This window comes from Cajanus cajan, chromosome 4 (genome assembly GCF_000230855.2).
Source record: "Cajanus cajan strain Asha chromosome 4, NIPB_CcT2T_4, whole genome shotgun sequence".
Taxonomy (NCBI): domain Eukaryota; kingdom Viridiplantae; phylum Streptophyta; class Magnoliopsida; order Fabales; family Fabaceae; genus Cajanus; species Cajanus cajan.
In genome coordinates, this window is record NC_138520.1 from 63,506,725 (window position 1) to 63,578,813 (window position 72,089).

The 72,089-nt window shown below is 32.2% G+C and overlaps 4 protein-coding genes across 8 annotated transcripts; 1 reads left to right on the plus strand and 3 right to left on the minus strand.

The window, feature by feature from the left end:
• Positions 1-3,878: 3,878 nt before the first annotated feature.
• Positions 3,879-8,558, minus strand: PHT4;2 (phosphate transporter 4;2). Of its 2 annotated transcripts, none has more exons than XM_020379656.3 (8): positions 7,918-8,558; positions 7,204-7,430; positions 6,548-6,896; positions 6,403-6,447; positions 5,321-5,467; positions 4,861-4,998; positions 4,439-4,472; positions 3,879-4,342 (listed from the first exon to the last, which is right to left on the minus strand). In XM_020379656.3, the coding sequence occupies exons 1-8, from the start codon at positions 8,317-8,319 to the stop codon at positions 4,173-4,175; spliced, it is 1,512 nt and encodes a 503-aa protein (XP_020235245.2). In that variant the 5' UTR covers positions 8,320-8,558; the 3' UTR covers positions 3,879-4,172. The 2 variants fall into 2 exon arrangements, with proteins under 2 accessions (XP_020235245.2, XP_020235247.2); XM_020379658.3 differs by having other exon boundaries at positions 7,930-8,557.
• Positions 8,559-19,972: 11,414 nt separating this feature from the next.
• LOC145957449 (protein FAR1-RELATED SEQUENCE 1-like) lies at positions 19,973-21,351 on the minus strand. Its single transcript, XM_083073708.1, has 4 exons — positions 20,446-21,351; positions 20,254-20,373; positions 20,124-20,180; positions 19,973-20,014 (listed from the first exon to the last, which is right to left on the minus strand). The coding sequence occupies exons 1-4, from the start codon at positions 21,349-21,351 to the stop codon at positions 19,973-19,975; spliced, it is 1,125 nt and encodes a 374-aa protein (XP_082929834.1).
• A 96-nt stretch (positions 21,352-21,447) lies between these two features.
• On the minus strand, positions 21,448-22,242 carry LOC145957450 (protein FAR1-RELATED SEQUENCE 5-like). Its single transcript, XM_083073709.1, has one exon. The coding sequence runs from the start codon at positions 22,240-22,242 to the stop codon at positions 21,448-21,450; it is 795 nt and encodes a 264-aa protein (XP_082929835.1).
• Positions 22,243-28,309: 6,067 nt separating this feature from the next.
• Positions 28,310-48,193, plus strand: LOC109815070 (Transducin/WD40 repeat-like superfamily protein). 4 transcript variants are annotated; one of them, XM_020379662.3, is made up of 20 exons: positions 28,310-28,510; positions 29,214-29,432; positions 37,156-37,264; positions 37,350-37,721; positions 37,883-37,938; positions 38,280-38,499; positions 38,615-38,670; positions 39,091-39,331; positions 39,424-39,587; positions 39,692-39,828; positions 39,905-40,006; positions 41,025-41,166; positions 41,364-41,450; positions 41,519-41,680; positions 43,221-43,583; positions 44,342-44,448; positions 44,528-44,646; positions 46,278-46,546; positions 47,298-47,471; positions 47,745-48,193. In XM_020379662.3, exons 1-20 carry the CDS (start codon positions 28,466-28,468, stop codon positions 48,129-48,131), a joined length of 3,531 nt encoding a protein of 1,176 aa, XP_020235251.1. In that variant the 5' UTR covers positions 28,310-28,465; the 3' UTR covers positions 48,132-48,193. The 4 variants fall into 4 exon arrangements, with proteins under 4 accessions (XP_020235251.1, XP_020235250.1, XP_082928909.1 ...); XM_020379661.3 differs by having other exon boundaries at positions 28,311-28,510; positions 38,280-38,526; XM_083072783.1 differs by lacking the exon at positions 28,310-28,510 and adding an exon at positions 28,549-28,906 and having other exon boundaries at positions 38,280-38,526.
• The last annotated feature ends 23,896 nt before the right edge of the window (positions 48,194-72,089 follow it).

Genomic DNA, 72,089 nt, shown 5'->3' on the forward strand with positions numbered 1-72,089 from the left:
ACCCTTAGGAGTATTGAATTGAGTATGTTGAAAGGACTAATAGATTAATGGATGTGATTAGAGGACCCAGGAGTTAAATCCTTTCCTAGTAAGCCAAGTGGAAAAAAGATTGGTAGAGGTATAGATAACCCTTTACACTTGGAAGTTGATGGTGTTTTGAGGTTCAAATATAGAATCTATGTGCCTAGTAATTTCGAATTAAGGAAGATGATCTTAGAGGAATGACATAAAAGTACTTTTAGTATTCATTTAGGAAATATTAAAATGTATCAGAGTGGCGCAGCGGAAGCGTAGCCTAAGGAGAAAAAGAGAAGTAGAGGAATTTGTATACTTGTATATAGTATGCCAAAAGCCTAAGGTGGAACACTAGAGTCTTTTAATATTTTTTTACTGTCTTTAGATGTCCTAATTTGGAAATAAGATAAACTTAGTTGTAGTTATATCTGATATGCTTAAGAAATTTGATCTTATTTGGATTATAATGGATAGATTTGTTAAGTTTGTTCACCTTGTACTTATTAACATTAGACATTTCTTGGAGAGATTGATAGAGTTGTACATCGATAAGGTAGTGAGTGCTACAAGGGAATTAGAAAGCAAGATGCAAGAAACTTATCTATTTCTGTTTTCAGGTAAATTTCGGGGACGAAATTTCTAAAAGGAGGGGAGAATTGTAACACCCCGAATTTTCTACTAATAGGCTACTAATTATTATTTATTTTTATATTTATGAAGATTATTATTTTAGTTAATTAAAAGGGGATTTATAGAATATTTTAAAGATTTGTAATAATTTAAATTATTTATAAAAAATTAATTCTGATTTTTTTAGGCCCAGAACGGCCTGTTCCGAAAAGCGGAACGGGCTATTCCCAGAAAGCGGAACGGGCGTTCCAAAAAGCGGAACGGCCTGTTCCTAAAAGTGGAACGGGCCGTTCCAGATAAACAAAATGGCCTAAAATCCAAAGTTGAAAACGGGCCGTTCTCCTTATGGTCAACCTGTGTAAAAGTGAACTCCAGAACGGGTCGTTCTAATTTTAGAACGGGCCGTTCTGCTTTTTGGAAACGGGCCATTCCAGTTGAGAAATTTACGTATATTTGAAGGCTCCGGAACGGGCCATTCCGGGTACGCCAGAATGCCTATAAATAAGAGGTTTGGGCTGTGAAAAATTTATAACTTAGTGAGAAGGTGAAAATCTTAGAGAGAGAGAAAAAGAGAGAGAAAGAGAAAGAAAGAGAGGAAAAGAAAAAGGGGATCCGGAGGGGGAGGTCCTGCCCAAGTTTCAGCTCCTACTTATCCAGGTAAGGGGGAGGAGAACTTTATCTCTTTAAAATTTTATCTACTACTATTTTTATTTATTTATGTTATTTTTTATGTGTATTTATTTAGTGGGGTGTCCCTAACCTCATTTATTTGCTTAACCTATAATTATTGTTGTCCATATTAATTATTAAGGTGTTCATATTTTATATTGTTTAATTATTTTATAATTATTGTCATTTTTATTTATATCATTGGTACTTTTAATATATTTTTTTTACGTAAATATATTTATTGTAAATATATTTATAATCAACTATGATATAGTTGTGATATCTTGGACTCGTTTTGTTAGTTCTTCACATATTTATGAAGATAAATATTGTTCTATGGCCATAGAAGATAAAGTTTGAATTATTTGTAGCTGGATGTTTGACCTTGAGGATTTAAATGAGTAAGAAATGAAGGTGAAATATCCTATTGTTGGTTAAGGTGAAATATCCTTTTATTGGTTGATATTATGATGATGCTCATTTATCCTGACTAGTCACTATAATTATAATTCAAATTTTATTGTATCATGAAAATCTAATATATGATCTGTATATATATTTATATTTCTATATATATATATGTTTAATATTGATTATAAATAATTCTGTTTATTCTTTTGAATTATTGTATTTATTGGATATTGTTCTTACTCCTCCCTTTTCTTTGTTTTTAAAATTAAATATATTATAAAATAGATGGATCTACTTGGGATTCCAGAGCATTTTGCAGTGATTATAGCTGTTGTCTTTCTTGGAAGAAATTAGAATGTGGAGGCTATTTGATGAATCTATTATAATTGGTATTGTAAATTTATTTCTATTATCAATGTAGAGTTTGTAATAGAAGTGAAAGAAAGAAATATTGTGTAAAATAATACATTATTATAAATACTTATGTTATGTATTAAATTCACAAAATATTCTGTTTCTTTATCTTTATCCATAAAAAAAATATTGTTAACGATATATTTGCGAAAATATTATATAAGAAATATATAATTATTATTATATAAATTGGGCATTAGAATCGGGCGTTACATGCCAAAATTGGTTATATGTCTAAAAGTGACTTTTTTCTTCAACTATTAATAAGTGTTTCAAAATCAATCACGTTTCTCGAAATATTATATCAAAATTTTGAGGTAATTGTCAAATTTTTTCAAAAAAAAGCATAATTATCCTTTTGAGGTAACTATCACTTTCTTGAACAAAATTTCTCATGATTCCTAACAAGTTATCCAAATTTTTTATAAGTATTATATACATTTGGTTAAATCATTCCTCTTTTCATGGAATATATTGACACATAGTAATTACATAGTTAGCTAAAATTTACTTTTCTTCATTCTCAAGACAACACACTTAATTTATTTTATTCATAAGTTTACTTAAGCAACATCACTTTGACATATCAAAATGTATAAGTTGAGAATACTCAAATTTTGTATGTCTCCCAAAAAAAATATACTCGATTTTAGATGAGAGTTTATATATATTGAATTGAAAGAGTTTCGAGTAAGGAACTTTTTGAGTAACACCTCTCCAATTTCTCAAAATAAAAAAGTAACGATGACCTTGAAAATAATAACTTAACATTCTTAAGACCTTTTAGGCTACTCTGTATTTTGACTTAATGTAGTTAAGTCATTTGAACATATATAGGGAACCTTGATATTTCTATGATTATGGTTACTCTATATTAGAGATATGCAATGAGTTTGTTTGCTGGGGAGATTGAGTCACAATTGAAACAAAAAGACATATACTATTCCATACTTTTCATAACAAATCTATAATTTTAGAAAGTAGCTTCCAAAATAGTATATGCTTATTCCAGATTCCAAAAGAGAAAGTGTGAAGGAATAAAGAGATAAATGATCACGTTAGGAAATAAAAAAATATAAATAAATAAATAAATATATATATATATATATATATTAATAGAGACGCAAAGAAAAATGACTTTTATGAATTAAAAATATATTTAAGTATTATTTTTTTAGATAATTTTAGAGACAATTTAATATTTTCATAGTGTATTCCCTTAAAATAAAAAATAAAAATAAGTAATGATTTGAAGAAGTGTATCGAAAAAAGTGTTAAATTTCAAGAGAGGAAATTCAGATTGGTTGAAAATAAATAACAATATTTAAATAAATAGTATTTAATGTTAAAATTGATTGAAAAATTAAGATTTTTAATCTAAACTGAAATGGAGAGGAGTAACATAATTTAAAAAGAGTGAGAATGAGAGAGGACATTCATTTGAAATAAAATTAGATGAATGTAAAGTTTAATTTACATTCATTTAATTATTTATCAATAATATTTTCATAAACTTATATGCACTCTTACATTCATACATTTTCTGAATGAATTATTAGAGTCGATCTATTAATAGAAATTGAGATAACATTTACAAGCCTTAAGTTCAAATGTTGATATCATTACTATAATTCTTGTTGATAAAAAGAAATACTTTCCTTGCTTTCGCGTAACTCATGATTCTAGTATAACATTTTCTGAATAGTCTAGAATGAGTAGAATCTAGATTATGGACATACTTCACTTTCCCATACAATTTTCTCACTTTTTTTTAGATCCAAATGGGGCCAACCAACGGTTTGATCGGGCTGAAAATATTACAATTTTCCTTAATGTAAGAAAAAAGAAGGAATAATAATAATAATAATAATAATAGTATTTTTTTCTATACCACATCTAACATTTCTTGTAGTATAAGATAACTCAGACTTTAAAATTCATAATCTCCCTTGCTTTTACTTTTCATTCATCTATTGTATAACATACTCATTTTCAAATTCTTAATTTTCCTTGCTTTTTTGAAGGGAAAAAGATCACAAGACTTGCTCGCCTGTGGCAAAAAGATTCCAAAAAATGGTTGTCACAAAATAGAGACCTGCTGTTACAGTTAAGAATGCCTGAAATGATCCCAGCCACTGTACAAAATAACCAGCCCCAATTGTGCTTATGATAGCTGCTATAGTTCCAGCAGAATTTGAGATTCCTGTTATAGTTTTGTTATTGTTAAATAAATAACCGTTATGAGAAAAACAAAAAGGAAAACAAAAATTCCCCACATCAAATTTGCGTAGCTTCTTACCATGTAGAATTCCTGCATACTGAGGAGCAATATCCTGATCATGTAAAATGTTAGAAAGTGTGAGCTTAAGATCTTACCAATATATCTCTAAGTTCATGTAAAATGTCTTAAATAAATTATTTTAAAGGCACGTTTGGATAAACTCTTCTATAAGTAATTCTAAACAAGAAAAAAAAAAGGAAATTAAGTTTCTCCATGAGTCAAAATTGCTAAAATTGACTTATGCATAAAATGATTTGTAAAAATTCTCTCATATTAACTTCTCCTAAACTTTTTTTTTAACTTATGTATAAGCTAATTTTAATTTATGGATAAACTTATTTAAAAGAAAAATTTCCTATTTTTTCCTCTAGAAATTCTTCTAAAAAAGTTTATCCAACCAGACCTGAAGAGTATGTTCAAATTTGGTGAGTTGAACTTACTTGTATGTTGAGCATATAGCCAGCCTGGCTGAAAGAACTTAGGCTCAAAGCAATAGTCATGAGTGTTGCTGCAATTGAGGGTGTGTTTGCATAATTCAAGCAGAGCAAGGTCACAGCGGGCCCCACAAATCCAATGGTCTGTAATTTACCAAGCATGAATCTCATTACAGTTGCATATGAATGTCCTTGTACTTCACATGTATAACTAAAATCAACATAAGGAAATAGTTCCCATCCCTTAAGATAAAAACTCTTTCTGATATTGGTCTCTAATTGCTCCAAAACATACAAAGCAATCTAGAGATCTCACAATCTTAACAATGTTTCTTCTTTATGTCTAGCTAATAGCCATTCAAAGGTCATTTTATCTAGCACTTCAATTGATCCTTATATCTAAAACTGACAAACAGCATATAAATATAATTATATTTTTTCTGCATGAAAGGGCTTAAAATGTTACCTGCATGAACTTCCGGACAAATATTGTGGGGTACCCTGCATTGATTAAGAAATCTGATGCAACACCAGCTAGATAACCTGAAATAGCCATTGTTCCCCATGGAACCGCGCTAAACCAAGCTGCCTGCTTCAGGTTCACATTATATACCTATACAAGAAGAAGAAATTATCGTGATTGAAAATTACATGCTTTCAGTATTATGAGAAATTTAATACTAGTATTATCAAGCATTTCAAATTGTTTTCTGTTTTCAAATATTTGTACAGTAAACAGAGAAAAAAAAAGTTGTTTTCAGTGTTTCCTGTACAAATCATTGAAAACAGGAAACAGATTGAAACAAATTGGCATTTTTTGTAATTAAACATGAAAACAGAAATAAAGGGGGCCTTAGTGAGTTAGCCTGATGTAGTAAGAAACAGTATGAAATCACATTGTATAAGAATAATAAAGATGGGATGAGAGGAAAGTCATCAATTGAGAGAGTATTGGGGCCTTTGGGCTAGGAAGGTGTAGAGTCTCAAAATTCTGCAAGTTTGTAACTGTAAGAAGTATAGATTTTTCCTATTCTTTCTATTAAAATCCCATGTTCATATCATAGACAAAGTGGGCATGAAAAGGAATTACAGTTCAGCTGTAACTTTCAAAAAATTACTATCATCTTTTACCAGGAATGCATCCAACCACCTGAATTGTCTATCATTTTTAATGAATAGTACAGCTTTTAAACAATGAAGTTAACTAACATGAGCATGGTATACTATAAAACCAGAAATGCGATGAAGAAGCATGAAGAAACCTAGAGTTATTTACTTTGTAGGTAATCCCCATTATATTTTTTCTGGAAGAACTATTCTAAAATGAACTTAGATGTAAAGTTTACAATTAAGGGGTATATACCTTATTGGGTTAAAAATTAAAATCACAAAATACGTTAATTAAAATCAAGGACAAAAACACGCTTACTTGTGCAGATTAAAGATGAGCTCACTTTAGAAAAGTTTTATCCATATTCTTCAAACAAAACAAAAATGTTAAGTTGTTCTCTAATATTAAACTTAAGAAGAGTTTAAGAAAGTAATTACACTTTTGAAATAAACTGGCATCCATGAGAGGAGAACAAAGTACCCCTGCAAAATTAAGAGAGGTCAAGATTAGCACGCCTAAATTTGGATTCAGGTAGCAAGTCCTTATCTCTCACCCAAAACTCCAAAAGCAAATAGGACTCACCCAGTTGTTAGTTGCATTGGCAAATATTATAGCCCATGATGGTAGTTTTGATAGCAGAAGGCCTATGGTAGGAAACTTGCTACTTTTGTTTGAAGAACCAGTTTTTCCAGCTTGAATTAGCCTTTGTTCTGATCTGCTGACGAAATTACTTTCCATAGGATCATCAGTAACTCGATATGTCCATGTCATCACCCATAGCAATCCAAGGCATGAGAATAAGATGAAAGGACCTAAAATTCCCACAGTGGACAACATAATTGGTGTAAGCAACAAGCCTACAACATTGCCTAGATGAAATCCAGCCATTGATATTCCAAGTGCACTTGCCCTCTCATTAGTTGGAAACCACCTATTCACATATGATTATATGAAAATTGGGATCAGCTTTGAAATAATTGTAGAGAACTAGCTTTACATGCCCCACAATGAGGTGCTTATAATAGAACCACCTATTCACATATAATAGGGCCTTGAGTTCTTTCTTCAATAATACAAACAAGAAATGTAAAGCTTGCATACAAGCTTAGAAGAGTTTTTGAGAGTTTCTTTTCGGGAGAAAAACTCTCAAAAGCTGTTGTTAAATTAGTATCCAAACAGATTCTAAAACAGATTAATATGCTTAGTATTTGTGTCCAAGAGGATTATAGAGGAATCACCTTGATAAGAGAGTGCTCATGGATGGAAAAGCCACTCCTTCAGCTAAACCAAAGAAAGCGCGAATAGCCAACAAGCTAACTGTGGAGTGGTTGGCTGCCAAAGGTGTGAGAATAGTCGCCAAAGACCACAAAAACACACCCCATGCCAACACCCTCTTTCCTCCAAATCTATCAACCAAAGCTCCTCCTATCACTGAAGAGAATATGTATCCCCACAGAAAAGATGACTGATCATTCATGAGGTGTGAACTTTATGTTAGTGAGTGGCTCCACCACAAGCAAATGTGAAACATAACAAACTGATTTGATTTTTAAAAACAGACTTTTATGTGTTATTGATAAAAAAAACAAATACCTATCTTCGTCTCAATTTTAAAATAAATGATTTTTCCACAAACTAGGAACCAAATAATAGATAATAGGGCAACACCAAAAAAAAAAAATAGTCAATAGGGAAATTCTCAGTGAACATCAAAATGGGTCCAAAAAAAAGTTGCCCTTTTTGGGGTGTATGTTTGAGACGTGTATACCAAAAGGTAAACAAGAGACAGAAATGATATCAATTTTATATGTTGAAATAATACAATTGAAACTAATATAAAATTGATTTTTTTCGAATAAACAATTCTTCTTTCCACGTAGTCAATGATGACATTTTATGCTTTTTGTGGGTGTCAATGCATTTATTCATGATCAGAAGTTTCATATGACAACCTCATGGAGTACCTGAACAATGCCAAGAAAAGCATTGGACCACCCATGTTTTGCAGCAAGAGGAACAATAGCCACAGACATGACAACACGATCAGCATTACACAAACACATGACACATGCAATCAAAGACACCACCTTCAACCTCTCCGGGATGCTAAGAGCCACACCCTCTTCTCTTGCTCGTTCTCCCACAAATATTTCCCCATCTATGCCATCCGCAGCGCACCTCACACCCCATTGGCTCTTCCTCTTCCTCTGCCATAGCAAATTTGCTTGTGAGATTTTGGACTCAAATCCCAGATGGGGTTTCCTTAAATTGACCAAACTCAAATGGGGTGCCAAAGACGAACATCTCCAAGAGGGATAACGCAACAGGGATGGTGCTGAATTTAAAGTGGCCATTAAGGAAAAAAAAAAGTGTTACAAAGTGATCAGCAAGGAGTTGTGGCACGGAAAATGATGAAGAGGTTTATTCTGTTTGTGTGGAACAACATGGTTGGAACTTGGAAACATTGTACGTATCTACTACGAAGGGTGGGTTTGGTGGAAGAGAAATGCGTTGAATAACGTACCAAGAATTGAAAGTGAAGAAAAATTTATAGAAAGAAGAGCAGGTTTGATTCGGGGGTTGTTGAGAAAAATGAAAAGAAGGACTATATATTAAAATTAGGAATTGCGTGACTCAATATTAAAATATTTGCCAATATTAAAATTATCGCATGAACTATGTGGAATTAGTCACTTGACTTGAAAAAGGGTAAATCAACAACTATATTATTAAACTTTAGAAAGGTTGGCCACACAAATTTAGCTACACTTATTTTAATACATTTTTATTATTAATGATTTTTTTTTTACACCTATCAATGGATATTTTTATTAAAAATCACATAATTATATTGGTCGAATCTTTTTTAATAGATATTATCAACAGAAAATTAAAAAAGTGTGTTGTTAGCTGTACTCAATTAACTTGGTAACATTGTATAAAAAAAATTAACTTGGTAATATCATATTTCTTTAAGAAAAATAGTTTTAGGTCCTTTCTTTTATCTATTAGGGAGGTATAATTTCTAATTTTTAACTAAAAAGTACAAGTATCAAACAATTTCAATTAACTACTTTTTTTACCTTTTTAGTTTTTTTTTTAAAGATTCAATTATTTAATTTATTATAATTAAGAAAGTTGATTAATTTAGTTAATAATATTAAATTTGTCTCAAATTTATATTTTTCAAAAGTATCTATAATGTTGATGAGACTTTTATTCTACTAATTACTTATTAAATTAAAATACATAACTTTAATTAATTTTTTTTGAAAAATAAAATCTCATAATTTTAGATTGTTTTGGATTATGCAACACTTTTAATTTTGATCCTATAATAATAAGAGTCAGATTGAGTAAAAAATGAAAACTATTAATTTCTCTGGCATTAGATTGAACATCAACACTAACTCATTTAAGAATTTCGGAGGTATTAGATTCACACGTATAATTCGTGACCAAAATAGATAATGAATTTCGGGTTTATCAAATTGTTGTAGAGTCTTTAACAACCTCAAAGCAGAAATGATTTTATGATTAATTCAAATCAATGTATAAAATGATTTTATGATTATCCATCAATTTGAATTAATGAAATGAAGTATCAAATGATTTTGAAATTTTCTAAAAATTTGCAGGCTTAATATATGCATTAAGGAATTTAAATTAAACGGTTGGATCGTTGAAATTTGATGTAGAATATGAGTTATTGAACGGAGTAAGTCTATGTACACTTACTCCTGGAGTAAAAGGATCCCTCCTCATATATATATATATATATATATATATATATATATATATATATATAAGGATATTATAATAACATCGGTGTAACTTTTACTAAGTGTTACACCACTCAATAACTTTATATATATATATATATATATATATATATATATATATATATATATATATATATATGGGGAGGTTATAATAACACCGGTGTAACTTTTACTAAGTGTTACACCGTTCAATAACTTTATATTAAATGCAAATTTTGTAAATCTAACCGTTAAATTGAAAGTTCATGTCTCTTAGATCATATATACAAAATTTTATATTAATCAAAGATGATTTGATACTTCATTTTTATAAAACAAAATTGACGTAATATATTCATTTCAAAATATACTAAAATATGAACACTATGATCACCTTCAAATTGTTGTTCAATTTTAACAAAATTTGATATACACATATAAAGTGATATGAATTTTCAATCTAACGGTTGGATTTACAAAATTCACATTTAATATAAAGTTATTGAGTGATGTAACATTTGGTAAAAGTTACACCGGTGTAATTATAACTCCTCTCATATATATATATATATATATATATTTGAAGAGAGATTCGTTTGTTAAGTCTACCTAAACTTATTATTTCTAATAACTCATGTTCTACATCAAATTTCAATGATCAAATCGTTGAATTTAAAGTTCTTAATGCATAGATCAAGTCTGCAAATTCTTAAAAAGTTTTTAAAAATCATTTGATACTTCATTTCGTTAATTCAAATTGATAGATGATTATAAAATCATTTTATACGTTGATTTGAATTAATAAAACAAAGTATCAAATAATTTTTAATTTTTTAAAAAATTTGTAGACTTGATCTATACATTAAGAACTTTAAATTCAATAGTTAAATTTTTAAAATTTGATATAGAACATGAATTATTTAAAAATTAACTAAAAATATGTAATATTATGCTTATTTATTTAAGGTCGTATGTCAAAAATAAAACTAAAAATATATAATTACTAAAATATTTTAATCCCTTAATATATTTAACACTAATTCTTATCTTATTATTTTAGTAAAAAAATTTCTTTAAAATAATTTTAGTTATCATATTAAATATTTTTTCTCATATATACTTTATGACTTAAAAATATTCAAATGTTATAAATAATTAATAATTTTTTATTTTAAAATTTAATTTAATAGCCTATAATTTTATAAAATACATTTTAAATATTATAACATATATTTAGGAAAAAAACATCTTTTAGTAGTTTACAATATTATAAAATATCTTTTATGTTATGTGCCAATTTTTTATACCTTACACTGTGCATTTGAAAAAAAAATATTTATAAATAAGTGTGACTTTATTTAATTTGAAACGATTTCATATTTTAATTCAAAAATTGAATCAAACTCTATAATTTTATTTACCTCAAAATGTTTAAAAATATTTATTTTGAATTTTTGAGGAATAAAATTCAAACAAAAAATAATTTATATATTTTTTTTATTTTATAAAGACCGAATTCATTTATTCTTATAAAGACTAAAATTATATTTAAGTTTATTACAAATACAAAATTATGAAAGATCGATATACATTAAATAAAATGTATATTTTTTTAAAATTGTATTTATTAATAAATTTAAACTTATAAAATATAAATATATTAAAAAGTATATCAAATAACATGACCTAGTAGTTGTCTTTATTATATTCAATATTTTGAAAGTGTAAATCGAATTATTCTTACTTTCAGTGTCCATATAGTATTTAATTTTGATCAATAGCTTGAGATTAATTTAAAAAAAAAATAATAGAGAACACTAACCTTTTTGGTAAAAAAAAAATAATATATTTTAGTAAACAAATAAAATTTATATTGATAGACTTAATAAAATTAATATTAATAATATTATTAATTTTTATATATATTATGTTAATAATATTATTAATAAATTAATATTAATAATATTATTCATATATTGAGATATTATTTTAAAATTATATAATTATTAACCTATTTAAGATATATAAATTATATTTTTCATTTATATATAAATATATATATATATATATATATATATATATATATATATATATATAGATTATAACTTTCATTTGTATATTATCCATCGGTATAGTTAAGTATTATTTTTTACTTTTCCAATTCTCATCTTTCACATTTCAATATTACTTTTACATGACACATTATTGTACAATATTAATGTTGTATCATTCCCTTAATCGAGTTTCATGTCATCAATAAGTGACATATCACTTAAAATTATTAAATTTTTAACAAAGAATTTAACAAATGAACTAATGTTGCACAATTATAATATTTAGAAAATTTGATCAGCTTAATTAAAACTTAGAAAACCAAAATCACACAAATCTCATATTACAAAAATTAAAAGTGTAATTAAATTTTATTATTTCATGAGAATATTATTAAAATAATTATGAGAATTAATATTATTAAAAAAAATTAAAAAGTCACTTAAAATAGAAAAAAAAAAAAAAAAAAAAGTAGAATAATGCCACCAAGGAAGACGTGAAAGGTTAATGCCCTTATCCTACTCAAAGCGGCCAGAAGTTTTGAAGCAGGCGTTTTTTATTGTTAACTTGGAGCAACGTCCACGCGTTTCACTTTCACTCCTTTTGCTTTGTTTTCACTCAATTGTCTTGTATAATCCTTGAGGATTTGTTTATCTTCATTTGAGTTTTCAAAGATATTTAACAATAACTTGACTCTCATTACAACCTGCTACAAGAAGTAACATTATAATGTTTTTAACCCAGAAGTAAAGAAAAAGCTCTCATAATAGATAAATACTCAATTTGATTAATGTATCAAGTTTGGATTAAATGTTTACAAAGAGATTCTTATTTTTAGTTAAATGTTTACAAATAGATATATACTTATTTATAAGTTAAGCTAATTAACCCATCAAATACAAGTACTAGCTTTTAACTTTGAACTTCACTAATAATTAAATTTCCACCAACAATTATATCCGATTTAGCATTTTCACTTGGTTTATTTTCTTAATCATGGTATTGGTACGAGAAATAATAACTAATTTTCGCTAGAAATCATAAGCACACACAAAGTAAGTATTTTCCTTTTAATATAGTTTATTTCATATCTAAGATCAGGATTTGAATCATAAACATTTTGGTTAAGGAGTACAAACTATCACTATTTGTGTGAATTAATGTTGGTTATTTTTACTTGGTTTATATATCAAATTTTGTAACATTGTGAGTCTTAGAGTGTTGTTAATTTTATTTAATTATATGTTGTTGTGTAAATTGTTGTTTTGTGTGGAGAAACTTTGAAATATGAGGATTTCTTATGAGTTTAAGTAGTGTTAGAGGTTTCTCTAGGTAGAGATCTAATTTGACATCGAGGGAAAAGTATATAAAGTTTTGTTTTGAATTGAGCCTCATAAGTTCAAGTCTTTAGAAACTTAGAGACAAAAATTTTAGACAGAAAGGCTTCAGTTAATGAGCTTCCTTTTTCCTCTAAATCTTCTCCAATTCTTTCTTTAATCTCATATGTGTTGTATTGTTGTTGATTTTGCTTATAAGAACCTAGGATCAAGCTAGTGTATCTATGTTGAGTTCCTCATAGTTGTGTGGGATATTTTCCTTCTCTTTCTCATTTTCTGGATTGATCTTAAGGTAAGGGAAGTTAGAATGTGTTGTTGTCTAATGTTTTAAGTTGCAAGTAGATGATTCTTCTTTCAAATCATGGTTGTGTTACTTGGGATAAGATTGAATGATTGAGGCTGGGGTTTGAGTTTTGAAGCATGTTGAAAAAAAAATGGTGATTTGATCTCCAGTCATTGCATATTAATTTTGAGTACAATTATGTGTTGGTTGTGATGTATATAGTTGATTGGTGTTGTTGGATGCTCAGAAATTGTTGAGTTTCAGGTGGATTGAGTAGAACTTGTGATCTACATAAATGAAGAACTCATGTTGCATCGAGCGCACCTATAAGGCATAGAACGTTATTTCAACATGAGGTTGTCTGTCTTGTCACACTAAGCATAGGATCGGTGGTGTTAGGCATGAGGAGACAAACTCGTCTCAGGTTGAAATGGCGTCGAGTATGGTTTGAATGACGTTAGATGTGAGAGTACTAAGAGATCTCTAATTTGGTGATGTTAGGCCCTGATGGAGTGGTGCCAATGTGGCCAAGTCAAGACTCTGCCTAGATGACGTCAAGTGCTAGTATGGTGATGTTGGATGTGAGTCAAGTAGGGTCTCCTTGCCTGAAACAAGGTCGGGCGTGGGACTTTTTCACGTCAGGCCTGAGGTGTTAAAGGCCCTTACGTGATCCATGTTGGGTGCGAATTGTGTGAAACTAGGCGTGGGCAAGGCAAAGGATTCCTTACCTTGATGATGTCAGGCACCAAGCGTTGGATGCTTATTCAAAATTCTTGTTGGTTGTAATATGGGTTGAGGGAAATGAGTATATTTGAGTTTTCTAATACATGTTTTAAGTTTCTAAACATTGATTATTATATAGATTTGACATATGATGATAATTATAAATTATGGATGGTAAGAATTTGTTAGGTCAAAAGACAATCTTAAATCCTTCAAGCTTTCAAATTTTAATAATAACAAGCATAAAGTTTTTCTAAAGGAAAAATATTTTTGCAAAATACAAATCAGATGAAGCATAAGACGTAGCCCTTTAAACAGACAATATGTCATTAGACGAAGCATACAATCTTACCTCAAAGTCTTAAATGCGTATCATTTATTATGAGTGACGACTATTTAGTGCATAACTAACCAGTTTCTTAACAGGCCAAATAAAGAAAGCTCATTGGAACCCACAAATCTTTAAAATGAATGAAGTTATGTTGTTCACAAAAAATAAGGACAGACGAATCTTTGAAATCATGAAGAAAGTTATTAAAAGTTAATGCAGAACCTGCTCTTCGTTGACACACGCCATAGAAAGTCCATTTGGTTTCTAAAGCTAATAAGTAGCCTCCTTAATTAGATAAAAATGACAATTTTGGTGAAATGTAATTAATGCAAATATTTAATGCTTCAATGGACACTTCTCATCGCAAGGAACTCAGAACGAAAATAGATGAAACAAGCTTGTGAGGAACCCTTAAGGTGTTGCAACAGTCATTTTCATTTAGACTACTATATAAAGAACTTCAACAACAACAAAAAATGATGTTAAACTAACTACGAAAAAGAAAATATTTTGTAAACATATTAATTCATTTTCTTCTATAAAACACATTTGTGCATAATTGCTTGTATTACGTCTTAGCTGTAAGACGACACAACTTGTAAAACTATACCCAAATATAGTTGTTGTTATAGGGTTGGACCTAAAGAGACTTGTTTGTTAAAAGGAATACTCATTTGAACTTGGAGAGGCTTGTCTGGAAAAAAAACTCGTTTGGGCCTAAAGAGGCTTGACTGTGAAAAAATACTTAGAGTTTAAGGTTGGAGAGGCTTTGTGTTCAAAGAGTACTTGGATAGATTGCTTGGAAAGACAATTCAAAAGACACTTAGGTTTGAGCTAGAAGTTACTTGTTGAAAGAATACTTGTATCTTTTCAAAGATAGCGAAACTCAATCTGGTTAGATTGAAAATTGGATGTAGTCTTGGTGGTTGAGATAAACCAATATAAAAATTATTGTGTGTTTCGTGTGCCTCTTCTACTACACTCTTTACTATTAATGCTACTACTTCCCTACTTGAAAAAGTGCCAATTTTTAATAGACAATATTCAACCCCCTTCTAGTGTTTGTCTTTTCTCCACAAGGTTGAAAGTGAGTTGAGTTGTATGTTATGTGTTGGTGGTGTAGCTATGTTGGAAATGTTATATGCAAGATGTTGTTGTGTTGTTGAAATGATGAATGCTAAGAATACTAGCTTTAGGCATTTGGGTATGAAGTTGTTGAATAATGATGACCAACTTACGACTAGAGGAGAGATTATTTTTAAAGTTACATATCTCATTGTGTGAATATTGTGTTATGGTGTTTTAAGAGCCCAATTTATTGAAAAACCTTTCTTGGAAAGTTAACATTTGAAAAGGTTAGTTGAGTCTCTTTTAAGAGCTTAGTTAGTATTGCGTGTGGGTAAGATTTTGGCTCACGTGTATAAAGCAACCATAGTATAGGAGCCAAGTCAAGATATACTGATTACATGTGACCAACCAAGTAAAGTACAAAGTCAAGAACTTAGTTCCTAATCGAGCATGGAAGGGCATAGTATTTGGAGGATAGTTGGTGAACTAATCTCATAGGAGGTGTAACAACCCAATTTTCACTGGGCCAAGAGCCCAATTAAGGTGGTTTAGTAGCCCGGAACGGGCCGTTCCAAATTACTAAATAGACCTACTTTTGGGAGCCCGAAACGGGCCGTTCCGGATTTGGAACGGGCTGTTCCAAACCATAAAATTTGTCTATGATTCTTACTTGGGAACGGGCCGTTCCCAGCTGGAATGGGCCATTCCAGATTTCAAAAATGGCCTTTGAACCTTATTTGAGAACGGGTCGTTTCGGTTTTGCAACGGGCCGTTCCAAAATATGACCGTTGATAGTTTTAATGCAAACCCTAGAACGGGCCGTTCTGGTTTGAGAACGGGTCATTCTGGATGTGAATTTTACACATGACGTGAGATTTCAGAACGGGTCGTTCTGGATTTGAAACGGGCCATTCCGCGAATCCTGATGCCTATAAATTGAGTGCTCTGGCACTCCTAAAATCATATTTTTCAGTTCTGACTTCTTTCAGTTCTGACTTCTTTCAGTTCTGACTTCTTTCAGTTCTGACTTCTTTCTTCTACATTCTCTTCTTTCCCTTCTACACTCTCTAAAAATTGCGGGGCACCTAAAGGAGGAGACCAAGAGATCTTTGTTTTGGTTTCAACTGCTGTTTATCCAGGTACGGGGGAAACTGGAATTCTTTATATGTAGAGTTACATGAGGGAATTGGGTAGAGGAAGAGCCCTTAAGATTTTGAATAATTTTATAATTATTTATGTTTGGAGAATTATTAGTTTTATGTGATTCTGTATGAATTTAGGATTATGAATATATATTTTATTTGTAAAAATGATGCTCTAGGAGAGAGAACAAAATTATAGAAAAGTGTCTGTAAGTTAGGTTTTGGAAAAATTGGATTATTTTTGTTTGAGAAATTGATGATCCCATTAGATTCTGTATGTGTTGAGGATTAGAAATATATATTTAATTTGTAAGAATGATGATCTGAGAGGGAGAACGAAATTGTAGAAAAGTGGCTGTGAGCTAGGTTTTGGAACAATTGGGGGTTTTACCGTTATGTTAAAATTATATTAAATTGGTAATTTCGTTGAGTATTATGTTAATTTATGAACGTTATTGTTATATTACTTGATAAAAAATGATGATTTAGATGTGAATTGTTTGATGTGTATGAAACCCATTATTTTGGACTTGTTTGATGTGTGTATGGTATTGAGCTATGAGATGAGATGTTGTATGGATGTGATTATAATTGTGGTTCCTCACATCAATGACCAGGGATGGCATGGCCCCTGGGTAAGTGATGCTACAGGGAGGGCATGACCCTGGCATGGTGTGGGATGAGTGAGACAATTGACACGTATCACTTATGTCAAATATGGCAGCCCTGGCATAGGGTTAATTACAAGAGATTGTGTGGATTGTGATGTGATTGTGGTTCCTCACATCAATGACCAGGGATGGCACGACCCCTGGGTAAGTGATGCTACAGGGAGGGCGTGACCCTGGCGTGGTGTGGGATGAGTGAGACAATTAACCCATATCACTTATGTCAGTTGTGGCGTGGCCTTGACATAGTGTTAATTGTAAGATTTGTGTGGATTGTGATGGATTGATGTAATTGAGATGTGAAGATGATGAATGATTGATAAATTATGATATATATAAATGCTTGTGAATATTTCATTTAGTAAGGAGTTATGATGGATTATGTTGTGTTTTTCCTTGTGTGCTTTCCATATAGATGTTTTCTTTTCTCACCGTATAATTTGTGGATGTTTTAGGTGAGGAAGATCCGGTTTTGAGTGGCATCTAGAATGCCAACCATTGAGTTATGAGTGTGCTCTGATATTGTGACATCGAGGCAGATGATTTTAGGATAAATTTTTATATGTATTTAGAGTTATACCTTCTATTTTGAAAACAATTTGTAAACTCTCAAGTTTTACTTTCTAAATTTCATTTTTAATTATTTTGGTTATTTATGAAGGTTTTATGTGAACCCTTTTTACCATTGTTGAGTATTTTATTCTTTAGTTAATTACAAGATTTATTTATATATATGTTGGGGTAGTAAGGGTGTCACAGGAGGCTTAGTTAAGTTAATTAATATTGTGGTAAGCCCATATCAAATTGTTCTATCCTGATAGTAATACTAGACTTTCTTATTTAAGTGGCGACATTTGAGAAATTAAGTTATTGTGTTGTAGATTGATATCGAATTTGTTGTTTATCTAGTAAGACCAAAAAGATCACCTTGTATTGGTTTAGCAGGGACAAACCACTTAAATTACTCACTGTGTTGTATGAGATCTCTAGTTGAAATACGTAATGATGAATGTAGTTGTCATGTTGTATATATTGTGTTTGGTATGCATAATGTTTTTACTTTTCTGAGAATCTTAAATTGGGAAATTTGGTTCCCCATGTTTGGGGATTGGTAGCTATTTAAAAAAAAACCCCAAGAATATAATTTTTCAGGAACCATTTTTATCTCACTTTCTCACAAAAAAATTTCATGGAGGTGAGAATCCAACTTTTTTGAGTTAGAAGAAAAGTTTTATGCATATAAAAAGATAATATTATCCTTTTTAAAACAAAAAAAAATCTCTTATTTATCTCTTTTTCTATTTTTATTTCTCTTGCTCCCTCTCTTTCTTTCTCTCACTCTCTCTCCCCCTCTCCTTCTCTCTCTTTCTCCTTATACTTTTATTTCTCTTCCTCCCTCTTTCTCTATCCCTATCTCTCTCACTCCCCCCTCTCTTCCTCTCTCCTTCTCATATATTTATTTCTCGAATCAGGATCCTCTCCTGCCATACACGTACAGCGTCTCTCCATCAGGATCACAACCGTCCATTTTCTTATACATCTAACGGTTATAAATAAAATTTCATTTTTTCTCTTTAATATTTTCACGCGAATAAAAATTCATTAATCAGGATCCTTTTGTTCCATTTTTTCTCTTTAATGCTCGACCATGACAACATCGCGTAGTTCACTCTCGAGCTCAGGATCTGCGTCCACGTCCAAGGCGGTGAAGCTCGTCGACAGCGAGAAGACCGTTGTGCTCTTGTCACCGGCGATTTTTCGCCACCTCGGCAACACCGCTGCATTCCTGGCAGACGTGCGGAGGATCTCGCCAGGCGTGGTGGTTTTTGTGGAGGGCGAGGGCTGGGCGAGGGCTGGGCAGAGGCAGCGACTGCGGCGGTGGCGTCGTTCCGGTGCGGCGTTGTGAGCAGTCTGGAGTACTACTCGATGATGTTGGAGTCGTTGGACGCTTCGACGGTGGTGGGAGGAGGGGAGTGGGTGAGGAGATTAGAGATGCTGCAGGTGTGGCCGAGGATTTTGGCGGTGGGGGAGAGCGCGTGGCGGCGGATGCCATCGTGCGAATTTGGATCCAAATTTGAATAGTGCAGCAATTTTATTTATGGTTTTAAAAAGCAAGTGTATGAAGGATTTCTGGTTGGCGGTGTTGGCGCTATTGAGGAGACTAATGTGTGGCCGCGTGTTCACCGTGGAGAAGAAGGACTGGTTGGAGAATGAGTTTCAATTGAAAATGATATTGTACTGCTCCAATTTATTTGAAATTCTATTCCTATTATGTAACAATTTTAAGCAAAATTGGTTGCTGATTGCATTTGTTTTGTGTACAATTATAAATTACTTGTTAATGGTTGTTGTCTAATCTGAATTGTAATTAGAATTGCATAATAAGTGACACATCAGAATTGCAAATTACTTGTTAATGGTTGTTGTCTAATATGAATTGTAAATAGAATTGCATAATAAGTGACACATCAGAATTGCAAAGAGTGTGCAATATCAAAATTACAGAGAGTGTGCAATAACAAAAATGCATAAATTGAATTGCCTAATTAGGAACAAAACAGAATTGCGAATAGCTTTGAATATCATCACAGAATGGTCAAAAAGCATTGCAAGTAGCTAGTTGTAGCTTTTAATTTACATCTCTATGGATTGGTCAAAGTTGTGATATCCCCATCAAGTGGTGCCTACAATTTAAAAGACACAAGTTAATATTTTAAATACATATATGAAACCAGTAAAATCTGCAAGTTATTAAAATGTTTGTGATATCCCATCCAAATTATTGAAACTTACCACCAATAAACTAGTAAAACTAGTAGCACTAACTTGACTTGAAATATCATTGATTTCCTACACAAAAGACTATCAATTAATCACTAAATATTTTTTCGGTTTGCTCACAATTAAATTTCTATTAGCTTACCATAGATTGTTGTTGTTTGTATGCATCATTAAGCCACGTGGATGCACTTATATTAGGCATTTCTAAATTGTACTCTATCCTCTCCTTCACAAATTTTGAACCTTGTTTACTCTCATTATTCTGCATACAAAAAGAGAGAGTTTATGTATTTAAGTAAGCTAATGCATGGTAAAATTCATAATTTTATAATACCTTAGTAAGATCTTGATCTTGTGAAACACTTGAGTCACCCTTTTTCTTTCGTTTACTAAGTTGGCGTTCTACCCAACCTTTCAAACGCTTTGAACCTTTTCTACCTTCTTTTTTCTTGAACCCCTTTACTTGTGTTGAACCATCATTGTTTCTTGCAATCTCTATAACATTACTAAGGAACTCATTAACTTGAGTATTACTTACTTGTTTATTTTGAAACTTTAACATTTCCTTGTCCAATAAATCAGTAACTTTGCTCAACAACGTGTATGTTTCGTGACTCCTACATGCTTCATCAACTATCCTCATAAGACGGGGACAAATGTCTCTACGACGTTGTGTTGAAGTCAATTGAGCATCTTCTACTACATGACGAACACTAACATTAGGTAAAGACACACTTCTTGCTAACTTTGTCCACCTCTTCAGGATATATTGCTTAGGCACTGATTTAACATCCATATGAATAAAGACTTTTAGACAATGACAACAAAGTATGCCAAATGTCTCAAATTTACAATAAGAGCAATGAATTATCTTTTGATCCAAATCAAATGACACTTTCCATTCTCCTAAATCCTTTACCATGGCAATAACACAATCAACTAATGATGCTTTTACATTTATGCTCTTAACAGAACATGCTTCAAACAACTCATCCTCATGTTGGAATAACTCTAAAGTAGTAGGAGTATAAAGCTCAGACACTTGTTTCAAGATATCAGAATATGGGTTCTTGAGTCTTGGAATTTTTTGACGTGCTTCATATTCACACTTCAATTCATTATACCGTTTTTCTTCTACAACATCCTCAAAATGATTAAAAAACTTGATAAGATCCAAATTCACATTGATAAAACTTTTAATATCAGAATTCACACTTTCACTAAGTTGGGTGCTTCGCATTCCCAATGTGAAAGCCTTCTTCAGGTAACAAGATGCCCATTTTTCCCTCACAGAATACACTCTTTGCAACCAAGTGTTTTCCTTAACATCAAACTTTTAAAGGAGGTTTCTCCAACCTTCCTCAAATTGTTCTTCATCATCATAGCCATACATGCATTTCTTAAAGTCACTAAGAAAATGTGATTCCCCCTTCATTAAATTGCCTAAGTGCTTGATGACATTCTGCATCAAGTGCCATGTACATAAGCCATGGTAAGTTTCAGGAATAACCTCAACTAGTGCTTTTGCCATTGCTTGGTCTTGATCAGTAAAAATTGTTTGGGGTCTTTTTTGTTTGTGTGCCTCCAGAAATGTTTCAAAAAGCCACTTATATGACTCTGTTGTTTCATCATATAATAGTGCAGCCCCAAAAATCATTGCTCTTCGATGGTGGTTAAATCCTGAGAACACTGCTAGTAGTCTATGCGAACTATTTGTGCAATATGTTGAATCAAGAGAAAACACGTCACCAAAATATCCATAACCAATTAGCATCCCCGCATCTGCCCATAAGACATTAGTAATTTGATCTTCAACATCTAGTTGATAGGCATGATAGAAAGGTGGACTTTCAACCAACTTTCTTTGAAAGTATTGCAAAAGATAACCAGCTTCCCCATGTACCAAGCTCATTTGCCTTCTTTTTCGGAGATAGTTCTTTTGATCAAGGCGAGTATATCCCAAGTTAGTTCTTCCTCCCACTTCTTTACTCATCAAATCAAATGATTTTCTTTGTTGTAAGCCAGCATCATCTGCTAGATCAATTTGCTGACATTGAGCTTCTGAAAGTTTTTGTTGAGATGACAACATATGAGTTGTTTCTTGTATATGTAAAATATTGTAACAGCCCATTTTTCGTGGGCCAAAGGCCCAATTCGTGGCCCAGAACGGGCCTTTTCAATTTTGAAACGGGCCGTTCTGGAATAGTCAGTATGGCCAAAATTGTAGAAGCAGAACGGGCCGTTCTGCTGGGTTTGAGAACGGGCCGTTCTGGTTTGGGAACGGGCCATTCCAGTTGAAAAATTTACGTAGGTTTGAAGGGCCCAGAACGGGCCGTTCCGATTTTGGAACGGGCTGTAGTGGTAGGTGGGCGAAAAATCCTATAAATAGGCCTCAAATCCTCTCATTTCTACACACCTCTCATTCTCACTCTCTCTTCTCTTCTGTTCTCTCTTTCGTTCCTCTTCTTCTCTCTGAAGACCAAGGGGAACTCAAAGGATGAGGTTCTGCTCCAGTTTTAGTTCCGATTCTTATTTAAGGAAAAAGAGGAGGAGGTTCTGCCCGAGTTCCTATTTATCCAGGTACGGGGGAAAAAGAGATTATTTATATGTAGAGTTACATGAGGGAATTGGGTAGAGGAAGAGCCCTTAGGGTTATGAATAATTTTATAATTATTTATGTTTGGAGAATTAACTATCTTATGTGATTCTATATATATTTAGGATTACGAATATATATGTTTAACTTGTAAAAATGATGATCTGAGAGGGAGAACGAAATTATAGAAAAGTGCCTGTAAGTTAGGTTGTGAAAAATTGGATGATTTCTGTTTGAGAAATTGAGGATCCCATTAGATTCTGTATGTGTTGAGGATTATAGATATGCTAATAATTTGTAAGAATGATGATCTGAGAGGGAGAACGAAATTGTAGAAAAGTGCTTGTGAGTTAGGTTTTGGAACAATTGGGAATTTTACTATTTACGTTAAAATTATATTAAATTGATAATTCTGTTGTTTGTTATATTAGTTTATGAATGTTATTGTTATATTATTTGATGATCTAGATGATGAATTACTTGAGGGGTATGTGAATCACCATTTTGTGTGGATTGTGTATGTATTGTGGAATTGAGATGTGGATTTGGATGTGGATGTGGATGTGAATGAGATGTGATTGTGGTTCTTCACACCTATGACCAAGGGTGAGCACGGCTCGAGATTGTTACATGAGTATCGTGACCTTGGTTAACATGTCAGGGGTGAGCACGGCCCTAGATTAGGGATAACGTGACCTTGGCACAGTGTTATATCAGGGGTGAGCACGGCTCTGGATTGTTACATGAGTATCGTGACCTTGGTTAACATGTCAGGGGTGAGCACGGCCCTGGAATAGGGATAACGTGACCTTGGCACAATGTTATATCAGGGGTGAGCACGGCTCTGGATTGTTACGTGGGTATCGTGACCTTGGTTAACATGTCAAGGGTGAGAACGGCCCTGGGATAGGGATAACGTGACCTTGGCACAGTGTTATATCAAGGGTGAGCACGACCTGAGATTGTTAAATGGGTAGCGTGACCTTGGCATAGTGTGAAGTGCAAGATTTGTGATGATTGGTGTGATTGAGAATTATGACGTGATGACGATGTATGATTGATTAAAATACGATATGTTGAAATATTTATGAATATTAAGTTATAATGAGATAATAAGTTGTGTTTTCTTATGTGCTATATATATAGATGTTTTCTTTTCTCACCGTGCGATTTGTGGATATTTTAGGTGAGGAAGATCCGACTACGAGTGACATCTAGAATGCTAACGGTTGAGTTGTGGTTATGCTCTGATATTGTGACATCGGGGCAGAGGATTTTCTTTAGGACATAGATTGTTATATGAAATTAGAATTGTAAATATTATTTTTGAAAATCATTTGTAAACTCTCACGTTTCATTTTTATCGTTGTGGTTATTGAAGAATAATTTTGAAGATTCTCATGCGAACCCTTTTACCGAAATAGAGAAATTGTTTTTGTTAAGTTTTCATTATTACAATATATGTGTTGGGGTAGTAAGGGTGTCACAAATATGGTTGTGTTCCTCCTCAAAATCATGCACTATCAATTTTCCACACATGTTTTTAAGTCCCAGGCTTGCTTTACAATTTGTTCTGGTCTCCGGTCTTGGATTAATTGTTTTATAATCTCGTCTGTCTGGCTTTCGCAAACCTTCTTTGCAACAAACAAACCTACAACATGAAATTGAGCCATCTTTTTTTTTTTTTGTGTGTGTATTGTTTCCTTACTCCAAATCCAACTCTCCCGCCATAATCAACCCAAAACTTCCAAGCATCCTCAAGGCTATCAATATGGCAGGAGAGGATCCTGATTCTTATTTCTCTCTCTTTTTTATATTTCATTATTTTTTAACCTTATAAATTTTAATAATATTATTAAAATCTATTTTGTTTTTACAATTTAATGGTATTTGAATGAAATACAATAATATATATTTATCCTTCTTAATTATTATGTAACATTTTTCTTTGTTTATTTATTGTTTTCAACTTTTTAAAATAGTTTAATATCATATTTGTGATAAGATTTAAGTAAATAAATATATCTAATGAATTTATTTTAATAAAGGATATTTTTATAAAAAAATTTAAATACTTAAGAATATATTATTATAATCAAACATAAAACTTTTTAATTTTTGAAAATCTTTATAAATACTTTTAAAAATATTTACGAGTAATCAAACATATTTTAACTATTTTCAGGAATTATGATTTCTATAATTTGTAAACTTTATAAAAAAAAATTTCCACTATCAAACATCTCTTAAATTATTAGTCATCTTTTGCCATTAATCTTAAGTGAACATGGCATCCATATACTTTTGAATCAATGTAAGAAAATACATAATGTTAGGAAGGTAACAGCTAACTGAAAAAGAAAAAAAAAATCCCAAATAAATAACATATCGACGATAGATTTAATAACTTTTTTACATAACAAAACAGACTATGCATTAGTTTACTGTGATTTTTACTATGCCATCAGTCAATCATTTATGATAAATTTATTAATTTTTATTATTCATAATATCAATAGTAATTTTTAACTCGAAGAATCAAAGAGAACGAGTAACATCATAACTCGAAGAAAAATGGTACTGTTTTTAGCATCAGGCAATTAAGCGGAGAATTAAAAACATTTTAATTCGTAAGCAATAAACTAATCATCTTGGGGTCAGTTATCCCATCTTTTGAGATGCGTTTAACGTAGGGAGGAGATTAGTCACTGCTATCAGTGGTGGATATTCTAGGGACGAAAAAAAAAAAAAAACAATAAGCCAATCACCAACGGGCAGAAAATAAAAGTTATTAAAAACGAATTTATGTCTATCCAAGATGCTAAAACGGTTATGTTTCACATAAACTTTTTTATTTCTGAGATAATTTTAAAAAACAAATATTTGTCATTTGTCAAACGTTAAATAAATTATTTTGCATAGCATCAAGCTATTCAACTCATGTTCATGCACGTAGCTTCTTTGAAAGTCAATAATACAAGTTGATATGTATAAATCATTATAAAAAACCTAAAATTAATCGATGTATATCTTCGTGTATTTTGTAGTACTTCATATTTACAACAAAATGTAACTGAATTAAAAGTCCCCACTCCCCACTAAGGAACATGTTTTTCAACCTATAGACAAGTATCTTTTATGCTTTTAAAAAAAGACTGCTAATTGAAATGAAAATAAATAGTATCTCACTCTTTATTACATACCAAAATTTGGAATGAAAATAAAAATGGATTTTGAGAAATGCCCATAGCACCTTTTTAAGCACATTTAATTTAATTTAAATATTAAAAATTATAAAATGATTTTTTTCAATATACTTTATTTAATGATTTTTTTTATAATTACTAATAAATTTTATTCGATAAAAAATATTATTTCTAATCATAATTATAAACAACAAATTCGACTTTTTCTTTAGTTTCAATTTTAAGCAACAATCAACATATTTCAAAGTTATTCATATATAATTTTTTATATTATTTATTGTTAAGTCTATTTATTTTGAATTTACTTATTATTATATAACATATGTCCAATAAAAAATATATTTGAAACAAATTTGAATTCATGATAAAATTAATTAAAAACTACAAATTTATTTACTCTTTATAGGGTTAACTTTGAGTTTTTTTTCCTTGAAAATAAAGGTTCTTATAAATATTTGGATATTACTTATAACCCTAATTCTCAAATTTAAAAGTATAAACTAATAAATAGTTAAATACATATTTGCATAAAAAAATGATAAAATGTAGTAAAATTGTATTAAACTGAGTTATCATTAAAAATTATTATGTAATAAAAAAATAGATCAATAATAGTGTCACATCATAAAGAAATTTATGACAGAAAGATGAAGACTTACAATTTGATTGAGATTTTATCACAGTAGGATATGTCATGATTTAAAAATCAGAAAGAAAATAAAATAAATTAAAGATAAAGGAAAGAAAAGACAAAATTAAAGACAACTCTTATTTATGATTTTATGTTAATACTTATAGAAATTTACATTAAGAAAGAAAGAAAAAAGGAAATACGTTATTAATGTATTACACTTTTTTATCTTTATATTTAATATTATTGATTTACTTTCCTAAAATTATTGGTAGATTTTTGTTGACTAGTGAAAAAATTGATTATTGATTAATTATTCATTATTTTTTAAATAAATTTTAATAATTCATATATATATATATATATACACACTTTTTTAATATTAAGTTGACTAGATAATATTTTTTGGTACTAGCCTGAGCACAAGGCTACCACTTTTGGTCTTGATAATTTGTCCTATGTTACTTATAATCAAAAACTAAATGTAATATGTTGAAGAAAAAGAAATATGATAAAGAGACATGTATGAGTTTTTTTTTTGTTGTCTCAAAATAATATTAATATATCAACAACATATTTATTGGATATCTCATATCAACTAACATGATAACCATAATTATGTATATAAGTGGGGAACAATCCCTAGTTTATAAATATATTTTGTAAGGTTAAGTTAGTTGCTAGTTCACTTTTTTTATAGCACCAAAGCCTATAATTGAGTTTATTAGGCCATTTACTATTAAGTGTCATTAGGTTTATTAGATTGTCTACTATTAGAGATTATTAAATCACTTGTCTAGTATTTGATTAGAGAGGGTGTAAGAATAATTAATGCCTAGTAATTGATTTTGTAAAGTTAAGTTATATTCTAATATATTTTTTTAATCAAAATAATATTTTTAATATATGCTTTGTTATTAATTAAAATTTATTAAAATTATAAAATTAAGAAAGAGATTTGGTAAATAAAAAATAAAACTTATTAAAATTTATATAGTTTTTTTTTATAATAAATTTTAGAAAATAGTAAAAAGTATATTATTAAATTATGAAATACTATCAATTGAGCAATAAGAAAGTTTAATTCAATTAATTAAGTAATATGTGTGAACTATTATATCAATATTGGTTGATATAAGTAGTAATAACTTATTTTCTTTAATCAAGATGTTCTAGGTTCAAATTCTAGTTTTGGAAGTATGAAATAAACTATATTGAAATAGAAATACTTATTTTATATGAAAAGATTAGTGATTACATTGTCATAAATATTTCATATCAATACTATAAAAATAAAATAAAATATGTGAGCTGTTATACTCCCTTTAATCCTAGAATATTTGAAAAAAGAATCTGTGTAGACCTTCATTTTATTTATTAATTTTGTAAGACAATGTTTTAAACTTTTAATTGTCTCTAAACATGTCAAATAAATTTTCAAAATTAAAATTTGTTAATCACGTTAATTCCTGCTATTAATTCCATTAAAGACATTTATATTTAGACATTGTAATGATAACGATAAGCTATAGATTTTAAAAACTAAAAAAAGTTTTAATTTAAAATTAAAAAAATTTGTATAACATTTGTATTTAATTTTAGGACTATTACAATACAATACACAACTTTCCTCATTTCATATTCATTTCCATTTGTAATAAAAAACTAAATAAATAAAAAAAATTGATTTGCATTTTTCATTTTGTTCAAAACTCCTGTCTCTAGTGGAGGAGTTGGGGTAGTTAGAAGCATGAAGATCTAGGTTCAATTTTGGTTTATAATCATTTCTATCTTTAAAAAAACACAAAAAAAAAAACTCCCGCCTCAGTCTCCACCCTTTCTCAATTCTCACTACTCTTGGCCAAGCTGAAGAAGCTCTTCAAGGTTGCATGATTCGAGATTCCTTCCTTCTCTTCTCACAATGAAGCCCTCTCGCAGACCCAATAAACCCGATACCGTCTCAAAGGTTTTATTTTATTCTTTCATTTTCAAAATTTCACTGTTAATTTGCGTAATGAGAAGTGACTTGACTTTTCCCCCCCAAATCCTACGTAATCGTTCTTCTGGGTGTTACATAACAATGCGCCTTTTCAATTTTGAGCCACAAACCCTAGCAATGTTTGTTTCTCCAGAAAATTAAGGTAGAAACCGCGAATGGGCAACATTCTGCGGTTAATTTTTTCTTTTTCGGTGCGAAGCTCCGAATCCAGAAGCCACTTTCGACCCCGGATGATTCAGAGTCGTGGAGAACTTAATGGCCAGTGATTTTGTGCTTTTTGTTTCGTATAAAGTCTGAAATATGAGAACTTGCTCAAAGAGAATATAGTTGTTGGCAACTTGAACTAACAAAAGATGGTTCATGGTAAATTTGTGCAATGCGTGGTACTGAGTAGTTTTTTTTTTTCTTCCGCCAAGTCAATGCGTAATTGCTCTTTGGGTGCTTCTTATATTTGAACTATTTTGAGCGATGTGCATCTTGGTTTGGTGATCATAAGCCTTAATACTGTATTTTCATTAGAAAATGAGCTAGAAACTGCGTGCTGAGTAAAATAGTGGTGGTTAATTTGCATATTGGAATGGTACCGAATGAGTGTCGATTTTTTCTTTTAACCAATGCACGATTACTCCTCTCATTATTCCTAATTTTTGGGAATGTTGTCCCTTTTCAGCTGGTGTTGGAGGAGGTAATTGGGTTGACAACTAAGAATGGCAATGGGTTAGCTTCGAATGCCTCGACTTCCAAATGTGCTTATTTGGCAGGTTCTGTGGTGGTTATATATGACATGAATTTGGGTACTCAGTCACACCTCATGGTGTCTAATAGATCGCCAAAGCCTTTGAGTTGTGTAGCTTTGTCACGAGATGGACACTTTGTTGCGGCCGGAGAGGTAAGGGTCAATCCTCATAATTTGGTTACGATATTAATGTTCTGTAATTCGCACTGAAAGAAGTCCCAGACCCTATAAATAAAATAGCTTCATCTTGTTGAGTTAGCTCTAGGATGATGCTTTTTTAGGGTGAATTGAATTGTATTTTTATTTTATTTTATTGATTTTCAATTCTTGAGGATATGGATTTGTTATTTTCTTAATAATATTTGACTCATCCCATTTGATGCCTAAGGGTTTGTTTGAAGTTGGACAGAGTTTGACAGGGAAAGGAAGGATGGATTTTCATTTCTAAATTGTGAGTTATAAAATGTTTATAAAAATGAAAATGAATAAGAAATGATTATAAGGTTATCTAGTAATCTCTCATTTTTAAAGAGGACAAAGCTTAGATAACATCTTTACGTGCTTGTGCTGTTATCCAATAAAAACATATCATGCGTATCAGTGCATCACATTTTTAGCCACCACACCATTCTTTTTAAAGTGTTCATCTGTTCGTAGTTGGGGTGTATTTTTATTTTATTTCTATTTATTTTTATTTTTATTTTTTTGAAAAAATTACACACTTCCACCAGATAGATTATTAAATTACCCTGCCCTGCCCTCCCGTCTATTTTTTTTTCCAAAATACACTTCTCTCTCATGAGAGATTAATGTATCCCACTTTAATACATTTTAATGCGAATGTTCTTTTCAGGGATACTTATTCTCTGATTCATGAGATTGGAACTTATAAAAGATGATATAAATTTTTTGGGTCATGTTCTAAAGCAGTAAAGCCAATACTAAGGATGTTTATACCTCTTCTCATCTTCTAAACACCTAAAATCAATTATAGGATGTTCAAATTCGTAGCCAATGACAGTTGATGCTGAAAGTTGCAGAGAGGAAAAAATTTCTTAAGATGCTAGTTCATAGTTTCTCACCATTTCTAAAAGGTTTTGTTTGAAATAATAATAGTACGTGTACTTAGGAAATATTACGTTCATGTATCTCATGTTAAAATCCATTTAGTGTTCATGGGTACTAGTGTCTAGAAAGTTGAACTCAATTAATATTAGCCTAAGGAAATAGTCTCCACTTGTCTATTAAGAGCCTGTATCGATGCCTTGCATAACCTATGCACTACATTCTCTTGAATAATAAAGCTTTCACCATTCCCTAAATTATCCCTAAAACATAATGTTCAATCTTTTTGGTTGTTAGTACAAGTGGTTAGGCACTTGTGATCCTTAACTCAAGGGCCGGAGTTCGATTCCGATTTGAGCATAAAATTATGATTAGAGGTACCACTTTACCCTTATAATGACCAAAAAGTGAGAATAAGTTACATCTCCTTATTAATTAATAAATAAAAAAAATCTTCCTTGAAATCTTCCCCTCCAAATTTTATAGGTTTGTTTATATTAAAATGGACTTGATATAATACATATAAGAGATAGAAAATCAATAAGAAACAGAGAATTAAGAGAGAGAGTAGGCAGAGAATAATTTGTGTATTATTAGAGAAATAACAGTAGTGATATCTGAAGGATATCAGTTACATATATAGGGCTAACAAACCTAACCAACTTGATGAGTTGGCAGTACTAACAGAAAACAGAAAATATACAATATTAGTACAAGAATAATAAAAGTATTTATTATTCTAGTCTCTTCTCTAATACACCCCCCACAAGCTCAAGGGGGATGAAGCATGTCAGACGGATCAGCAACATTGAGCTTGGAGCGCAGAGACAGAAAACGCTTGGGAGACAGTGCCTTGGTTAATAGATCTGCATATTGGTGCTGAGAAGGAATATGCGAGACAACAAGAGCTTTGCTGATGACTTTTTCCCGAACAAAGAAGATGTCAAGTTCCATATGCTTAGATCTGGAGTGAAGAACCGGGTTGTGAGATAGTGCAACTGTGCTTTGATTATCACAGAGTACCATAGGAGTGTTGAAACGAATTTTGAGTTCTTGAAGAAGGGACTGAATCCACAAGACTTCAGTGACAGCTTGAGCTAAGGCACGATATTCAGCCTCAGTACTCGATCTGGCAACAAGCAACTGTTTCTTGGACCACCACGACACAAGATTAGGCCCAAGATAAATACAGGCTGCCGAGGTAGAACGTCGATCATTGGGATCAGCAGCCCAATCAGCATCAGTAAAGGCAGTAAGGTTGAAGGAAGAGGAGGACCGAGCAGGCGTGAACACAAGACCATGTTTGAGAGTGCCTTTGAGATATCTTAGAATCCTTTTAACTACCTTCCAGTGTTCTTCCATAGGGGAACACATGAACTGACTTACCTTATTGACACTAAAGGCAATTTCAGGCCGTGTAATGGTTGCATATTGCAGTGCACCAACTACAGACCTATACAAGGTAGGATCATTAAACAGAGTTCCGGTTTTGGCAAGTTGTTGACCTCCAATCATAGGAGTGGAGATGCCCTTAGAGTCTTCCATTTTAACCTTGGTGAGAAGATCAGAAATATATTTATGCTGAGACAACAGTAACCGGCCATTAGAAAGAGACTTGACTTCAATACCCAAGAAGTAGTCAAGTGTGCCAAGATCTTTGAGAGAGAAGGTGGCATGAAGGTGATTAATAAATTGTTGCATTAAGGAGGAGGAATTGCCAGTGAGGATGATATCATCCACATAAATGAGCATGTAGACAATGGCAGAGGGAGTAGAGAAAATAAACAAACTAGGATCACACTTGCTTTTGTGAAACCCAAGCTTGAGCAAAACCGAAGTCAACCTGTCAAACCAGGCACGAGGGGCCTGTTTGAGACCATAAAGGGACTTGTGGAGTTTACAGACAAGATGTTTGCTATTGGGTTCAATAAAGCCAGGCGGCTGAGACATGTAAATGTCTTCCTCAAGCATTCCATTTAGGAATGCATTATTAATGTCAAGTTGGCGAAGTGGCCATTGAAAGGTTACAGCAAGAGAGAGCACAATCCGGATGGTGACAGGCTTGACAACAGGAGAAAAAGTTTCAGAGAAATCAACACCCGGTTGCTGATGGAAACCCTTGGCAACAAGTCGGGCTTTGTACTTGTTGATAGAGCCATCAGGATTTTCTTTAAGACGAAAAACCCACTTACAACCAATGGATTTTCTACCAGGAGGTAAATCAACTAAAGTCCAGGTGTGATTGTCATGTAAGGCCGTGAGTTCAGCTTGCATGGCAGAGAGCCAATGAGGATCCGTGAGAGCAGACTTGACAGTTTTGGGTTCAACATTAGACAGCAAGAGGGTGGGGTTAAGTCGAGGTTGTAGAATGCCATTTTTTGAGCGAGTGATCATGGGATGAATATTAAGAGGAGGAGCAGAGAGTGAAGGTGATGAGGATGAAGCCGGAGGAGAATTTGTAGAACTGTTGTCAGGCATGGAGGGGAGAGAGAAATTGGATTCAGAGGATCCAGAATTGGTGGGAACAGTAGGTGATACAAGGGTAGAGGAAGATGGATTGTGGGAGCAGACAAGGGAGGGAAGTGTGGAAACAGAGGTGGCAGGGATAGAATCAGAAGTTGCGGTAACAAAGAGATCATGATAAGGAAATCTCCCTTCATTGAAGATCACATCCTTGCTGATGTATATACGGCCAGATTTGCTTAAACATTTGTAGCCTTTATGAAGAGGAGAATATCCCAAGAATACACATTCTTCAGACCTAGGTTGAAGCTTGTGTTGATTGTAAGGTCTTAATAAGGGAAAACAAGAGCAACCAAAGACTTTTAGAAATGTATAATCGGGATCCTTGTGATGAATTAGTTTGTAGGGCGACTGAAAACCAACAGAGGAGGAGGGAAGTCTGTTGATTAAGTAGGTAGCAGTTAGAAATGCATGATCCCAAAAGTTTAGTGGTAAGGTCGAATGATGAAGCATGGCTAAGCCAAGTTCAACTATGTGTCGGTGTCGTCGTTCAACAGTTCCATTTTGATGATGTGTATAGGGACAAGTGAGTCTGTGAAGGATGCCTTCTTGTTGGAAGAAGGATATTAAGGCGCGAAATTCACCTCCACCATCTGTTTGAACAGATTTGAGAGGCAGTTGAAATTGTTTCTCAGCCAGGGCTTTAAAATTTTGGAAGTTGGAGAAGACGTCCGACTTTCTACGAAGAAGATAAATCCATACGTATTTGGTGCAAGCATCAACACACGTTAGAAAATACAAATAACCGCAGCTAGATTCTAAAGATGCTGGTCCCCAAACATCAAGAAAAACAAGTTCAAGTGGTTTGGAGTAAATCGTAGTGGAAGGGTGAGAGGGAAGCCTATGAGACTTTGCAATACAGCATGAGTCACAAAAGTCAGAAATTTTATTTACTGTAGGAAGACGAATATTACAAGTTTGTAGAGCTCTAGTTAGGGAATCATGATGAGGATGCCCTAACCGTAAATGCCATTGTTTATATGTATTGGGAACAACAGAATTACATTTTTCAGAAAGGAAAATACACGGGTCAGGTTTAGAAAAGATTAAATTCTGCTCAATGTTAGTATTAGAAGAGGTCTTCGTCGCCAAATGCGGATGAAAGTGATAGAGACCATCTTCACCAAGGTGCCCTTCAAGAAGAGTCTCGTTCAAATCCTGTGATTTGACAAAACATGAATGAGGATGGAAAACGAAGTAGACATTGTTGTCTTTGGCAAATTTTGAAACACTTATAAGATTTTTGGTTAAAGAGGGAACAAGTAATAAGTCTTTGAGAGATAAAATTGTGGAGGGATGCATGGGGGACCGAAACATATTAGAACCTACTGAGGTAATGGAGGTACCTTGGCCATTGGCCATTGCAATGTGCTCGGCACCAGTGAATTGAGCACTCTGCAGGAGATACTGAGGGTCCGGGGTTGCATGATGTGAGGCACCAGAATCTGGAATCCAAGCAGTGGTAGTGTTTAGTGTAGGAGCAGCAGGTGGTGCAGCAGATGCAGATGCAGTACGTGGTCGAGGTGGTGGATTAGCTGGTGCTGTAGGATAAGTGAACCCAGGAGGATGAAAAACAGAGCCAGGAAGGGAGCCACCCAAGGAATAGGGAGACCACGAGGCTGGACCAGGATGGCCAAGCATGTTAACTGTTCCATGATAGGGAACAGCAGAGCCAGGGTGCTGAGACACATACGCATGTTGAGAGTTGGGGCCATAGGCGGGGTAAGGAGTAAACAATGAATGAAAGGGTAACTGAAAACCTCCCAAGGCAAGACTATTAGAAAGCTGATAACACGTGGAGGCTTCATGGCCACGTTTGTGACAAATCTGACATTGAACCTGAGACCCACGATTTCTTCCTCCACGAGATCCACGACCACGACCTCCATGATTATTAAAGCCAGCTTGAGGTTGAGGCGAAAAATTCTGAACAGGATTAGGCTGAGAGTTTGTCATCAGAGGCGGCTGAAAAGCCAAATTGACATTGGGGACATTGGTTGGAACAGAAGAGGCTTGAGCAAGGTTGATGGAGAGGGGTTCTTGAATAGCAGCAGTCTTTGCTTGGTCCAGTCTTGCTTCCTGAGCAAGAATCATGGTCTCAAGTTCGGCAGGGGAAAAATGATCATCACGGCTGACAAATGCAGTGACAGTGGAGATTAGGGAATCATATTCTGGTGGAAGACCCCCAAGAATACACTCAGCATGTTCACGAGGTGAAATGGGACTGCCAATAGAGGCAAGGGTCTCAACGATGGTGCTAATGCGAAGGAGGTAGTCAGAACACGATCTTGTTCCTTTCTTGATGGTGCGAAGCTCTAGTCGTAATTGCGTGGCTTTGATCTTGGTGAGGGACTGAAAATGCTGAAAAACTAAATCCCAAATCTGGTAGGAATGACGGCACGAAACAACACGGGCTTGGATGGATTCAGATAGGGTTGCAAGAAGCCAAGAAACCAACAGCGAATCTTTGCGGTCCCAGGCAGTATACTCCGGATTAACAAGATTAGCATCACGATCCTCAGGGGTAAGGAACTTCAAGGGAATTTTGGGGTTGACGACAAAGCGTTCAAGATCATGGGCACGGATGACAGCTGTAACTTGTTGCTGCCAGGTCATAAAATTTCTTTCATCTAGTTTACATGTGACGGATTGGGAGAAGGTGTGGGAAACAGAATTGCTGGACATTGCGGAAGCGGAGGCCAGACAGAGAAATTAAACACTACGAACAGGATTAGCACAAGGAAAGACAGGGTTACCCAGAAAAGTGCGCAGGAAGCAAGCCACACGAAGAATCAAGATTACGGGCGCAGAAACAGAATCGCAGAAGGAATCACAAGCGCGGATAGCAGAATCGCGCAAGGTGAGGGAGGGCGCACGAAGCAAGCCACACGAATCAATCAACCAGACAAGGAATTAGGATCGTACCGAGCTCACGATGATACCATATAAGAGATAGAAAATCAATAAGAAACAGAGAATTAAGAGAGAGAGTAGGCAGAGAATAATTTGTGTATTATTAGAGAAATAACAGTAGTGATATCTGAAGGATATCAGTTACATATATAGGGCTAACAAACCTAACCAACTTGATGAGTTGGCAGTACTAACAGAAAACAGAAAATATACAATATTAGTACAAGAATAATAAAAGTATTTATTATTCTAGTCTCTTCTCTAATAATACATTTTAGATCCTTTTGGTGGTGAGGATATGATGGGATAAAATATGATAATTTTTCTATTATGTTGTAATTCGTGGTTTGTTGCGCCAATAAAATATGATAACATTATCCTACCACATTTCCTATCATGTTAGTCCAGTGAATTTCCTATCATGAAGGGAAAACTAGGCTAGAAAGTGATAAGATAGGATAAACTCTCTCTATATATAAAGAAATGTAATTTTATCATGAAAAATATATATTAGAATTATATAATATTTATTGACACACACACACACACACATATATATATATAAACTTTGACATGTAAATTTTAAATATATTATTAATTAAAATATTCAAAATTAAATAATTATTAGTCAAATACTTTTTAATGAAAAATACTTGAATAGTAATTATAATTTTAAAAATTGTATATATATATATATATATATATTTTATTTTAAATTTTAATAAAAGTAACTACATAAATAAAAAATAATTGTGTACAAAAACATTTCATGCAATTTATTTGTTTATTTCCACTTTTTAATCCTCTCATTCAAACAAGTGGAGAGAAATTTCTCCACTTTCCATATTTCTATCCATCCAAACAACACATCTTTTTTATTCTATTTTTCTTTACTTCTATCCTTTTTATTTTAATTCTAATCCAAACAAAGCATAAAGGATGCTATTGTGTTTATGATTTTTCTTGTTGTAATTACTAATTTCATTTGTAAAAAAATCATATATTTTACCAATTTTACAAAATTGAAACATAATAGATAAGATGATGCTTTGTAATTGCAATGGTGCATATGTAAGAGGCTAGGTATTGATCTGTTCTGAGTCTATATGGTTCATGGGTGAATTGGTTATAGGCTTACAGGTAAGGCAAACTAGTGGGTGAATGTTGAACTTTTTCCAAAATAGTTTAATAACCATTATGATTAGAATTATACAAAGTTGAGGTATAGCGGTAAAGATATCTTTTTCATAGTTATATCTTCATTAAATGAACTTGATTAATGCATGTGGAGCATTCCTCATTAGTACTAGTATGGATATGAAAAAGATTGATTGGGAATATCTGAATAACACATAATGGCTTCATTGTTTTGCAGGCAGGAAACCAATCATCAGTACTAGTATGGGATTCTTTTACTTTATCTGTTGTCTCTGAATTGAAAGGTCATCTACATGGAGTTGCATGCATCTGTCTCTCACCCAATGGTTGGTTACACTTTATCAAGCCATATGCTTGCCTTAAATTTTATTACTCACTGCTTCTTACTCATTATATAGTATTATGTCCAAGGTAAACATCTGGTATCTGTTGGGGGATGCATTTACCTTTGGGACTGGCGAAGTGGTGAGCTGGTAACAAAGCTTCAAGCAACTTCATCTTGTTCTACTATTTCAAGTGTTAGCTTCTCATCAGATGCAAAGTTTTTTGTAACTGCTGGGAAGAAGCACTTGAAGTTCTGGATGCTTGGATCTTCTAGAAAGACTCAGCTAAATAGAGGGATGAGCAGGACAACATCATTAACAATATATGAAAAGCCTGCCAATCTTTCTGTTCATAAAGGAAGCTCTTTTACATCTATCACTTCTATGTGGGGCTGTAGTGGCCATGATAATTGTAAACAAGCTGGTGATTGCTTTCCCGTATATACATTGACTGATTCAGGTTTGGTTTAGTTCAAGAGAGTCTAAGATTTATATTATTTATTTATAGATTTGAGGCATTCATGTTTCTTGGATTGACATGATGTGTTGGCTATTAGTTAAATTTCATTTCTTTCTGTTTTCTGGCATTTTTCACCTTATTCATTTTCCTTTTGTTTACAGGCATTCTATACCTTATTAATTCCAGGATCTCGGTTGAAAAGTCTGTGACCCTGAAGGTATGTGTAACTCTTTATCATTTTTCTAATGTACTTGAGCTTGCCAAAGGTATTCCAAAGAGGAAATCTTGATGAATGAAATGTTAAGTTGTAACTGACCTGTAGAGACTTAAATTATTTTTTCCATGTAGAAGTAAATGGTGTTCTAACTACAAGTTTAAACATTCTTATATTGCTTTTAGTTTCTACGTTGACAAACTCATAAAGTAGAGTTGATCATGCCATTATGAACTGTACTAGTTTAAATTTGATTATGAGTTGGTACTTGATAGAGGAATTATTCTTGTGTTGAACTGTTAGTTCTTTGCAATTTTTCACAATTCCGAAATCCTCATTTTCAGGTTCGAAAAGCTTTTGCATTATCAACATCACGAAAGTTAATTGCTTGTGCATGCAATAATGGAGCAGTCCAATTATATACCCCCATCTCTCTAGAATATGTGGGTAGTATATTATATTCAAAGACCAACAAGTTTCATGAAGAAACCAATTCTGTTAGCCATACTACAGTACCTGAACAGGATTTTGAACAGTTGCCTTCCCTGCCTGATGCAGTTGCTTGTCAGTTTTCAGCCTTAGAAAAGATTGGTGACAGCTAAATCTTCAACTTTTGTTAATTGTATGAAACGCAATCTTGTGTTGTGCATTGATGTATTCTCTATGTTTTTTCCTGCAGCGGTTATTTATGGAGATCATAGTCTCTGCATCTATGACATCCATGATGTGAATCAGGTAAATGCTTTATTTGATAAGTTTGTCATTATGATTGTTAGTTGGCATATGTAACACACGTTAAATATGTAAATAGTTTTTGCTAGAAATTAAGGATGCAGATACCACAAATTAGGGATTTGATTTACTCTTATGTATTTATGACTGATCCTGTTGTACCCTAAGTCCCTAATACGTGATTATAAACGACTTGGGTGAACATACAACATAACATTCAGATATTTCCTTCTGTAATGATTTTCAATTTTGATAAAATTTGTTAGATATTCATGATAGATTAATTAGATTCTTGCTACTCAAGTCTTTTTCTTGTAAATTACTGGATGATGCAGCAGGCTTTTTCCCTCGTATTTTCTAGACCATAAGGTGTTGTACAAATTTATCAATGGTTAATGCGAAAAAAATTGTTGATATTTCCAGGTCACAAAGTGTTTTATGCTAGTTTCACATTCCTCGTGCATATGGGATATCAAAAATTTGTGTTGCGAAAACTTGCATGATCCATCTCTTGCATGCACTGCTAGAGGTTGTTTGGGGGGGATTTCTTTTGCAACTTGCTCTGCCGATGGTACAATTAGGATATGGGATATTGCTTTGCAATCTGATATTTCAAAAGATGCTCAAGAGTTGAAGACTGAACGATTGAATTCTAAATGTTTAGGTAAGTCAAGATTGTTGGAAAAATATTCACAATTCTCCTCTTTAATTTATTTATTTCTCACAAAGTTGTGTTCTTCCTGTCTACTGCGGCAGTAACTGCTGGGACATTTGAACGAGATGCAGTTAAGGCAGTTCTTACCAATCAAGAGTTTCGATCACTTGCTGTTAGTTCAGATGGAAATTATCTTGCTGCTGGTGATAGCAAAGGGAACCTTCATATATACAACCTTCAAACACCAGATTACTTATGTTTCCAGGTGAGTTCAGGCGAGTTTATTTTTGAAATTATTATGTAGTAAAACCATATTTGAGGGTTGACAAATTATTTTTATGGTCATTTATATCCTGCACATTATTTCAGGGGGCTCATGATGCAGAGATTCTTACATTAAGCTTTACCTTGTCCACCCTAGATGTATCAAAGGAAATTGCCAAAAACAATTACTTTCTTGCTTCTGGGGGAAGAGATTGTATGATCCATCTCTATGATGTGAAAAGGTGTGCTTATGCAATTTTTAAGGATAAACTAGTTAGTCGATTATGTATTTTAATGGCTTTTTGATTGTATGTGCAGAAATTTTGATCTCATTGACAGCATTGATGATCATTCGGCTGCAGTGACCTCTATCAAAATTAGCAGCAATGGTTGCAGGATCCTCAGTTGTAGTGCTGATAGGTATGGTAGTAGAGATTTAGCATCACAACATCAAACAAATTAGAAACAAAAAAAAAATGCTTAACAATTGGGAATAATAGAAAACTGAACATTTCCACCTTAAGGTTCTGATTCTGCTTGAGAAAATTTTTAATACATTTATTTAAGCATTACCAATCCCTTACGGCTAATGACTGAAATTTGGAAATACTGTCTAGCAGTGCCTTCCAATTTACAAGTATTATTGGACTGGAGTCAAAATGTACCTGAAATACATTCATTGAAACCAAAGCAAATTACAGTTCTTTTCTGTATTTGTCTACTTAGTGACTTATATCAATAATGCAATAGCTGATAGGTTGGCTGGTTATGTACTTTAAAATTCAGGCAACTTTTAATTGGTTTGTTTAGCCTGCCTGCCATATATTGGACCAATGCACTTCATGTTCTAAATTTTTCATCAATTTTACATACGTAATGTGTGACATGTGATAATATCAAAATTTATACTTAGTTGTATTTTGTAACGACAAGAACATTAGGATTATAATTTTCTGTTGATCTGAAAGTAAATCTAACCCCTTTAAAAATAAAGCTGAGATAGAAAGTGAAAAGTAATTTATACACTCGTGTTCAAAAAGTTTCTATTGCAGCATATTCTAAAAAATTATGAAATATCATTTGCTCTCATCATAATGTTATTTTAAAGAAAAACCATTTGAACCATTAATTAATTTCTTGCTAATTTTTGAATTCTGTTCTGTATGAAAAAAGTTCTCATAGATGCCAAATGCAGACCCATATAATCTGCAGTTTGAGCTAGTGTATGCTTTGAATGGGAATGCCAACAAATTTATATAGAATAAGTCATTTTTTATTAAGTTTTACCATTTGATTATTATGTGCTTATTCTATGTGGTCATCACATTTCTGTTTTTCAAATTATTTTCTGTAATACAATAACCAGTGAACCCAACATTATTTGTATGACATTGAATGATTTCCTTTATGATTGACAATAACATAATGCTTCTTTCAGTTTCCTGGTGCTTCGTGATGTGGTGATAGCAGATAATGGTTATAAAATTTCGCAGCAACATCGTCAAAGGGCTTTACAGCGTGGAACTGTCTATGACATGGCTGTGGATTTGACATGTCAGACTGTTGTCACTGTTGGGCAGGTGAAGTAGATGTTTTTGAACCGTGAGACTCATCAAAATTCAAGGGAGGGTTGCCTGTTGTGGAAGACCTTCCAAGTGAATTCTAAAACAATTAGTCCACGTAGTTCTGTGCATGTATCTATTTGACAAAATTATCACTCACAATTTGCAGATTCAGTGCTTTAGTTACTATTACTAATGTGTTACCATACTGATAGGATAAGAAGATAAAAATGTTTGACATGGCTGCTCGGAAACTAATTAGGACGTATAATCATGATAAAAATTTTGGAGAACCTATAAAGGTGAGTTCATCATTAGAAGACTGTTGCTGATGTCATCCTTCTTTACCAAGAGCCAATGTTGTTAACAGGTTATAATGGATCCAAGCTGCACTTATGTGGTCTGCTCATTCTCTAACAAGTCTATCTGCATATATGACTTCGTCACCGGAGAGATGGTTGCGAAGGCCACAGGGCATGCTGAAATTGTTACGGGTGTCATCTTCTTGCCTGACTGCAAGCGTATAATTTCAGTGAGATTCTTTCATGCTTTGTTTCTTTTACACTTCTTTGAGCTAAGAATATGCAATTTGAAAGTGAATTCTTTATAATTCATTTAATTAATTAATTATTTTTAGGAAATTAGTTATGCATATGTTTAAACATCTGCTAGGATAACATTAAAACATACATGTATATCGGTTTAAACCTTTGTTGACAAAAAGATATCCCATGTATTTGTTTAAAACGTGTATAACATTTATGCATCACATTGCAAAGGGGAAAGGAAAAGGTGTACTTGCTAACTTCTAGATGTTACTTCCTGGATCAGTACTAGTGTTATTAATTTTCACACAACAATGAATGTAAATCTTAATTTAATTTAATGACTTCAATTGGTAGTGTGGTACTATCGTTGATATTTTTGTTTCAATTTACAATCTTCTCTTGTAAAGTTGATATTTTTGTTTCAGTTTTTTTCTGTTGCACAAGAATGTCAGTTTGTATTGCGCATGACTAAAATGGTCTTGCTTGTGTATCAAATGGCATGGGGAGGACAAACTTTAGGCATTGATTTTCTATGATTTTTCTGAAATGAGCCTCTTCAAATTTCCAAATATGAGCTAAATACAATTAAAGAAAAAAATTAGGCATGTTCATGAGACTGGTTGGATTAGATTTTTTTCCTCCAACACAATCGAACTCAACCCTTGTATGCCTGGGTTAGTTAGGTTGAACTTGTACGGGTCCTACATACATTACAAAGAAAAATTCACATTCTATAATAGATATTGAAATACAAAATTCGAAATTCATTACTTTTAACAAGTTTTAATTGAAATTGGCTTAAGCCTCAGGTAAACAAAAAAGGGCAATACAAGGACGTACATAAGTTTCAAATAAACCAATAATGACTGCTGTAACATAACTCTAATATAATGATAAGTCTAAATGAGCTAAGGTAACATAACAAGTCCCAAAAGCCATAAATGATGAATCACATAAGCTGATTAAAGTCAATATCATCACAAATAACAATTGCATTGTTGTAATCATTGACTTAATTTATTCAAAATCTTATCATTTAAGTGATTCATTCGTTTCTCATGAAAATGGTTTTTAAGATGCTTCGTCAATTTATCTTTTGCAGTTTTGCTTTGGTCATTTAAACTTAATTGTCTGCACACAAGTGAGAAGAAAGCATGATTTAAACAAAAACACAAGGGCCCAACTCTCTTGGAATGTTACTAACACACTCTTTAACATTTTTTTAATACACTATTATCTATTTATATTGATACTGATTAAAAGATAAATATAAACATAACCTTTTATGTCATCTTATATTCATCAGCTAGTTCAACAACTAATTTTACCTAATAATTCTAATTCAGTTAGTCTAACGACTTTCAGATGAAAGTGCTGGTGTTTCATAGTTTTTCAGCTAGCTTTCAACTATTATACCAAACATGGCCCAAGTAGGTTTTACTTTTGTGATAATGATAAAAAAGACAGATGTTGGCATCTCTCTTGTCATGAACATATCTTTTTATTTAACATATCCATATTCAGGTGGACGGTAATGGTTGTGTTTTTGTATGGAAATTGCCTGCTCCATTGTCTTCTAGAATATTGGAGAGAATAATGGAAAAATATAATCCATTGTCTCCAAGAAGTTCTGTTCAACCTCTCGCTTACAATCATCTATCATTTTGCAAAGAAGAATGCCAGCATTCCAAGATAAATCCTGAGGATGTTTGTTCAATGAGGAGTAAGAGCCAAAGTAGAAATGGAATGATTTATCCTGAAAGCTGTCGTAGAGAGGCTTCTTCTTTTAAATTTAGTGTTTCAAGACTTCCCAAATGGGCACGAACAAAAGTGATCAATTCCAACAACATCTGCAAGAATTTTAATTGCACTTCATCAGATTCAGAGGTATGTAAACTCTCAAATGTCCTTTTATTCTGTCTTAGAAACTTCATTGTATTTTAATACCCTGAGCGGCTGAGTCCCCCTACCCACTGTGGTATTTTGGAAAATCAGAAGCTTGTTTATATCTTATTGGAAACCGTTTTGGAATTTAGAGATCCATGCTTGAATAGAACAATATGTATTATATTCTGGAACAGATATATCTCTGATAGGGACTTAAGTCCCTATCAATCTGTATCATTGATGAGTGCAAGTTAATTATTTTGGTGGAAACGGGTGTTTAGTTGACATTTCAATTTTGAAATGTGCAAGAGAAAACTAATTCCTTCTTATAATGAAATTGGGCTAAGCTATTTTACCTGGTTCCTTGTCATTCGCAATCGAGTTACTGTCAAACCATGCCTGGTGATTGAAGTTTCTAGTATTAGAGTGTTTACAAACTCTGCATCTGCATCTGATGGTTATTGTTCTCATTCTGGTGTAACAAGATATTAGTTATGCCCAAAGCCACATTTATGGCCAACTTCTTTGGCTGAGGATCCATGGTTATCATGATATCATTGCATGAAAGCCCAGCTAACTCTTGTTGAAGCTTATCCTGTTAGAGTGTCAAGGTTTCAAAAAATTGGAGTCTATATTGTACTGGTATCTATAATATAGGTGATACAACACAAATCTCTTAGCCCCTTAATTATGACATATGGTGTTAGGATTTTGTCTCAGAAGTAAACTCTAATATCTCTTGCATTGATGATGATCAGGCATATGCTCCTTCATCCCCAGAAGTTCAAATTCCATCTGACCATGCTTCTCCTTTGCCTGAGACATTCAGCTCTCAAGATTCTACAAGATTTGGAGGATCTTATAGGTAAGTGTTGAATCTCATATCTGAATCATAAACTTCTGGTGGTGGCATATCAGTTCTTTGCTCATGAAGTCATTTTCAGCAACATTCCATTGAACAACCATTGGCACTCTGTTTACACTGTTTGTATGGAAGCACTTTCCACCCCAGAGATGCAAAATTTATGTAAGACAAAGTTTCCAGAGACTCCCTTGAGTATGAGTAAGTTGAACCCTTATGCTCACATCATATTTCTCTCAATTTTCATATTTATTGATGATAGAAGTAGAACAGAAGACCAAATCTGTCAACTAAGTTTCTTTCAAGTTTGGTTTGAAGAATATGATTTTGGATAGTGTAACTAACAGAAATCTTCAGGCTATACGCCAGAGTTTCCTGTGTGTAGTTTTGAATACACCTATGTAATTGACATCTGGTATTGCAAGCAAAGTGGCTGGCGTAATATTTTGAAAACCTGATAGTCTGTCTGCTTGAACAGATTGGACCATGAATTAACTTTGTCTCTGGTTCAACCATGGTTTAATTGCAGTTGAATTGCAAATATATCTGGTGGAACCAATTAAACTGTGTCTTGGTGGTCTTGCTGGTTCAATCTGTGGATTGGTTTTTAAAACATTGGACCAGCAAGTGTGTATATATTAAAAACTTGTACATAAATGATATATTTAGTTATTTACCTTGTATTTCTGCATGGCATAAATATGTTATTGTTTCTTTTTTAATTTTTCTTCTTAAATGAAAAATTTACAAGAAAGAAACAGGGAATTACAAGAGCAGAGGATGAGAGAAACTCAAGAAACGAGAAAAAAATATTTTTGAAGATTAGTATTTTCCTTCTATACTCCTTCCAGATCTGCTAAAATGGTAGACAACTATTTTTCAAAGCCACACTGTCCAATTTGCATATTTAGCAGCTAGACAACGTGTAAAATTAAGTGGCTGCTTGTCTCTGAATCAGCGAAACACAACACAATGTTTAGGAGTTTGCTTTGTGTTGTCAGTTAAACTGTAATAAATCATTTGTTTTTATAATGCTGTTATTGGGCTATGTAACACATTTTCTATTTGATGTGTAGCAATATTACGTGGTGATTTATCAATTGAATATGTTTATACGTATCAATCTCCTGAAAGGAATGTTTCTACGAATCATAATGTCACTTGGGACTTTACCCTTTTCATACTTGTGATAACTATTCTGAAAACTTTTCTGATAAAGCCAGGTAATAAAGGCAGATACAATCACTTATGTATGACCCTTTTCTTCTGATTAGAAATAGTATGTGGTTGTTTGAAAATCACCGTCCCTTTTAAATGTCAATATAGTTCAATTTTTTGATAAAAGAAATATGTATTACATCATTAGGTTCATTGGCCCCTTGGATGGTGTATTCCAGTTTCTGTACTAAATAAAATACTCTGAATTGCTAGAATATATGACAATATCCAATAATATATTGATTGTGTCTTTAGAGTATCTTAGAATTATTTATATCATCCAATAACACCTAGATTGTATCTCGGGGCTATCTCAGAGATTGTCTTAGTACTAGTTTCCTGTTTTCTTAATTTCTGTATTTTCTAATATCTTATGATTTGTTTACTTTATTTTGCTAGGATATGATTAGTATAAATAAGGGTTAGTTCTTTGGGTTTTATGATCATATCACCACATTTTAATCCATCACAATAAATTAAATATCATTCAAAGTCTCTTCTTTCGATACCTAAAACCCCATAATAATTTCAACAAAAATAAACCCATGGCATGAACATATAAAAAAATATGTATAAAAATATGCTCTAACCTTACAAATACCGGCTTATTGCAGGACAGTGTAGGGCAGTGATTAATGAGGACCAGAGTTCCTTTGGTCTTGGTATCCTTGGCAAGAATGAAAAGATGGGTCTTGTTTCAGATTCAGACGAACATGTTGATTGCAACAATAATGGTTCTGAAGTTTTCCAGAGTAAAGAAGAGCAGTTACTTTTAAACGAATCTGGAAGTGTGTCAAAAATAACTACGGAAGGAAATCCGCTATGTGAAGAAGACAGTGACATGTTTAGGCAACATTTTGGTAGCCTATCAAATACGCGTAAGGTTAGTCTTGCATGCATTGACTAATATGTAACACTAGGTTAATGCTTAGAAGGGTGCAGAAGGAATTTAAAACTGAGCAAGTCTTGTTTGTACAACTTTGCATTAGTCTCGTGGTTTTGTTTGTCCTACTTTTCTAGGGAAATTCGTTGTAAGCTTACTATAATGAAATTCAGAATATAATTTTGGCAATATAGCTACTTCACGATGTTAATTTTATTCAATATTAAAAAAATACTTTTTCTTAAAAAATGTACCACTAGAACAGTATTTTAAATGTCCTCAACCAATGGATCAGATGAAGGCCTGTCAGTTCTGAACATGTTATTCATTATCTTATTGGGAAAATCATTGAAAAGGGCCGTAGATAATGAATATCGATATGAATTTTGATTTTTTTTTCTTCCAATAAATTAGGCAACCCACAGGTTCTAATTATTTTGAGGTTTTTGTTTGTAAATCACATTGAACAAAAAAAAAAATGAAAAGAGATTGGTATTCTACTAAATATCTTGGATTATGGATTTAAGGAAGGTTAATTATTAAAGCAGTAAAAATTAATTTCTTGCAAAAATAAAAATACAAAATGTGACAATATTTGGATATGAAGATATGCCTAGGTGAGGTGGAATTCCTCCAAAACTTACAGGAGTAAGATGTCTTATAATTGATTTAGGCTACAGTTGCTGAGGTTTTCTTGAGCTTGTAATTTTGTTTTTTTTTTCTTACCCTGTTTGTTATCTTATCTGTGCAGATAGAGTCGAGGAATTCATTAGTTAGAAGGTTTTCTGCAAGATATATTGTGAAATGGGATTACCCAGCTGATTGCAAGAAATTGTTTAGCAGTCCTGTTGGGAATACGACTGGTAAAAAGAGCTCTGAAGATGAAGGTGCAACTAATATTATATCGCAAGACAGATCGTTGCAGGTGAAGGAAATTGAGGGAGTTAGAAATTCTTCTGAACAAATACAATTTATGAGGGTGTTTCATTAAGGCTTTTTAAGTTGTATAATGAAAATACTAACATTAGCACTAGTACATCAAATCTGTTTCCTTAATATAGTTTATGCATTCTGACTCCTTAACTTTTCTGTTTTAAAACTTCATAATGGAATTTGAAAAGCCTGTTAATATATTATGAAAAGTAACACCATGAATGACTTGACTCAAATATTTTTCTGCTCTAAATGCCTATTGTAGGACATGAAGAATTCAGAACCTTGCTCAGCAGATTCAACATGTGAAGTAAGCAAAACCCCAGTCAAAGACAATTCAGTTGATAAAGGGAGTAAACTGGGAGAAACCATAGCGGCATGCAAGGAAGCATTTGGTAGCCTGGATGCAGCAGCTGAGAGAGTGCTGCAGTTACTTTTAAAATTAAAAAAGGTTCAAGGGGAAGAGGTTGCAACTGGAGCTGGAGCTCAATTTTTAGACGAAGCAACTGAGCTACTTCCACTAGTTGTTAAGAAAGTTAATGCTGTTGCTAGATTGGTACATTGTAGGAAGAACGGTGAGTGTGAAAGTATACCAAGTGTCCCAGAAATGGACCATTTGGCAGATTTGCCAAAGGCAGATCAGGTAGAATAATGAAAATGCCGTAGGACGATACCAACATTCATTAAATATATCTGAGTTTCCCTTCCGAAGAATAGATTGTTCCTTGGTTTAGCAATTAAGCATTCTACTTCAAGTGGATATGCTAATTATCAGACTGGAAATAATCATGGTGAGTAGCTTTGCTCACTTTGCAAATGAAATTTTATACAATTAATGGGCTTTGGTTTTAATGGAAGGGTGGGTTTAGTGGCTTATGAATCATGGTTCGTATCAATACTCGGAGAAATTCTTATATTTATTAATATTTAACCTTTTTTAGCAGGGCTGTTTTAAGGAAGATATTTGTGAGGAATAAGAAAAAAGAAAATGAGATTCTGCTCCATCGTACAGGGGCAAGATAGTGTTAGCACACAATAGTTTGCATCCAATTGAAACAAGTGGTAGTTTTAAAAATTCATTGAAACTTTCTCATGCTCTTTGAATTCAATTATAGCAAGGCTATTTCATAAAGACCTTTGTTTAAGTACAGCTTGTATTATGAACCGAGCTAATCAGGAAGGATAATTGGGCAAATTTTGTTAAGCATGTGCACAAATTGCAACCCTACCATATAGCGTAAATGTGAGCGATGAGTATAGCATGATAATTTTCTGAGGATTTGCACAACCATTGTGTGAAATAGCTGCTTGAACTAAATGTTGTCACTGAGTATCACTTTTTTGAAACAATAAAATACGTCAAATATTTTAATGAAATGTGATAATGTTGAAGGTTTTACTTGGTTCTTTTTAAGAGAATCACTCTAAATTGTCTCCTGTATTATTATTTTGTTTACAAAATATCTGTAATTACAAGTTATTTATCCCGTTCAATAAATAGTAGAAGTACATTATTGTCTGGGGCATTTCTGGAGTCTAATTTTTCTTGTAAGAAAAGCATTTTGGCAACCTTTACTCTAGGCATGGCAATGTGGCGGGGCTGGGACGGGTTTTACGTTCCCCGCCCCCGCCCCCGCAAATTTAAACCGCTTCCGTCCCCGCCCCCGATACTCGCCGGGGATAAAATCTAGGTCCCCATCCCCGCTCCCGGCGGGATTCGGGTTTCCTTGCCCCGTCCCCGCCCCCGCTCCTATTTTTTTTCTTCTTTTTTTCTTTTAAATAAATATGAACAATTTAAAAAAAATAAAAGAAAAGTAAAATAATATAAATTTTTACATATAAATATTTATAATTTTGGTTTATATATATATATAAATAATTTTTTAATTATATTATTAAGCGGGGCGGGGAACGGGGGCGGGTATGGGGCGGGGGCGGGGTGGGTATTAACATCCCCGTCCCCACCCCCGATTTTATCAAACGGGGAAAACTCGAACCCGATAAACACGGATTTTCCCCATCCAAATCGGGGCGGGTTCAGACGGGTACCCACGGAGACGGGTTAGATTGCCATGCCTACTTTACTCTTTACATGTATAACCAATAAAAATATTTTAAAAAAGAATATGAGCATGACTCATTAATGTTAGGGGTGATTTAAAAAAAAATTAGGATAAATTAAATATTAATTAAACAAAATAATTTCTATAATTTAATTAATTGAGTCTTAAAAAAAACAGACTGAAGGAAGTAACTTTTATCGTACATTCTTTTTGTACAAATCTCATTCGCTGTAATCTTTTATACAAGATACTTTCGCTGTAATCTTTTACCTTGACTAATGATATGATGTTGAAACAAACTTTCTCGGAAAACATCTAACTTAACTAATTCTATACATTTTACAAATCATAATCCATGGTTGATACTCAAACTTGTCAACCTTACCAAGTAAACTATATTATTAACTCAAACAATCTAGTTTTAAGCCCAATAGGCTATACGGATCAACTCATTCTTGAATCTAGCTCTTTTTGGGTTTTTTTAGTGATATTTTTGGATCAAAATTGGAGTTTTAACTTGTTTATCCATGCTAATATTTAATGCAAATCTTTCTTATGTGAATTATTGAGACAAAACTAATTTTTCAATTAGAAAATGATAATTTTTTAAATTCTCCCCATTTTTTGGCTCCAAATTCTTGATATGTCTCAATGTTTCTGGGAATTTGGACCACAATCTGAATTGGCCCATCCCAACCCACGAATTCGGATCAATGACTTTGCTTGTTGGACTTAGTGCCCGATTGCTTAATCCATAAAAGCATAGATGTATAACATCATGTATCAAACAAAACAAAATAGCTATTTTATCTTGCTGGTTTACAAAACAAAAATAGCGTGGGACCAAAAAAAAAAACAGAGGCGCGAGAGGAAGGAAAAGTGATAGACATACTTTGAACAAGGATTTACTAAAGGATAGCAAACATTTCATAAATGAAGAAAGTTCTTCCCATTTATACATGTTGCTTTATCTTTGGTTTTCTTCACTTACCCGGGTCGTATATATATATATCATGCTTAGGAAGAAAGTAAAAAAAGATACACTGAAGTCGCAAATTATCTTGGTTTTTTTGCTAATCCAATTACACTTTCTCTTAATCATTATGCAAATTAAATTATAAATGCAATTTTTGTTGTTGTTGTGAATAGTTATACATATTATTCACTAGAGTTGGCCCACTAGTAGGAATTAAAATAATATGTATATAGTTACAAGTTCAAATTTTGTTGCTTTCTTTGTACACAAAAAAAGGTTATATCTATATATATAATTCTAAATTGTAGAAAAAACAGTATTTAATGCATATTGTATTTGTGTATGCTGCAAAATTCACGAGGAACACTACTCTCAAGACAAGAAGCTGTGTGAAGCTTAATTTTAGCCGAAGGGTTCTTGTGGGTTGATTTGCTGTACATTTCTCCATGTGGAAACTTTATTGTAAATTCTTTCAAGTACATCTTCATCAGTCTCCCTCCACTTTATCACCAAAAAGGAAAAGGGGCAGGACCAAAAGCAAAGATCATCTTTTCTTTTCCCTATCCTTTCAACTTTCAAAAACCAATTTCACCGATGATTTTCATGCAATTTGAATACAAAACTGAAATACATGTATACTCCCTCTTACTCCTTTGTTTATTTTATCATTCATTCACTCCTTTCCCCCCTCCCTCTCTTTTGCATTTTCAAGGCAAGCACCAAGTAATGTGGCTCTTGCACACATAAAATAATGGCTACCCTAATAGTTATTATTGGAATAATTTATAAATCCCTAGGAAGGTATCCCTAGATATCTTCCTCATGGTATTCTCCTTGCCCCTCTTTGTATTGCTTTAGTAACATAACATGCCAAACTTTACATTCTCCATTGGGATTTATTCACTCTATACATATATGTATGTATTTATCCCCTCTCAATCATCAAGGGTCAGCAATTTTTGCAGTAAAAATTAAAATGATAACAATAAAATTTAAATTCAAGATTATATGTGTACTTAGTACTTACTATTATAATCTTTCACTGTGAGCCAGACTATAGTGGTTTATGGACTAATAATTATAGGTACGAATTGGTGGTTTGAGGACTAAGAATCTTAATTTGCTCCATGACAAACCAAATCTTCCTCAAGTGTAACCAAATTGCCCAAGAAATGCGCAATCATGGTCATTTGAGGCATTGCCTAAAGGGCCATCTATAGGTGCTGAGAAAATCGTCTAGAATCTCCAACTTTAATCAAACGATATACAGACAATTAGTTTGAGGCATTTGAGTTTGATGGATGCCATGTGGAGTGATTAGCGGCAAAAAAAGAGGGTTTATTTTCTATTATTATGTTACACATGCATTGGAAACTTTTCTATATACGAGTAACAAAAAGCATTATTGTGGGTTTAATATTGTTATCAAGTAAATGCTCCCAAAATAATGCACCCCATCATAAGGATGAAAATGGCAAAATAGTAAAGAAGTTTTGCACAGACATATTGGGTTCAAGATGGAGGCTTTGTTTAAAGTAGTCTATCATTCTCAGAATTGGTATTTTATTCATAAAACCAAAAAGCCTCTGATTTATATGTGATGCATATGTTTTGTGGGGTAAAGGGCCCTCAATTAGATTGTCCTTTTGTGTCCAAATTTCCATTGTAATGATGAGTTTCTTCCTTTTCCTCTTCTTTTTTCTTTTGATTCACACATTTAGGCATGGATTTGCACAGTGATTTAATATTTTGTTTTGTTGTCAGAGAAAATACCCACATAATAAGAAAATAAAATGACTATTTAAGCTAGAGTTGTCTATTGTCTAACCAAGAAGGAGAACCGTTCTTTCAGTTTTTTTTTTTTTTATTATTTAAATTTCTTGAATTAAGAAGAATAACTTTGTGTGTGTGCCCAAAAATAGTTTGCTATTCTGGATAATAATTACCCAAACGTGTATATAATCAACATTATTAATACGGATGTATAAAAAACACTATGCAGTTCCGTGTATTTTTTAAAAAATAAAATAAAAAGTGAGTGATTAACTTTGAGTAGTAAGTGATTTTTTGGTAGTTTTTCTCAATAGTTATAAAGAGGAAAAAAAGAATTAAATACAAATGAATGGAAAAAGAAAAAGAGTAATATGAGAGATAATTTTAAAAATAAAATTGTTTACAAAATATACACACCAAATAAAGTAATTTTCTTCATTAGCTGTATAAATAATGACGTAGAAAAAGATTAGTGGAGTGTGTAAATTGGATAAGCACATCTATATCTACACTATTCTATTGATTGGCAATATAGCAGTTGTAACAAGTCCCACATCGGGGAGGTCTCCTTACCAGGGAGGCCTTATAAGGCGGGAGGTTCTCCAACCTCTTGGGCCGGCTTTTGAGGGATGGTTCCCCTCCTTAGTCTTATGCTCGTTACAATGATGCTTTCATTGAGAGCTAGCCAACTCGAGAAGGGCTACCCACGGAGGGTTCTGACCACCGGAGGGTTCTGACCGGCAAAGACCGAGTGAAGTACCGTGGAGTGCAGCCATCGAGGACGTTGGCTTTCGAAGGGGGTGGTAATGTAACAAGTCCCACATCGGGGAGATCTCCTTACCAGGGAGGCCTTATAAGGCGGGAGGTACTCCAACCTCTTGGGCCGGCTTTTGAGGGATGGTTCCCCTCCTTAGCCTTATGCTTGTTACAATTGTAATGTAACAAGTCCCATATCGGGGAGGTTTCCTTACCAAGGAGGCCTTATAAGGCGGGAGGTTCTCCAACCTCTTGGGCCGGCTTTTGAGGGATGGTTCCCCTCCTTAGCCTTATGCTTGTTACAATTGATGCTTTCATTGAGAGCCAGCCAAATCGAGAAGGGCTACCCACGGAGGGTTCTGACCGACAAAAGGCCGAGTGAAATGCCAGTGAGTGAAGTACCGTGGAGTGCAGCCATCGAGGACGCTGGCTTTCGAAGGGGGTGGTAATGTAACAAGTCCCACATCGAGGAGGTCTCCTTACTAAGGAGGCCTTATAAGGCGGGAGGTTCTCCAACCTCTTGGGCCGGCTTTTGAGGGAACCATCCCTCAAAAGCCGGCCCAAGAGGTTGGAGAACCTCCCGCCTTATAAGGCCTCCTTGGTAAGGAGACCTCCCCGATGTGGGACTTGTTACATTACCACCCCTGTAACGACCCAACTGGTCACTACACGCTACACAGTACACCTGAAAACCGGACAGAAAGGAACAAGTATATACATATAGTGTCTAGAATAAACATATATACATGGTCCAAGTCTGACTAGATTCAAAATGTACAAAAATACATCCAAAGCTACTACACCAAGTAGCTGAAAGCAACAAAACATCAACAAGGATCAGCTCCGCCTGCCAGCTGCAGACTCACATCTGGTCACCAACCTAGCCCTGCTCTGCTCCCATACATAGTATGATCATCGCAGTCCACACCACATGGAAACAACAAAGGATAAGCTAGTGAAAAGATTCAACATATAAACATATACATGAAATATGAACAACTACCACTTATCAGTACAACATCAATATACACCTCATCAACTATACAGCGTAAACAACAATAAGCACACAATGCGTCGTCACGCATATCATCTCGGAGATCTCCTACAACAACTCAGCCTTACGGCCTACAACAACTCAGCCTTACGGCCTACAACAGTTTATATAAGCATACAACACATCACATCTCACAGCATGCAGCAACAACAGCTTATAGCACGACACAACTCATCAATATACATCTGATACGGCTCAGCTCAATAATAAACATCTAGTACAACTCAACATCACAATTCTACATCCTCAACTATAATCAACACAGCATATTCATCAATTTCAGCTCAATTCGGCATAAAACAACATTTTACAACATCTATCAGCATATAGTAAAACATCACCTCCGCGCCCGGCGCAATCCTGGTCGCACCTGGCGTGGCACAACCAGAGAGCACCAGGGGCCATCGCGCCCGGTGCAAGCATGCCCGCGCCCGGTGGGACCATCCAGAGAGCCCAAGGCTCACCCGCGCCTGGAACAATACCAATTGCGCCCAGCGCATGCCAGACAGAGACTTCATGGAGTCTCACGCGCCCAGCGTGGGGAAGGCAGAGACCTCCCTTGGTCTCGCGCCCAGCGCAATTCAAATTGCGCCCAGCGCCCTCAAGGCAGAGACTCCCAAGGAGTCTCACGCCCAGCACGACAAGGGTCGCGCTCAGCGCAGAATCAAAAAGCCCAAAACAGGTTACAACTGGTATCGCGCCCAGCGTAGTCTAAGTCACGCCCAGCGCGGACCAACCAGAGACTCACATTCTCAAGCGCGCCTGGCGCACCCATCATTGCGCCCGGCGGGCTTGCTTAAATGGAGTCCCCTGGTGGCCACGCGTCCGGCGCGAAGAATGGCGCTCAGCGCGAAGCTCAGCAGCAACTTCACCAAGTTCGAAAGTTTGCCCAAAACCTGCAAAAACCCACAGAAAATCCACATGCAAAACGGTTCAAAGTACCACATTTTCGTCCAGCAGCTCAAAAATACCACCTTTTTGTACATGCAACCACAAATCAAGAATTTCCCCAAAATTTTTCGAAAACTCCGAAAAACCCCCAAACAAAAATCTTGGACAAATCACAGCCACAACTTCTCAATTCTCAGTAAACAAATGAGTTTCTCCACTCATCTTCAGCCAAACCATAGCAAAAATCTAACTTCCCTTACCTCGGTTCAAGGATTCCGAGCCTCGGGACCGCGGAGAACAAAAGAGAAGACGAAGGAGGGCTTGAATGAACTGGAAAGGAGAAGAGAGAAGTCCGACACTAGCTAGCAATCAAATTTTACTTAGCTCCACCACCTTGTAACAGCCACAAGAAAGATCCAAGGGAGAAGAGTGAAAAAAAAAATTGAGAGTGAGACGAGAGTGGGTAAAGAGAAATGAGAGTTAGAGTGAATTAGTGGGTGAGGGTGAAAATGGGAAAAAGAAAGGTGGGGGTCTCACAACCCCCTTCGAAAGCCAGTGTCCTCGATGGCTGCACTCCACGGTACTTCACTCACCAGCACTTCACTCGGCCTTTTGCCGATCAGAACCCTCCGATGGTCAGAACCCTCTGTGGGTAGCCCTTCTCGATTTGGCTGGCTCTCAATGAAAGCACCAATTGTAACAAGCATAAGGCTAAGGAGGGGAACCATCCCTCAAAAGCCGGCCCAAGAGGTTGGAGAACCTCCCGTCTTATAAGGCCTCCTTGGTAAGAAGACCTCCCCGATGTGGGACTTGTTACAGCAGTTATCAGTTTCAAATGAACTAGATGGTGATTCGTGTCTTGTTGGGGGGATTTTAATAGTAATATATTAGTATAAGTCTATATAAATTTAGAATTAAATATGTTTTTTAGTTTTTGAATTTTTATTTTTAATCTTTTAATAAATTTTATTTAGTTTAGTTCTTAAAAATTTTCTCTATAATTTTTTTTTATGTTAGGAACTAAAATGTTAACAAGAGAAAATATTCAAAGATTAAAAGTGAAAATTGATAATAATTTAAAGACTAATATTAGTGAAATAAATTTGTTTAAAGACTAAAACAAAAATTAACAAAAATTAAGATAATAAAAATATACTTAATCCATAAATTTATAACTATAGTATAAAATTTTTGTCTCCTTTTATATTTTCTCATCACTTTCTCTTTTATATATTATATTGGGTATAAACAATACTATAATTTGACTCAACTAATATTAGATTATCATTTTTCTTTTAAAATTATATGAGTAGATGGTAGCAAAAGTTAGAGCTTTCACCATTTTAAACATTATATTTTTTTTTTTCATCTTTCATTTGGCATTCCAACTTGTCTCTTTCCATGTTCATATGTGCAAAATCATGTATATAACAATGCAAAAGTTTTGGCACATATTTCATTATATTTATGTTGTTTGTGACTTGTGAGACAGAAATGTTCTCAACTTTGGCTCACAACTTTTATCCTTAGAATTTCCATAAAAAAATTGCATACCCACATTCCGCAATCAGATTTGGTAGCGCATTTATCTGCAAACTTCTGACAGTAGTGACTAATCTCTCATCGCTACGTTAGAGGCACCTCAAAGGGTGGGATAGCTGGTCCCAAGATTTAACGCGGCTGCATACACAAGGCAGGATTCGAACTCGAACCCCTAACCTTGCTTAAGCGTGGATCAACTCCTACCGCTGAACCACACGCTTGAGGTTATAGTTCTGTTATTTAAAAAACAATACACTATTAAAAACAGGGGTTATAAAAGCTTTTAATGTCATTGTAATGAGTTAAAAAATAAAGTTTTAATCTTAAATTAAAGTTATTGAGTAGGTAAAAGTTAAGAATTGAAGGAGAAATGGAGGTGAATGAATGAAGGAGGTAGAGAATGACATATCTGCAAAGTTTGTGATGTAGTGATTTATAAGCGTATAGTTTTTTACATGTCCCAACGTAAAATTCTGTTGCTCAATTTTTATATATTATAAATAGATAAATATAATTTCACGACAAGTTATTATTATTATTATTTTTTAATTTTGAATAATAAAAATGTTAGATTAATATAGTTGAAAAGTTATTATAGGATTATTACATAGACATTTTATTCAAATGAATGTTTGCAAATTAAATTTCGAAAGTGAAAAGAGAGTTAAAGATTGAAAAGTGAAGTAATGGTTTAAAATTCCTATTAGGAAAAAAAAGTTTAGTGTCATTTGTTAGTTCTACTATTTATAAACAACGCACTAATTATAGAAAAAGGAGTTATAAAAGTTTTAAAGTCATTGTAATGAGTTATGAAAGTAGTTTTAATCTCAAATTAAAGTTGTTGAATGAGTAAAAGTTGAGAATTGAAAGAAATATGGAGGTGAATAAGTAGAGGGAACAAAGACCAACACATCAACAAAACTTATGATGTGACAACATATAAGCATAATTTTTATATATGTATTGGCTCATGATTTTGTTCCTCAACTTTTATATATTATTATTATACCTTCTTAACCTTTTGTTGAGAGGGTTCATACGAGATAGTATTTTGATTTTTAATTTTTACGTCTTTTATGTTTATGATTAATGGATAAGTGTCTCTTTTTAATCTTTCGTGGAAGGAGTCTCATTGAATATTTAGTTTAGTATTTTACCTCTCATATCTTGTAAAACAAGTTGGCATAGAGACATAATTCGACATAAAATCTGTTCATTAATAAACATGATTTAGCACTATGATAATTAATAATAAGTAAATTTTCATAAAATCTTGAGATTCTCGGTGCCCATAACAATTAGTTATAAAATTCTCATTTTAGAGTAAAGATAAACAAAATATATCTTTTGAATGTTTCATACTCGAACAACATCTAGGTCCTTTCTAATATTATACTAGAATATTTTGATGCCCACCGTGTAGTTTCGATAAAACTTTTTTTGGTGACTATACACTTAAAACCTTTTTAACTTGTGTAGCTAACAACTATTGAATCCATCAATTCCAAGATCATTGAATATGTCAAACAAGACTCCTCTCCAATTCTATCTCGATCCCTTTGTGATTCCATCTCATAAATCATTGCATCCTTATCAGATAAGTTAATGAATTACTTTCAATTTTGATACATAGTACTAATGTCTTCATTTATTTTATATATTATTTTTACATGATAGGATCTCTCTCCAATTCCATTCTTTACATCCTTTTTAGATAAGTCATTCAATTCCATCTCATACATTGTTGCATCCTTTTTAGATAAATCAATGGATTGTCTTCAATTCTGATGCATGATACCAATGTCTTTATTTATTTATATATTATTTTTACATGTTCAAATAAAATATATTATTTTAAATCTTATTTTATTTGCTAATAATGTTGTTGTTTTGGAATAGTTTTCGAAAATTATATATGTACGTCAAGAACCATATAAATTTTATAATATAAAAATCAATAAGATTTTTGTGGTTATGTATACATATACATATATTGATATATAGCAAGTTGTAAATTTTATTTATTTATTTATTTTTCTTCCAGAAAGTTTTGGTTTGAGATGCTATATTTTTAAAAGAATATATCATTTTTATAAGTAATTAGTAATGAAATGATCATAGTTTCCATCTTTATTTTCTTTTTTTTCCCCTTCAATATGTGACTTGAATCAGTTATACGCTGACAAATGCAACGTGAGTAGAATTGATCGTATATTGACTACTACACAAAGACATTAAAAATACATAACTTGAATCATTGTACTCCGATAAGCATGAAGTGAGTAGATCAATCGTACATTGAATGCAACATGAAGACATTAAAAATACATGACTTGAATTGATCGTACACCAACAAGCACGACATGAGTTGAATCGATCATATACCGACTGACACACGAAGACATTGAAGATACATGACTTGAATTAGTTGTGCATTGACAAGCATAATGTGAGTAGAATTGGTTGTATATCGACTGCCGCATGAAGATTTCAAAGAGATGTGACTTGAATCAGTTGTACACTGACAAGCGTCACATGAGTAGAATTGATTGTATACTGACTACCATGTGAAGACATATAAGACATGTGACTTGAATTATTTGCACACCAATAAGTGTGGCATGAGGAGAATTGATTGTACACCGACGGTCATACGGAGACATTGAAGATATGTGATTTGAATTACTCATACACCGACAAGCACATTATGAGTAGAATTAGTTATACACTAACTTCCACGCAAAGACATTGAAGACACATGTGACTTGAATTAGTCATATACCGACAAATACAACGTGATGAGGTTGGTGGGCAAGTGTACCTTCCTGACATTTTTTCGAGAGGGTCCTCCCCAATTACAAATCTCCTTTCAATTAATTTATTCAATTAAAACCTTTCATCATATAATCTTATATTATACGTATATCTATGTCAAATAATTAAAATAAATATTAGAATAGCTCCAATAGTTATAACAAAATATACTAATGAATAATTAACAAATATAATATATATAATAAATATATTTCTTCCAACATAAATTATAAATAAAATAAAATATATAAAACATATTTTTTAAAATATATTTAATTAAAATATATTTTCTCCATATACTTTCTATAACAAAATAATTTTGTAAATCTTTGTTTTAATTAAAAACACTCAAAATTATTTAAAAGTTTCTAAAATATTTTACAAAATCCTTTTAATTAATCAAAATATCCTTTTAATAATATTAGAAAGCTTAGGGTATTACATAATTTGGTTGCTTTGACATTATGTTAGTTGCTCTTTGACTCTATAATTTGGTTGTTTTAGCATTATGTTTGTTGCTCAATATTATATTGGTTGATTTAATTTTTAATAATTTTTTTGTTGCTTGTTATTGCATAATGATTTTGATATTATGAATGCCATTATTTGTTTAAAATTCATGAATGACATTATTTGCTTAAAACTCATGAATGACATTATTTGCTTAAAACTCATGAATGATATTATGTAATTATGTTAAAATATTTTTGTAATATTTTTAGACTTCTTTAAGGCATGATGTGAACTTTATTGAAATTTATAGGTATGAAATATGTATGAAATAAAATAAGATTTATTTTCATAGAAATTGGGTCACGCGGTTTAATAGGTGACCCGTCGATTTGACCATTGATCTAGTATCCTCACCGATTTGATGACCGGTCTGATTTTTAAAACACTGTTTTTAAGTATTTAACACAACTATATATTTTTGACTCAAACTCAAGACCACTTGTTAAGTTGTAACAATTCATGCGTTTAGTGATACATTCTCGATAATATTAAAATATATTATATATTATAATTCATAAATATTAATATTATTTCTAAAGTAAATTATATATTTTGTCTCTCCCGCTAAAATTTTAGCATTTAGAAAATGTTCTTAAATTAATAATGTTATCACTTTGCAATGTAATAATAATATATATTTTTCTTCTAATTTGTGCTTTCATAAATTATTCAACCACCAATACTTGAAGTAAAGCATTTATTGATAGAGTGGTCTATTTTAGCAAAATTGTTTTCATTCGGTCCCACAATAATTGATGTTTAACATTTTTAGACATAGGTTAATGATAACAATAAATGTATCACTTTTTTTTTACATAATTTTATTGAAATAGCCTTACTCTTTTAATAAATACATTACTTTTGATTATAGTAGTTACAATTTATAATAGAGTGAATTAAAATAATAATATTACTTAATATTTCATTAAAAAATAAAAACATGATTTTGAAATATTTTTTAAATATTAAAACTATCCTTAATATGGAGGCGTGGAGCTTTATATGCAGTAAGAGTATTATATTCAGTAAATATAATAAATAATACCGGTCAAAGTTTCTATAAATTCAACATTAAAAATTTAAATGATTATCAAGAGAGAAAAAATGCTGCACTATTTCACTTATTCTAAGCCTAGTTTACTTTTTAAATTTAATAAATACAATAACTAATTCTATTATATATATATATATATATATATATATATATATATATATAATGTGTGTTAATATGTTTATATCAATATTATATGAACAGTTAGAGTCAATTTTTTTTTCAAATATTATAAAAATAATAAAATTTTAAACGAATGTTTTATTAAGATTAAATATATTTTTAATATATGAACTTTTGTTGATTTTTAGTTTTAATTCTTGAATATTTTTTTTTTCTCTCATTCACATTTTAGTCTCTAACGTCAAATTTTATTATTCATGGAGAAAATTTCAGGGATTACAATCAAATAAAATTTGTTCAATGACTAAATACAAAATTTGACACAAGTTCATAGACTAAAAACAAATTTATTTTATTAGTAAAAATGATATATAAGAGATAACATTTTCGTGACTACTAAGTAGGGGAGCCAATGACATGTTGATGATCCTTAGCCATTGTTTTCTTAATTGTTAGCCAAAATTCTAACTAAAGACTTTACTTGTTTAAATGGGAGTCAACAAAGAACTATCAAAAGAATTTCATCTCTAGTACAAAAGGATTTTCTCGAGTAAGTATGTTCACCAACATAGGATTTTAATGATTGCAAGTGGTGTTGAACTCATGTTATGAAAAAACACATGCTTAAATTGGATTTTCGATCGTTTGTGTCAACCCTCGATGACATCCATTTTATTACATACTAGTAAGGAACAAGACATTTCATACCTATGTTAAAAGAATGGTAGTTAACTTTTATAGAATAAGAGACTATTTGGAAAAAGTGGGGGTAATTAAGAAGTAGTTTACAAGGATAAAATCATCTTAAAAATGTATACACGAAAAGTATATACGACCTTTATATATTTTTATAGATTTATGTTTTAAGTTTAATATTTATTAATTTATTTGTAATAGTTTGTTAATATATACAAATCCATATAAAAAGTCATATATTTAATAAGCATATATTACATTTATTATAATTAACAAACACAATTAATAATATTATTTAACATTTGAAAAATGTTTCAAAATAAATGATGTTCTCACTACTATTAAAAGTAATATATTTAATGAGAGACTATTATTTTGGTAAAGTTGCATAAAAAATTCATATATTTTATTGTTATCCTTAATCAATGTATAAAAATATTAAACTATGATCGTTGTGGGACGAAGGAAGTATAATAATATCATTAAATACATAAACTCTTTTTTGACCAGTTAAATCAATATTTTTTTAAACAGATCAGGCATTAAACTAGTTTTTGACTGGTTTAAAATTCAATGGTTCAACATAGAGTAAATAAGTATTAATAAAATAATAATCATTAATATACAATAAATTTAAATAATATAATATACAATTTTATGAAACTAAAAATTAAAATAAAATCTTATTTATAAGTACTTAACATTCGATGTATACGTCAAAATATAAATTAAATATAATATAATATTTTAATTTTAATTTTAATAAAATATAGTGTGCCCATCAATAATAAGTTTATGTCTAGAATAAAAATATTAAATTAATATAATATAAATTATAAAAACTTAAGATATAAAATAATGTAAATTAATTAGTATAAGTAATTAAATTATATTTTGATAAGAAAATGTTAAAAATAATTTATTTTAATTTATAAATTTTATTAAATATGAATTTAATTTATCATTAAAATTATTTTAAATGCATTTAAAAATTAAAATTAAAATTTGAAAAATTTTCTTAAAAAGCATCGATTCAAATTGATTTTTGACCACTTCAGAATATATATATATATATATATAGGATGGATCTATTTATTTTAATAGTAAGTCTATCTAAACTTACTTCACTTAATAATTAATATTTTATATCAAATTTTAATAATCTAATGGTTGAATTAAAAGTTCCTACTGCATAGATTAATTTTGTAAATTATTAAAAAAAATTAAAAATTGTTTGATACTTCCTCTCATTAATTCAAATTAACAGATAATTATAAATTATTTTATACTTTGATTTGAATTAATGAAATAGAGTAGTACATAGTTTTGAAATTTTTAAAATCTTTTTAGACTTTATCTATACATTAACAACTTTTAATTCAATGTTTTGATTGTTTAAATTTAATATAAAATTTTTGAGTGAAGTAAATGTACTCTTAGAGTAAGTAGATCCCTCCTCTTTTAAATATATATATATATATATATATATATATATAATATAATATAATATAATATATTCTTCTCATAATAAAAGTTGTGTATGAAGAAAAAACAAATTTTAAAATAAGTGTCAGTTTAGTTTTCAAAATAGTATTAATTACTTTTTTTTTTCTAAATATAAGGAAAAAAAAGTCTTTGTTAGTATCAAATATTAGAAAATCTCAATTAATTTCACTTTATTTATTACTACTCTCCCCAAAATATTTATTCATTTAATTAAGATTATATTTTTAATGTTTCTTTTTATTCTTGATATTAAGTTTCAAAGAAAATAATTTAGAAAAATAAGTTACTTTTTTAGATGAAATTAACAAAATTAAATGATGTAAACTTACTTTCTTAATTAACGCGAATCAATTTTATTTTTATTTTTAGAATTGGATATATATATATATATATATATATATATATATATATATATATTATATCCCTAATAATATTTTTTTAAAAAAGTTGTTATATTGTTTCTTTCTAAAAAAAATTAAAAAAAGTTAATTTTATAAAATTATTTGTTATCATTAATTTATTTATTAAGTTTTATTAGTCTATATGAAAATTTTAAGACAACACTTATTGGAAAAAAAAAATACTTAAAAGAGTTTCGCTAAGATGGAGTGTGCATGCAGTGCAGTGATTTTTATATAAAAATAATAATTAAACAATACTATTTAATAATATATAAATATTGCGTTAAAACATTGAATACATATATTATTATTTCATACTTTATTATATTTAAAAGTTGAGTTAAATATGATTTAAGTTTATGAAAATATATTATTTTTGTTATTGTAATTTAAAAAGTTTCATACTCATGAATATCATTTTTAAAAATTACAAATCCTAATTCTTGAGAATAGATAAAATATATTTGGTTACCTATAAAAGTTCATAAAAATATTCATATATGATATCTAGGAATTAAATATTTTCACATTTGATTATAAGGACATCTACAATGGAAGCAACTCATTTGAGTTGCTTCATGCATTGAAAAATGAAATAAGTCGTCCCTAGTATGTCATGTCAGCATTAAGCAACTCAAATACAAATTTACTCCAATGATAAGAAACTTTAAGAAATTCAACTTTTAGAATTTTTTTTCTAATCATTTATGAATCAAATTTAAATTTTTATTAAAAAGGATAATTGCACTACAATGAAAGAAAATAAATCATGAGAAAAATACACAATAAGTAGATATTAAAAATAAAATAAAATAATAATAAATACATAAACATTATACGAAATTAATTTTCGTCATTATTATTTTCAAAATTTTCCCAAATATGTTCAATAAAATCTGCTTGAAATCTGGTAAAGAACGGTTGCTTGAGGAAACAACTCTCTCTCTTCTTCAAGCAACTCATGTTGCCACGTTAGAGTCCTCCAATGGCAAGAAATTGGGACTTGAGTTGCTTCATGGGACAAACAACTCCCATTGGAGTCGCTCTAATATATATTCTTGGGTTTATAAATATTTTTTTATAAAAATATCCTTTATTAAAATAAACTCATTATATATATTTATTCACTTAAATCTTATTACAAATATTATATATTAAATTATTTTAAAATTTTAAAAGTTTATTAAAATTATCTAAATACAAAATTTAACGAAAAATGTTACATTATAACTAAAAAAAATAAAAATATTTTATTTTATTTTATTCAAATAAAAATATAAATAAATAAAATAATTTTAATAAATACCATTAAAATGTAGAAACAAAATAAATTTTAGTATATTATTTAAATTGATAAATTCAAAAAATAATGAGATACAATTGAGAAAGATATAGAGATTTGGGAGGGACTAGGGAGAAAGAGAAGGGAGGAGGAGAGCGAGGGGAAGGGGAGAGGGAAAGAGAAAGAGAAAGAGAAGAGAAGAGAGAGTGAGAGATATGGAGAACGAGAAAGAGAGGAAGAAAAAGAAATAGAACGAGAGAGGGGGAGAGAAGAAGAGAGGAAAATAGAGGGGAAATGAGAGAGAAAGAGATAGAGAAATGAAAATAGAAGAAGAGAGATATTTTATTTTGTTTTAAAAAGGGATACTATGATATACGGTTGGGAGTAATGCAATGTGGTGTGCACCTACATCTTAATGCATGGGGTACCCAACCATCATCAATAAGTGTAACATAGCAAGTTGTTTTAGAAGGCCCAAAAGCCGTGATTTAGTAGCCCAGAACGGGCCGTTCCCAATCTGGAACGGGCCGTTCCAAGCTATTAATTTGACTTGTAAATCGTGGTTGAGAACGGGCCGTTCTGGAGGGAGAACGGGCCGTTCCAAACCCCAAAAAGGCCGTTCTGGAGGGAGTACGGGCCGTTCTGGATGGAAAACAGGTCGTTCTGGATGAGTCCCAGAACGGGCCGTTCTGCATGTAATTTTTGTACATGATGAAAGGGTGCAGAACGGGCCGTTCCGGATTCGGAACAGGCCGTTCTGGCCACTTCGGAAATTCTATAAATAGGGGTTGTGGGCAGTGAGGAGAATGAGAGGTTTTAGAGAGAAGTTCTAGAGAGAAGGACTCTGGGTTTGTGGGCTCCTTTCTCTCTAATTTCTCTATATGATTCTTCTTCTCCTCTAGACCACTAATGTCTTCTGTCTTCTCTTGAATTTCAGACTAAAAAGCTTGTTTTTGGAGGATTGAAGTTAAAGAGTCAAGCTTGGAGGATATTTCTTCACTACAAGAAAAATACAAAATAGCGACCGAAATTAGCGACCGAATTTTATCGGTCGCTATTTAGAGACCGAATTAGCGACCGATTAAAATAGCGACCGAAATTTATCAGTCGCTGTTTAGCGACCGATTTAGCGACTGAAATTTTTCAGTCGTGTTTTATGAAAATATAGTTTGCGACGGAATTAGCGACCAATTTTGAAAATAATTATCAAACAATTGCGACCAAATTTAATTCGGTCGCTAATACTGAACTTTTGAATTTTTTAGCGACCGATTCAATTTCGGTAGCTAAATTTTTTTTATTAAAATTTTAACTAAAATTACAAAGCCAAGATTCGATCCCTGGTTGTGGGGGTTATGAGCCAGCAGCCATACCGTTATACCAACTTGGTTTCTTAGTATTCTTGAGAAAGTAATATATATATATATATATATATATATATATATATATATATATATAATACAGAAGCTTATAATTTTTATTATCTTATAATTTAATATTGGATTTCTTTTGATTATAAAACATAGTAAATAAAATCTAAAATCTGTATCAGTTTTTTTGATAAAAATATTTAATTAATTTTAATATATAATAAATTTAATATCAAAATATTTATCTAGATTTGAGTTATAATTATTATAATCTTTCTGATTTAATATTAAATATCTTTTGATTATAAAATATAATAAATAAAATCTAAAATCTGTAGCAATATCTTTATACAAATTTTTAATATCAAAATATTTATTATAATTTTAATTATGATTTTTATGATCTTTTGATTTAATACTGGATTTCTTTTGATTATAATATTTTAATGTGTTTTATTTGAAATACCAGTTAAAATATTTTATTATCTTTTTATTTTAATTTATTATAAAATAACTAGAATATTTAATTTAGTATTATTAAAAAATAACCATTATAAGATTTAATTTCATTATTTATTATAATACTTTTAGCCATTGTATTGACATACTTATATTTTATTTAGTTTTCACTATAATATAAATTTTCATCGATAAGATTATGTCTTTTAGTATGTTCTAGTTTATTATTATAAATTGTGTAATAAATATATTGTTAATTTCATATTCGTTAACCGGTATAAATTAATAATTAAAAAAGAATTTAAAAATACTGATATATTTTAGCGACCGAAATAGCGACTAAAATAATTTGTAGCTAATTCAAGCTATTAGCGACCGAAATAGCGACTGATTCTATTTGTAGCTATATCAGTGTTTTAGCGACCGAAATAGCGACCAATTCTATCCGTAGCTACATCAGTTTTTTAGCGACCGAAATAGCGACCGATTTTATCCGTAGCTATATCAGTTTTTTAGCGACCGAAATAGTGACCGATTTTATCCTTAGCTACATCAGTTTTTAGCGACCGAAATAGCGACTGATTTTATCCGTAGCTACATCAATTATTTAGCGACCGAATTAGCGACTGATTCATAAAATGTTTTTATTAAATAAATACAAAAAATAGCGACGAAAATTGCTACCAAAAAATTCGGTCGCAAAATTGGTCTCCAGAAGTTAGGAGACCAAAATTTTAGCGACGGATTTGTATTGTCTAGCGACTGATTTTTCGGTCGCTAAATTGCGACGGAAAAAATTTCGGTCGCTATTTGAAATAGCGACCAGGGTTTTAGCGACAGAATTTTTCGGTCGCTATTTCGGTCCCTGAATGAAATAGCGACTGAATTTACCTAAATAGCGACCGATTTTGGTGGTAGCTAAAACTGAATTTTTTGTAGTGCTTCTTCTTTTTCTTCTTCTCAGATTCTTGGCTTTTTAGAGCCAATCTTCAGGTGAGAGAAGCTAGAATGTAGATTGTTTAATTTTAGGAGAGTTAGGGAAGGTTCATGCATTATTTTCTTTGGAAATGATTAAGTTGTTGGGTGTGGATTGAGTAGTTGTTGGCTTAAGTTGTTCATATGTTGTGTGTTGATAATATGTGATATGTTGTTAAAGTTGTTATACTTTGCGAAACTAAGTTGTTTTTATGTTGTTTATTGTTGAATTATGAATAAGTTGAGATGTATAAGTTGAAGTAGTTTATTGATGTAAAAGTTGTTTAAAGTTGTATAAGTTGCCTATTGTTGTAAGATGCTTATTGTTGTATGGTTGTAAGTTGCCTCTTATTGTAAGATGTCTATAGTTGTATTGTTGTAAGTTGCTTAAAGTTGTAAGTTGTCTATTGTTGTAAAGTTATAAGTTGTCTATTGCTGTAAAGTTGTAAGTTGTCTATTGTTGTAAAGTTGTAAGTTGTCTATTGCTGTGAAGTTGTTAAGATGCCTATTGTTGTAAAGTTGGAAAGTTGGGGACATATGGTGAAGATATATGTCCTATGTTGAGATACATAGTACTAAGGTGATACGTTGAAAGTTGTTTTAAAGTTTAATCCCTTAGTACTGTGTGGGCGACATGGAAATAGTCGATCCATGTCATAGTTGAATGACCAATTTGAGTAAGGTATCTAGTTAGAGATGTAGTCTTTGACTAGGTACTGGAGGGTGCGTGGTACTTGGAGGACAGTTGGTGGGCTAACTCCATATGTGGATTGGTGATGCTAGCCAAGGTTGTGGTAGGCTCATACCCAAACCCTTCTGTCCTGACAGTAGTACTGGACCTCCGAGTCTAAGTGGCACACCTGAGCAATTGCCTATTGTTGTCTATAACTGGTTCTCTTCGGAGTTCCTAACACTGTTCTATACCTGACCTGGTTGAGATAGGTCAAATGATAGATTCGGTAGGGTTTATGCCACCTAGACTGCTCAACCTTAGTTGTTGGAGATCTCCCAGTTGTATATGTGTGACGACGCATTAAATATTGTTGTATTAAAGTTGCTTATAAGTTGTATGAATGAGTTGTGTTTTTATGTTGAACTGTATGGTCGTTTGTGATGATGATTGAATGAATGAGTAGTATAGTGTTTTCCCTATACTTGTATGGTTGTTTATCGAATTCTAGCTTACCCTTCTGTTTTCATGTGGATGGACTACTATAATCATATGGTGTATGGGAGCAGATCAGGGCTAGGTTGGAGCTGTTGGCTGAGTCTGTTGCTAAAAGCGGAATTTTTGGTTCCTAGTGTCAGGGTTACCACCTTGGGTAACAGTTTTGTGCTTGACCGGCACTAGGAGATAGTAGTTTTAGATAACTGTATAAATACCTAATACTTAAAAACTTAATTATTCTTATATATTTTTCATGTTTTTGTATTTATGAGTTATACAATTTTATTATTTATCTTAGTTTATAAATTTTTAGTGCGATTCCACTAAGTGTAGGGACCATGGCGGGTCGTTACACTAAGAATATACAGTTGGTACTCAAGCTCCGAGTAAACCTTAGGCTACCAATATAGTAGTCTTCCCAGTAGAACACTGACAACTTCCCAACAAAACCATAGAATCATGCAAGCATGATGCATGTCATAACCATGCATTGCTTCTATATAAATACATCGTGATCATCATATAGTTCATCATTCACTAACATCTATAATCATCTACATCTAGTGTCACCTATCAAGATAATAATCATTATTCACCAAGCATGTATGCATATTCATGATCATATAATCAATCATCAACACCGTTGTCCAAAAAATTCATTACATAAGTCATTATCGCGCCAATCGTACGAGGCCCATCATCTCAATCAACAACATAATAATAACACCATTTAAAACATAAAAAAGAGTCTCCTGACAGTCTACATCGACTTGGAAACCAGGCTCGACATCTACACTTGGTTTCTACAACTACTCTTGGCACCGACTAGTCATTCCCGGTATCGATTGGTCACGCTTGGCACTGACTAGTCTTGCTTGGAACCGAATGGTCACGCTTGGCATTGACTAGTCTCGCTCGTCATTGATTGGTCCCACTAGGCACTGATTGTTCATGCCCGACCTCATCGAGCCATGCCTGGCCTCACCGAGCCATGCCCGACCTCATCGAGCCATGCCTGAGTCTAAGCTAAGATAGAGAGTACCTAAGCTTTCCATGCTTGGCGTGAACATATGCCCGATGCAACATGTTTAGGCATGCCTTCATACGCATAAAGGCATGCCCGACATCGAGCACCCAAGCCCGGCGCTGCGTGCAATCTAGCATCGAAACGCACCAAATAGGGGAACAGTAATCTCAAAACAGACATCACAATAATCGGTCATGCAAATTCTAATTAGCCAAAATTCATTTTTCATCTAGAAAATCCACCATTCAATATGAATTCATCAAATTAAATGTCTATATGACTCTTGCCCCTAAAAATTATCAAATTTTCTCTTTTAGGATTCTAAACCTTTTCTACAAAACACTCAATTAATTAATTTAATTAATTTAAAAGTGTTGGATTACTAAATAAAATTCATATTAAGAATCTACTCGATAAACAACATCAAATGCAAACAATTGGGGACCAATCCCTCTACCCTTCATGCATAAACCCAATTCCTAGAGATGAATGTTCTCACTCCCCCTTGCTTGGAGTGATGCAATGTATGAAGTCTAAGCCTCTACCTCCTCTCCAATGATCATTTTCCCTTACTCTCCAGATGCATTCTCTTTATAGCACAAGAGCGTTAAAAAACGTGAAGATGTAAAATAATGAGCCCTTCTCTGCCTCTCTTCAAATAAATAACTACTTATTTCTCTAAACCCTTTATCTTTAATTATATCTAATTCTTCTCTTAATGATTCAATCAATTAAAACAAATAAAATAATAACTATTAACCATAAAATAAAGTAAAATCATTATTATCTTCCTAATTAGTCATTATTAATTATTAAAAAAAAATCCTAGGGTGTTACATAAATGGTATGTATATAACCCCTTAAGGGGTTTTGATGTTTTCTATCATATTGGTAGGAACTGTTTTAAGCTTTTTATACCTCATACATATAACTGCTGCATGTATGTCAAAATGAATATTGCATGAGAACCCTAAAGTAGTATAATTATTTTATAATTTCCATTGCGTAATACTGTGTTATATTAAGTGTAATAACCAATTGGATTGTTACACTTTACAAAGACTCAAATAAGACATAGTGATGTTTGTAAAGGCTTAAAATATATTCAAGTCTTAAAAATATTATTAAGGTTAATTATATATCATATTTAACTATTGTAACAAATAATACTTTTTAATGTTTCTATAAACACTTCATAAATAATATTAAATACTTACATGATTACATTTTCTAAAGTATAATGTAACACCCTATTTTTCATAAAATATAATATAAGTATTTAATAAATAATTTTGATATTTTGTTTTAATTAATAGAGTTATATTAATATTTATTTTAATTATTTGACATATTTTGGAATATTAAATGACGTGTTTTAATTAAAGGTTTTATTTAATTAAATAAGAGGGAAGAAATTTGTAACTATGGTTAATATATTTTAACTGAAAGGTTATGGAAAAGTTAATATTTTAAAGGGTTTTGAATAGTTTTTTTTTTGTGCTCCTTCATTTTTCGTTTTTCACATACACACTTTGTTTTATGCTCATAGCTCGAAGAATACAAATAGAAAGGAAATCATCCCGAGATCGTGCATTTGTCTTCTTCTACAAACCAAGGTAAAGGGGGAGTTAGAAATCTTGCTATAGGGTGTGGGTTTGTATACTGAGTAGCGGGATTGGTCCTTAATCCTGTCTTTGTTAATTGTCTGTGCATGAGAGATTTTCCCCAATTGTGCTCTTTTGCTTATATTATTCTTCTTACATAACTAATGACATGAATTGTTAGATTGTATGTTTAATTGCATGTTTTGGTTGATAATTGCATGATCTAAGACCCTTATGGGTTCCCATGGAAAACTCTAAGGGAACTTGTTATGATAGTTAGGTAAAGATATTGGTTATGTGTGTAAATCGAGTAATGTGGAATGTTAATGGTATGCTATAAAACATTTTTACCAATTGAATTATGTGTTTCGATGAATTGGTTTGTGACTTGTATTTCTGCATTTTTCTATTGTGCATATTGTTTTGATACGGTGTTGGGTGCCATTTGAGGCACGTCGGACGTCATTGAGAACGAGAGCAAAGATTGCTTTTAGGGTCTCTCATGCTAGGCATGGGGTGACCCTCGTTAGACATGGAAGCTCTAAGGGCGCCTTATAATGCTTTCA

Coding starts and splice junctions, on each gene's coding strand:
- LOC145957449 (XM_083073708.1), bottom strand. CDS start 21,351: ATGCGAAGCACCCAACTTAGTGAAAGTGTGAATTCTGATATTAAAAGT. Junction 20,181..20,253: donor ACAAACAACAACAATCTATG/GTAAGCTAATAG, acceptor TCTTTTGTGTAG/GAAATCAATGATATTTCAAG. Junction 20,015..20,123: donor GTTTTACTAGTTTATTGGTG/GTAAGTTTCAAT, acceptor TTTAAATTGTAG/GCACCACTTGATGGGGATAT.
- LOC145957450 (XM_083073709.1), bottom strand. CDS start 22,242: ATGGGCTGTTACAATATTTTACATATACAAGAAACAACTCATATGTTG.
- LOC109815070 (XM_020379661.3), top strand. CDS start 28,466: ATGAAGCCCTCTCGCAGACCCAATAAACCCGATACCGTCTCAAAG. Junction 38,671..39,090: donor ACATCCATGATGTGAATCAG/GTAAATGCTTTA, acceptor TGATATTTCCAG/GTCACAAAGTGTTTTATGCT. Junction 43,584..44,341: donor GCACTTCATCAGATTCAGAG/GTATGTAAACTC, acceptor GATGATGATCAG/GCATATGCTCCTTCATCCCC.